This window comes from Mauremys mutica, chromosome 9 (genome assembly GCF_020497125.1).
Source record: "Mauremys mutica isolate MM-2020 ecotype Southern chromosome 9, ASM2049712v1, whole genome shotgun sequence".
Classification (NCBI taxonomy): Eukaryota; Metazoa; Chordata; order Testudines; family Geoemydidae; genus Mauremys; species Mauremys mutica.
Genome location: NC_059080.1, coordinates 42,530,644 through 42,600,839, shown reverse-complemented (window position 1 = coordinate 42,600,839; position 70,196 = coordinate 42,530,644). Strand labels below are relative to the sequence as shown.

Here is a 70,196-nt window from a genome sequence, read left to right as displayed (position 1 = left end):
TTGAAAAGTACCCCTTGCGGTTTATGTACTGGGTGCCCTGGTGCCAAGATAGGGATATGGGTTCCATCTATCGCCCCACCACAGTTAGGGAATTCCATTGCAGCAAAGCCATCCACTATGACCTGCACATTTCCCAGAGTCCCAACCTTTCGTAGCAGCAGCTTAATGATTGCTTTGGCTACTTGCATCACAGCAGCCCCCACAGTAGATTTGCCCACTCCAAATTGATTCCCGACTGACCGGTAGCTGCTGTCTGGCATTGCAAGCTTCCAGAGGGCTATCACCACTCGCTTCTCAACTGTGAGGGCTGCTCTCATCTTGGTATTCTGGCGTTTCAGGGCAGGGGAAAGCAAGTCACAAAGTTCCATGAAAGTGCCCTTACGCATGCGAAAGTTTTGCAGCCACTGGGAATCGTCCCAGACCTGCAACACTATGCGGTCCCACAGATCACAGAATCACAGATCACTAGGGTTGGAAGGGACCTCAGGAGATCATCTAGTCCAACCCCCTGCTCAAAGCAGGACCAATCCCCACTTCCCTAAATGGCCCCCTCAAGGATTGAACTCACAACCCTGGGTTTAGCAGGTCAATGCTCAAACCACGGAGCTATCCCTCCAACCAGTCTGTGCTTATTTCCCAGGCCCAAAATCGGCGTTCAATGGCTAGAACCTGCCCCATTACCAGCATGATCTCCAAAGCGCAGGGGCCTGCGGTTTGAGAGAATTCTGTGTCCATGTCCTCATCACTCTCGTCACCGTGCTGCCGTAGCCGCCTCCTCCTAGCCTGGTTTTGCAAGTCCTGGTTCAGCATAGACTGCACGAGAATGCGGGAGGTGTTTACAACGTCCATGATTGCTGTCTTGAGCTGAGCAGGGTCCATGCTTGCCGTGCTATGGCGTCTGCACAGTTCACCCAGGAAAAAAGGCGCAAAACGGTTGTCTGCTACTTGCACGGAGGGAGGGGTGAGGCTGTACCCAGAACCACCCGCGACAATGTTTTTTGCCCCATCAGGCACTGGGATCTCAACCCAGAATTCCAATGGGTGGGGGAGACTGCGGGAACTATGGGATAGCTATGGGATAGCTACCCACAGTGCAACGCTCAGGAAATCGACACTAGCCTCGGTACATGGACGCACACCGCCGAATTAATGTGCTTAGTGTGGCCGCATGCACTCGACTTTATACAATCTGTTTTAAAAAACCGGTTTCTGTAAAATCGGAATAATCCCGTAGTGTACACACACACACACACACACACACACACACACACACACACACACACACACACACACACACGAGAGCTGACCTGACCCTGAGAGGGCCTGACCCTGACAGCACCATGCTACTCCAATTGTGACTCTGGTGCACCTGGAGCACCATCTAGTGGCATTAAGGAGGTAACACAGGATGAGGTTAACTGAGGCAGAATGATAAGTGAGGCCCTGCCCCGCCGGGGGAAGGCTGAGCTTCAGGCTTCAGATGGTGAAGGACTTGCCTCAGCCCAGGAGAAAGGGCTCAGAGGGACCAGCGCCCTGCAGGCTGCTAACCGTGTCTGCTCTGTGCCTAGGGGCACAGTCACATTCAAGCTGGGAGGTGTGATTCCCAGCTCACACAGACATATCTGTGCTAGCCAGGAGAATCATAGAATCATAGAATATCAGGGTTGGAAGGGACCTCAGGAGGTCACCTAGTCCAACCCCCTGCTCAAAGCAGGACCAATTCCCAACAAAATCATCCGAGCCAGGGCTTTTTCAAGCCTGACCTAAAAACCTCTAAGGAAGGAGATTCCACCACCTCCCTAGGTAACCCATTCCAGTGCTTCACCACCCTCCTAGTGAAAAAGATTTTCCTAATATCCAACCTAAACCTCCCCCACTGCAACTTGCGACCATTACTCCTTGTTCTGTCATCTGCTACCACTGAGAACAGTCCAGATCCATCCTCTTTGGAACCCCCTTTCAGGTAGTTGAAAGCAGCTATCAAATCCCCCCTCATTCTTCTCTTCTGCAGACTAAACAATCCCAGTTCCCTCAGCCTCTCCTCATAGGTCATGTGCTCCAGCCCCCTAATCATTTTTGTTGCCCTCCGCTGGACTCTTTCCAATTTTTCCACATCCTTCTTGTAGTGTGGGGCCCAAAACTGGACACAGTACTCCAGAGGAGGCCTCACCAATGTCGAAAAGAGGGGAATGATCACGTCCCACGGTCCCTCGATCTGCTCGCAATGCTCCTACTTATATAGCCCAAAATGCCGTTAGCCTTCTTGGCAACAAGGGCACACTGTCGACTCATATCCAGCTTCTCATCCAGTGTAACCCCTAGGTCCTTTTCTGCAGAACTGCTACCTAGCTATTCGGTCCCTAGTCTGTAACAGTGAATGGGATTCTTCCATCCTAAGTGCAGGACTCTGCACTTGTCCTTGTTGAACCTCATCAGGTTTCTTTTGGCCCAATCCTCTAATTTGTCTAGATCCCTCTGTATCCTATCCCTACCTTCCAGCGTATCTACCACTCCTCCCAGTTTAGTGTCATCTGCAAACTTGCTGAGAGTGCAGTCCACACCATCCTCCAGATCATTAATGAAGATATTGAACAAAACCGGCCCCAGGACTGACCCTTGGGGCACTCCACTTGAAACTGGCTGCCAACTAGATATGGAGCCGTTGATCACTACCCATTGAGCCCAATGATCTAGCCAGCTTTCTATCCACCTTATAGTCCATTCATCCACCCCATACTTTAACTTGCTGGCAAGAATACTGTGGGAGACCGTGTCAAAAGCTTTGCTAAAGTCAAGGAATAACACATCCACTGCTTTCCCCTCATCCACAGAGCCAGTTATCTCCTCATAGAAGGCAATTAGGTTAGTCAGGCATGACTTGCCCTTGGTGAATCCATGCTGACTGTTCCTGATCACTTTCCTCTCCTCTAAGTGCTTCAGAATTGATTCCTTGAGGACCTGCTCCATGATTTTTCCAGGGACTGAGGTGAGGTTTCCCGGATCCTCCTTCTTCCCTTTTTTAAAGATGGGCACTACATTAGCCTTTTTCCAGTCATCCGGGACCTCCCCCGATCGCCATGAGTTTTCAAAGATAATGGCCAATGGCTCTGCAATCACATCCGCCAACTCCTTTAGCAGCCTCGGATGCAGCGTGTCCGGCCCCATGGACTTGTGCTTGTCCAGTTTTTCGAAATAGTCCCGAACCACCTGTTTCTCCACAGAGGGCTGGTCACCTTCTCCCCATATTGTGCTGCCCAGTGCAGCAGTCTGGGAGCTGACCTTGTTTGTGAAGACAGAGGCAAAAAAATCATTGAGTACATGAGCTTTTTCCACTTCCTCTGTCACTAGGTTGCCTCCCTCATTCAGTAAGGGGCCCACACTTTCCCTGACTTTCTTCTTGTTGCTAACATACCTGAAGAAACCCTTCTTGTTACTCTTAACATCTCTTGCTAGCTGCAACTCCAAGTATGATTTGGCCTTCCTGATTTCACTTCTGCATGCCTGAGCAATATTTTTATACTCCTCCCTGGTCATTTGTCCAGTCTTCCACTTCTTGTAAGCTTCTGCTGCTCTCCTTTTTTCCTTGTGTAGCACCCCTCTCCACCTGATTACCTCCTTTAATGGCAATCCGCTTACATGTTCTGATGGACAGGTCTGGGTTCTTTTGGATCCCGCCACCCACTCAGTAGGGTGAATCTTTTTTCTTTTTTTGGTTATGAAATTAGTTGGCGGTGCCTTCACCCCCCTCGCTCCTTCCTGGCAGGGTCACCAGGGCAGCTTGGGCGGAAAATTTTAACTACAGAGGAATCCCCACTTATTTGCCAGATAGTTGGAGACTTCCAAGAAATAACACAACACATAAAAATATATTTGACACAACAATTATATTAAACAGGCAACAAATACAACATAACAGGGGAAACACTATTTTTAGGGTCACCGGTGCCCACACTTAAAATACCTGTGTCTGGATGTAACAAATGTAAAACTAGTGTCCTGTTGGTACGCGTACTTTGCTGTGGCCCTTGATGACCTATACAATTCTCTGCAGAGGTTTAGCAGTGTGGCTGACTGGGTTCAGTACAGCCCAAAAGACCCACAGATGGGAGGAGGTGGTGAATCCCTCCACAGGTGTGATAAGCGGTAGGTTATAAAATTCTCAAACCCGCACTCCCTGGCTTGAGGACACAGTTCAGGGAGTAGGGGGTCCCCAAAACAAATTCCCTGACTAACTAACTAAAGACAAGGCACTCACGATGATCTTCAGGGTTGAGGATGACGCTGGACTCCTCAGTCACTGCAGGTTGGCTGCTGTCTGCGGTCAGGGATCCTCCTCAGGCAGGAATCAGGCTGCGTTGGTCCCAGGATTTCCCCTCACCACAAAGGGGTGCAGGGCTCAAGGTGTAGGTTATACAACTACCCTCACGTCCAAGCTGTAGCCTCCTCGCCAGCCTCCAGTCACACACTCCGCAGGCAGCAGCCCTGGACTAGCAGCACCGACCATGTGGGGACTGGTCTCACCAGGGGAGCTGGAGGCGAACCCAGCCTGGCTGGGGAAATTTCTCAGCAAACATAACAATTGGGAATCATCCGTGGGGAAGGAAAACCCAGCTGAGGGATCTGGGGTCAGGTGCCTAGAGGCCAGTTCTCAGGGGGAACCTGCCTGCAGGCCTGGGACTCACCAGCTCCCCTCACAGCCAGTCCGGCCCTTGCCCTGGCTGGCTCCAGCCTCTCCTCAAAATGGCTTCTCCCTCTCCTCAACTCCCTGGGAGGGGCATCTCCGCTCCCTATTGGTTGCTGGGCAGACTCTGAGTTTGCCTTGGCTCCTCCTCCCTGAGCTGCCAGCAGACAGAGCTCCAGGAATCTATGTAATCTCTTTGGGGGTTACACTCTCCCTGGGCGAAAGTCCTTGCCGTCCTCGGCAAGAGTGATTAAACCACAAAACAGCATGCAAGGTCCTCTTCATCAGGTAATAATAAACATTGCTTAGTGGACAATAAATGTCATTTACCAACAAGTAGGTATTGCCATGTCCACATACAATATTAATTTTAAATAACATGAAATTGTTATTCAATGTACATTAATAACATTCTTACTATATTGAAATAAATGACTTAACCTTGGAGTCTCCATTGTTAACTATCAGACAGAAACAATAATAGGCCACCCGCACCCATCTGTTTACTAAGTGCAAAGGGACAGAGGTGGAGGTCCCTGGAACGTCATAAGTGAGTTTCTGTACAGGTTTTTGCTCTCGTTCTGAACGTCGAAGTACAGGAGCTTCTTCATTCTCAGGGCTCTCAGCAGTAATGGCTGCAGGACAATCAATGATTTCCCTCTCTGCAGGCTGCATGGCTTCTCCCACATCCTCTAGAGGGGGAACCGTACTAGCTGGTAAACCACTTGCCTCTTCAGGCAGTGCCAGCAGGCAGGGGTTATCATGCTGTATTGTTGACTGATGGGGGACAAATGGTGCAGCTTCAGGGTTAAGAATTTGAGCTAGAGGAGGCCCAGATTCTCCCTCTTTAATAGTTTCTACCTCAGGTAACAGCTCATGAAGCATAGAAGGTGTTGGATAATAGGGGAAGAATTCCTCCTCACTGCTACTCTGTGAATGAGGATCATTTTCTCCAAGGGAGGTTAAAGACTCGCTGTCTGCCTCCTCAGCAGATTCAAATTATGCAGGAAGGCTTCTTTCTGCAGAAACTTGCTTCCTTAGTCTAGAGCGAGTAATGGGTCGCCTGGAGGGACCACATTCATTATTGTTTTCTTCACCTATTAACTGCCCCACTGGCAAGAGGTGGTTTCGGTGAATAGTCTTACAAACATTTTTTCCATTTTCCATCCTAAGGCGGTATACGGGCAAGTCTGGTAGCTTATCAACCACTATGTAGGCGTCTCCATTCCACTGGTCAGCTAATTTGTGCTTTCCAGTGAGACCCAGATTTCGGATTAAGACTCTGTCTCCTACCTGCAGATCCTGTTCACGGACCCGACTATCATATCTCTGCTTGTTGGCAAGGTTGCTTTTCCTGGCTGCTTGGGAGGCCAGTTTGTAAGCTTCCCGCAAGTCACGTCTAAGATTTTGAATGTACTGGAGATAAGTTGTTTCGCTAGCTTCATCAGAGGATATCCCGAAACATAAGTCAATCGGTAGCCTTGCTTCTCTACCAAACATTAAATAATAAGGAGAAAATCCAGTGGACTCATTTTTATTGCAGTTATAAGCATGCACAAGGTAACTGACATGCTCACTCCATCTGGTCTTTTGGGATGGGTGCAGAGTTCCCAACATGTTTAGCAAAGTCCGGTTGAATCTCTCCGGTTGTGGATCTCCCTGAGGATGGTAAGGAGTGGTTCTGGACTTCCTTATTCCTAAGGTTTTTGTCAGTTCGTGAATTAGTCTGCTTTCAAAATCTCTTCCCTGGTCAGAATGGATTCGGGCAGGGAAACCATAATGTATAAAGAATTTGTCCCATAAAATTTTGGCCACTGTACTAGCTTTTTGGACTTTTGTGGGATATGCTTGGGAATACCTTGTAAAATGGTCAGTAATTACCAGTATACTGGAGTGGTTTTTTCTATCAGGCTCCAATGACAAAAAGTCAATGCACACCAATTGCATGGGTGCATCTGTAGTGATGTTCACCATAGACGCTGCCCTTTTTGGCAGGGTCTTCCGCTTAACACACCGAGAGCACCGGTTGCAGTGGTTTTTCACAGATGCCATCATTTTGGGCCAATAAAACCGGTCTCTGACCAATTCCAAAGTCTTGTCTACCCCCAAGTGACCATGGTCATCGTGCAAAGACTTCAACACCATCTCCTGGTATTCTCGGGGTAAGACCAGTTGTTTTCGCACATGGCCCCTTATAGTCTGGATGGTCCGGAATAACAAGCCTTTGTTGACCACTAAATGATCCCACTCTTTTAAGAGAAGAATTGTGCTGGGGGGAAAGTTAGCCTTGGATATGGGTTTCTCATCCTTTTCCACAGCTTCCAGCACAGGCCTAATGTCTGAATCTTTCCACTGAGCTCTTCTCAATTCAGTCGGAGTTAACTGGGGCAATTCAAAAGTCTTTAGCCCAATGAGGTTGGCATAAAGTGTAGGTATAGCCTTGTCAGATACCCCCAGTGTATCAGCATATCTTTCATCATTTACATAAGGGGACTGCAGTTTTCCTATTATGGTCTTGCAGGTGGCACGAATAGCAGGAGAAGGTATTTCCATCCACTCAGACTCTTTTTCAAGTGAGTTATGAGGGCGACGGGTCAATGCATCTGCATCTGCATTGGTTTGACCCGAACGGTACTGCAGCTTAAAGTCATAAGCAGCCAAGGCAGCCATCCATCGCTGACCAGTAGCATCTAGTTTAGCTGTGGTCTGCACATAAGTAAGTGGGTTATTATCGGTTTTTACTACAAAGGTCGCTCCGTACAAATAATCATGAAGTTTGTCCACAACAGCCCATTTGAGAGCTAAAAACTCAAGTTTGTGCACGGGATAGTGTCTTTCCGATGCAGTCAGCCCTCGACTGACAAAGGCCACGGGTTTCCATTGATTCTCATAATTTTGATAGAGAACTGCTCCTAATCCATCAAGACTGGCATCTATGTGAAGTTCATAGGGCTTGGTAGGATCTGCAAAGGTTAATACTGGTGCAGTAGTGAGTTTCTCAATAAGGGTATGGAAAGCGTGGTTGCATTCCTCGGTCCAACGGTCCCCAAAGGGCTCATTCACCTTGAAATACCTCTCAGGAGGACTCGCAAGCTTATGTTGGGGTGATCTCTTCCACGTTGGGGGGTAGCCCCTTGTCAAATTGGTGAGAGGTCTCACAATGGAGGAGTAATTTTTTACAAATCGGCGGTAATATCCACAGAAGCCTAGGAAAGACTGTAAAGCTTTCAGGTCTTTGGGTATAGGCCAGGTGGTTAGTGCCTCAATTTTCTCTGAGTCAGTCGCCACACCTTCTGCTGCCGACACAATATGGCCTACATATTTTACTCGGGTCTGACAAAATTGACATTTATCAAGTGACAGTTTCAACCCACTAGCTTCCAGGCGGTCTAACACTTTCATTAGTCGAACTTCATGCTCTTCCAGAGTCTTCCCAAAAACAATTAAGTCATCCAGATACACCAGCACTTCTAACAAATTCATATCCCCCACCGTCTTTTCCATCAAACGCTGGAATGTAGCAGGAGCTCCCGAGATACCTTGGGGCATCCTCTCAAACTGGTAGAATCCTAAAGGGCAAATGAAAGCTGTTTTCTCTTTGTCTTCAGCGCTCATCGGGATCTGGTAGTAGCCGCTTCGTAAATCTAAGACAGAGAACCATCTGCTTCCTGCTAGGCAAGCTAAGGCATCATCTACCCTGGGTACAGTGTATTGATCTGGGATGGTCCTTTTATTCAGTGTGCGATAGTCCACACACATGCGCACAGTCCCATTTTTCTTTCGCACCACCACAATAGGGGATGCATAGGGGCTACGGGATTCAGAAATTATTCCTGCTTCCAATAGTTCATGGATATGCTTTCTCACATCCTCAATGTCTGCAGGTGCCAGTCTTCGGGACCTTTCCCTAAAAGGCCTGCCATCTGCCAAACGAATGGTGTGTTCCACGTTAATGGCACACCCCACATCCCATTCCTCAGTGGAAAACACATTAGGTCTCCCACTTAACTGTTTTTTCAGTCGGTCTTTCCAACTGGGAGATACAGGAGAATCACCAAAATTAAAAAGATCAGGATCCAATGCCTTACTGGTCTTTCTGGATGCAGTTGCAGGGCTCACGACACTCTCTACCCTATACAATCGTGCCAACACCATTCCTTTCCTGATGGCTATGGGATGGTTGGTTTCATTTCTTACTCTTACCACAATGCCAGCTTCCTCCATTTGTGGTAAGGATAATAAACCTCTCTGAACCATCAGACCACTAGGGAGGTTATCTCCATCAGAAGGCTCCATCATCACTGTAGGAGGAAGGCTGCGACTGTGCTTCTCAAGTTTTCCTCTCAAGTCAATCTCACCATGTGGGGGTATGGTCAAAACCGCTTTGGATACTCTTACAACTTTCCCTAGTGAGTCATCGACACAGCTATCATGGTCATAATACATCTGGGATTTGCCCAGGTTAGGCTCTTGCCCTGGAGGGTGAACCATGCCTGGGGTCTTCTGGCCCAAACGACCACAAAGAGTGGCCAAAGACTGGAACATGTTGCTGTTGGTTCCAATCAATATGGGAATGCCATCAGAATTTTGCGTCTCAGGACAAATCAAAGCCAGAGTATCACATTCCTGGAGACATCCAGCCAGTTCTGCAGGAAAACTTAGAGTCACTAGTACATACCCATCGTACGGATAACTAGCATTGCTAAGGCCCCATATTGCCAGTCCCTCTAGAGGATAGATCTTCACTTGAGGCAGGAATTGCCGATGGAATTCTCTAGTAATAATGGTGACCTGAGATCCACTGTCCAGCAGGGCCCTACAAGGAATTCCTTCTACCATCACATTAACTACCGCTGCTGGGCCTACCAATCCCTCTGGGAATGGGCTCCAGGAAGGCTGTTCATAACGCAACTTAGTGGAGCTCGGCCTGTGATGGCTCCCAGTATGCTCCATTACTGGGACCCTTGCGAGTTTCCCTGTAGCTCCCTTTTTCGTTGTGCTACCTTCTCTTCATTCCTCGAGTTGTCACACTGGGTGGAAATGTGCCCATCCTCACCACATCGGTAGCAGAATCTCTTGTTCCTTGGGAGGGTTGCCAAGGTTTTCTTTGCAGGTTCTCTGTTGGGGTCCCCTCTTCCTGGGCGAAAAGGAGGGTACTTTCTTTCCGTCAAAGTTGGTGGAAGAATTTCGCTAAGTGACCCCCGAGGCATCTTACTCGTCATCAATTCCGTGAGCTGTGCTGTCAGGGTTTTAAGCTGTTGGTGGAGGTCCTCAATGGTGGACAGACAAGGATCTTCCTTCAGTTGGTTAGGAGCAACGGTCCTGCTCACTGAGATCTTATTCCTTTCTCTAACAGTTCTCTTTTCCTCCTCCTTCCGGACTTCTCGCAGCAATTGATGGAATTCTGGAGGACTGTCCAAGCGGTCTACAAGTTTCAATTTCATAAGTAGAAATTCATCATAAATGGCACCTCGTATGACCTGTTCTAGTCGTACTCGGTGTTCCTTGCTCCTCTCAATGCCTTTACGGCGGATGCACAGCTGAAGGGACGGTTCCAATCTGTGAAGATAGGAAGATAGTTTTTCACCTGGCTGTTGGTAACAGGAACGAAACTGAAAGTAGAGGTCTTCCCCTGTCTCTAGGCTCCCAAAGGCATCCTCCATGGCCGAGAGATAGTCATCAACAGTGGCAACCGGCTTGCTGGCCTTTAATGCACAGATTACATTCCCTGCAGGTCCTCGCAGGCTTTCTGCAACACGTTTCCTCTTTTCAGCCTCACTACATTGCCATTCCTGCATCACCTGATTTAGTTGATGCCTCCAAGTGTCATAGTCATCTTCCCCTATAGGCACTGGTTTAATACCTGAAAAGAACTTCAGCTTTCTGTAAGGACCCGATTCATATGCTGTCTTTATGGACTCCCCTATTGCTTGTCCCATAGCAAAAATTATTTGGTCCGTAGAACTGGAGGGAGGCACAGGACTACTTCCCAAAAGAGTCCTTAATTCAGTCATGGTCTTCCCTTCCTGCCTAAGAAAGTCTCTCAATTTGGACTGAAAATTGATAGTTTCAGATGGTGGGGCAGGTGGGGAGGGAAAATGTGATTGTGCTTGTATGGTCACCTTCCATCCATCCTTCTCTCCATCTGGCAGAATTACATGGGGCGTCACCACAGTAGACAGTATAATCTTGCTCTCTACAAGAAGGGATAAAGTAGCTTCCCCTTTTGCTTGCATCTGACTCCGAACCACACAGGTTCCCCATTCTTTAACATTAGCAATCTCCTCTTCAATTTTTCTAATGTCCCATTCAGTGGGTACATTCGTGACCAGGAAGTGGCGTTCAGGGTCAGCCCCCTCCAGCTCACACCAAGTCACAAGCCTCTTCTGGTAATCCATACTGGGAATTTACGTAATTTCCCAAGAAGACAGCAGGGGTATATATAAGGTCTGAGTTTAAAATACGGGATCCCGGCCTCCAATGTAGCGCCCCTCTCCACCTGATTACCTCCTTTAATGGCAATCCGCTTACATGTTCTGATGGACAGGTCTGGGTTCTTTTGGATCCCGCCACCCACTCAGTAGGGTGAATCTTTTTTCTTTTTTGGTTATGAAATTAGTTGGCGGTGCCTCCACCCCCCTCGCTCCTTCCTGGCAGGGTCACCAGGGCAGCTTGGGCGGAAAATTTTAACTACAGAGGAATCCCCACTTATTTGCCAGATAGTTGGAGACTTCCAAGAAATAACACAACACATAAAAATATATTTGACACAACAATTATATTAAACAGGCAACAAATACAACATAAGAGGGGAAACACTATTTTTAGGGTCACCGGTGCCCACACTTAAAATACCCGTGTCTGGATGTAACAAATGTAAAACTAGTGTCCTGTTGGTACGCGTACTTTGCTGTGGCCCTTGATGACCTATACAATTCTCTGCAGAGGTTTAGCAGTGTGGCTGACTGGGTTCAGTACAGCCCAAAAGACCCACAGATGGGAGGAGGTGGTGAATCCCTCCACAGGTGTGATAAGCGGTAGGTTATAAAATTCTCAAACCCGCACTCCCTGGCTTGAGGACACAGTTCAGGGAGTAGGGGGTCCCCAAAACAAATTCCCTGACTAACTAACTAAAGACAAGGCACTCACGATGATCTTCAGGGTTGAGGATGACGCTGGACTCCTCAGTCACTGCAGGTTGGCTGCTGTCTGCGGTCAGGGATCCTCCTCAGGCAGGAATCAGGCTGCGCTGGTCCCAGGATTTCCCCTCACCACAAAGGGGTGCAGGGCTCAAGGTGTAGGTTATACAACTACCCTCACGTCCAAGCTGTAGCCTCCTCGCCAGCCTCCAGTCACACACTCCGCAGGCAGCAGCCCTGGACTAGCAGCACCGACCATGTGGGGACTGGTCTCACCAGGGGAGCTGGAGGCGAACCCAGCCTGGCTGGGGAAATTTCTCAGCAAACATAACAATTGGGAATCATCCGTGGGGAAGGAAAACCCAGCTGAGGGATCTGGGGTCAGGTGCCTAGAGGCCAGTTCTCAGGGGGAACCTGCCTGCAGGCCTGGGACTCACCAGCTCCCCTCACAGCCAGTCCGGCCCTTGCCCTGGCTGGCTCCAGCCTCTCCTCAAAATGGCTTCTCCCTCTCCTCAACTCCCTGGGAGGGGCATCTCCGCTCCCTATTGGTTGCTGGGCAGACTCTGAGTTTGCCTTGGCTCCTCCTCCCTGAGCTGCCAGCAGACAGAGCTCCAGGAATCTATGTAATCTCTTTGGGGGTTACACTTGTGTCAGGATCTTGAATTCAACCATCTCATGGTCACTGCCTCCCAGGTTCCCATCCACTTTTGCTTCCCCTACTAACTCTTCCCAGTTTGTGAGCAGCAGGTCTAGAAGAGCTCTGCCCCTAGTTGGTTCCTCCAGCACTTGCACCAGGAAATGGTCCCCTACACTTTCCAAAACCTTCCTGGATTGTCTGTGCACAGCTGTATTGTTCTCCCAGCAGATATTAGGGTGATTAAAGTCTCCCATGAGAACCAGAGCCTGCGATCTAGTAACTTCTGCTAATTGCCTGAAGAAAGCCTCGTCCACCTCATCCCCCTGATCTGGTGGTCTATAGCAGACTCCCACCATGACATCATCCTTGTTGCTCACACTTCTAAACTTAATCCAGAGACTCTCAGGTTTTTCTGCAGTTTCATACCGGAGCTCTGAGCAGTCATACTGCTCTCTTACATACAATGCAACTCCCCCACCTTTTCTGCCCTGCCTGTCCTTCCTGAACAGTTTATATCCATCCATGACAGTACTCCAGTCATGTGAGTTATCCCACCAAGTCTCATTTATTCCAATCACATCATAGTTCCTTGACTGTGCCAGGACTTCCAGTTCTCCCTGCTTGTTTCCCAGGCTTCTTGCATTTGTGTATAGGCACTTAAGATAACTCGCTGATTGTCCCGCTTTCTCAGTCTGAGACAGGAGTCCTCCCCTCTTGCACTCTCCTGCTCGTGCTTCCTCCCGGTATCCCATTTCCCCACTTACCTCAGGGCTTTGGCCTCCTTCCCCCGGTGAACCTAGTTTAAAGCCCTCCTCACTAGGTTAGCCACCCTGCTTGCGAAGATGCTCTTCCCTCTCTTCGCTAGGTGGAGCCCATCTCTGCCTAGCACTCCTCCTTCTTGGAACACCATCCCATGGTCGAAGAATCCAAAGCCTTCTCTCCAACATCACCTGTGTAGCCATTTGTTGACTTCCACAATTCAACGATCTCTACCCAGGCCTTTTCCCTGCACAGGGAGGATGGACGAGAACACCACTTGCGCCTCAAACTCCTTTATTCTTCTTCCCCGAGCCACGTAGTCTGCAGTGATCTGCTCAAGATCATTCTTGGCAGTATCATTGGTGCCCACATGGAGAAGCAGGAAGGGGTAGCGATCCAAGGGCTTGATGAGTCTTGGCAGTCTCTCCGTCACATCGTAAATCCTAGCTCCTGGCAAGCAGCAGACCTCTCGGTTTTCTCAGTCGGGGCAGCAGATAGATGACTCAGTCCCCCTGAGGAGGGAGTCCCTGACCACCACCACCCGCCTCCTTCTCTTGGGAGCGGTGGTCGTGGAACCCCCATCCCTAGAACAGTGCATCACGTGCCTTCCAATCGATGGAGTCTCCTTCTGCTCCCTTCGCTCAAATGTATCATCTAGTCCACTCTCTGCATTAGTACCTGTGGAGAGAACATGAAAACGGTTGCTCACCTGTATCTCAGTTGCTGGTACATGGACGCTCCTCTTTCTTCTGGAGGCCACATGCTGTCAAATTTCTTCACCATCCCTCTCTCTCCTCTGCACAGCCTGCTCCGATTCTTCAGAACGTTGTGCCTATAGAAGCATATCCTGACGTCTGTCCAGGAAATCTTCATTTTCTCTAATGCAATGCAGAGAACACGTTAGCCACCCAAGTATGTATCCAGAGGGGCCGGGCAGGCATGTACAAGTAGCTAGTCTGAGCTGCCACCCGGCTACCCTGTTATTTTTAGCACACCAGCCCAAATGTTCCAGTGGAGAATAGTCCCAGTTCTCCTTACTTCCAGGACGTCATTGTGCTGCCTCTCCAGCCTCGTCTGCATGCTAACTCCTCACCAGTCTGACTTGCTGCTACTGCGTGGGCTCAGCGTGCTGGCTCCCTGCAGAATTCACTGGGGTCTCTGGCTGCTCTGCAGATCAGGCTGCATGATCACAAGGATCCCTTCTGGCCTGGACATCTCTAAATCTGCAGATTAGTTTGAAGCTTCATTGATACCCTAGTTTTGGAGGGTTCTAGCGACCTACCCTGCCTCTGTGCAGAAGAGTTCCTGATGCACCAGCCAGACACCAGAGCTTGGCCTGGTCAGTGCCAGCATCTTTGTGTTGCCTTCTTCAACCCTGCTCTTTTCAGCTGGCCCTGTGTCATCTTGTGAGCCCGGCTGCTCCTCCCCCATAACCCTTTGGTCCAGCTGCCCCTTCTGCCCTCATCACCCCTCAGCCCAGCTGCCCTCCCCTTCCTCCCTCAGCCCGGCTGACCTGTCTCCCCACAGCCCAGCTGCCCCTTCTCTCCACAGCCCGGCTGCCCTCTCTCCCCCCTTCACCCCTCAACCTGGCTGCCATCCCCTTCCTCCCTCAGCCCGGCTGCCCCTTCTCCCCACTTCTCCCCTCAGCCCAGCTGCATTCTCTCCCCGCTTCACCCCTCAGCCTGGCTGCCTTCCCCTTCCTCCCTCAGCCCAGCTGCCTCTTCTCCCCTCAGCCCGGCTGCCCTCTCTCCCCCCATTTACCCCTCAGCCAAGTTTCGCCTCCTCTATCATCCTCCAGACCAGCTGCCTCTTTGCCCCTCAGCCTGGCTGCACCTTCTCCCTTCATCATCCTTGAGCCTGGCTGCCCTCTTAGCAGCATTGCATGGTTCAGCAGCCACGCTGCACACCCATTCTGCACTGACCCCACCCTGCATTAGTGCTCTCTGCACGTTGGCGTACACAGGAAGAAGTGGACACAAGCAGTTGGCAGGTCCCATGAGGTGGATGCCAGGGCAGGGTGTGCTCTGCAGGGGGTGCAGTGTAAAGTGCCATGTTTTTTTCTCTAGCGCCACTCCCCCCCCACCCCGGGTTTGGGTTTGGGATGGGACTTGCATCCTTTTCAGCCCGGCTGCAGCTACACCAAGCTTTTCCTGAATATCTGCGTCACTAGACCCTGGTGCTTTGAGGTCAGCTGGCACGAGTATCATGCGGTGCTACATGGAAGGGGTAGGCTGTTTGTTCTGGCCAACAATCATTCCCCCAGGACACCATAGGTGCTGGGTTTGCTTCACATGCAAAATGACAGCAGAGCTGAGAGAGAGGCTAGCATGGGGACTGTGCTGCACTGGCTCAGACAAACACGCCTGGCCTCAGGCATTGCATTTTTATCCTCCTCTGCACTGGCTCTTTAATCTGCGCTGTGCAGGCTGCAGGCACCTGTGCTTAAAGGGAATGATTTGCTGCCAAACCAACCCTTTCCAATCTGAATACTGCGTGCCAACCGGGGCAGCTCCATGCTGGAAGTGAGATGAGCTAATAGCACCCCTCCTCCCCTTCGAGTGTCCTTTGAGCTCCTGCCCGTGGACTGCTGGCTGGTGAACTGCATGTGCTGGGAAAGTGCCTAGGCAGCTCTCTCTCCTGCTGCCTATGGCTGTCTATGGCTTATGGCGGGCACAGAGAGCCTGCCTTGGTGCTTCCCCGACTCACGCCCCAGGAGCGATCTGTCTGCTACCCACTCTTGGAGCAGCCCAGCGCCCTGCGCACCCCTCACCCTTGGGCTCTGCACTGACTCCCCATAGAGAACAGCATTCTGGTCAGGGTTGGCCTTACGCGTAAATCACCTCCAGGAGACTGCTCCTCCACTGCATGCTGGTACCTGGGATCCCAGCTCTCCCCACTGCCCTACACCCTCCATCCTTTGGCTCTCAGCATGACCTCCTCTAACAGCCATGTTCCTATGGGACCAGCAAATTGTGCAGGAGACAGAACTTCCCCACGCCTGGGCCTGTGCTCTGAGACTCACCCCCACAGGAGAGAAGAGACCACAGGCCTCACAGTGCTCCACTGCACTCTGCTCTCCACACAGGCCTGCCCTAAATTAGAAAAGTGGCATCCGTTTAACTAAACTAAATTTAAATCAATCCAGTTTAAACTGGTGCAAGCCCATCATGTAGATGCACTTACACTGGTCTCACCCTCATTTCAACTGGTTTAGATTAGTTCAATGATTTGTCAACAAGCTAAATCAATTTAAGTGTAGCTTAAACCAGTTTAAGGGCATCTCCATTAAGGACTTGCACTGGTTTAAACTAGATTGATTTTAAATTTACACCCTGCGTCTACAATAGGGGTTTGTACTGGTGCAGCTACATCAATACAAAAATCCCTGCAGCAGACAAGTGCTGAGAGCAGAATGTAGTCTTCCCGTCTTCCCGCCGAAGGCAATTCTGAGATACACATAGCACCTAGGGAAGGAGGGGGGTGGGACAGGGTGTAGGAGTCTAAATGCAAAGGGTTTTATGTGACTAGAGAAGATTGTGGATGCTGTTTCTCAGGGAAAGCAGCAGTCCCAGGGACACATGAGTGCTTTACCAAAGTCTGCAATGTGTCGTGACACATGTGTGTTAGAGACAATCTGCTCTTGGGTTTTGCCATTTTAGGGCATGTCTACACTGGAGCTGCAGGTATAATTTCCAGCTGATGGTTCAGCATCACATCTAAAATGGCTGTCCCCCTGCCTACCTCCTCCATTTTCTGAATCACACAGTTGTGCCCAGTACATTCCAAGAACTTACTGGAAATTTTGTGTATTGCCTTATTACTTTCCCCACAGACATCTGGCTAGTGAAAGCCCCCCGTTACTACCAGGTCTTGTGGTTTGGATATTTCTGTTGTCTGTGTTTGTAATGCCTCATCCCTCTCCCCTTCCTGATTTGGTGGTCTATAGCAGACCCCTACCATGAGAGCATCCCATCTATAAAAAGGGAAATAAAAACAACCTAGGAAACTACAGACCAGTTAGTTTAACTTCTGTGCCAGGGAAGATAATGGAGCAAGTAATTAAGGAAATCATCTGCAAACACTTGGAAGGTGGTAAGGTGATAGGGAATAGCCAGCATGGATTTGTAAAGAACAAATCATGTCAAACCAATCTGATAGCTTTCTTTGATAGGATAACGAGTCTTGTGGATAAGGGAGAAGCGGTGGATGTGGTATACCTAGACTTTAGTAAGGCATTTGATACGGTCTTGCATGATATTCTTATCGATAAACTAGGCAAATACAATTTAGATGGGGCTACTATAAGGTGGGTGCATAACTGGCTGGATAACCATACTCAGAGAGTAGTTATTAATGGTTCCCAATCCTGCTGGAAAGGTATAACAAGTGGGGTTCTGCAGGGGTCTGTTTTGGGACCGGCTCTGTTCAATATCTTCATCAACGACTTAGATATTGGCATAGAAAGTCCACTTATTAAGATTGCAGATGATACCAAATCGGGAGGGATTGCAACTGCTTTGGAGGACAGGGTCATAATTCAAGGTGATCTGCACAAATTGGAGAAATGGTCTGAGGTAAACAGGATGAAGTTTAACAAAGACAAATGCAAAGTGCTCCACTTAGGAAGGAAAAATCAGTTTCACACATACAGAATGGGAAGAGACTATCTAGGAAGGAGTACGGCAGAAAGGGATCTAGGGGTTATAGTGGACTACAAGCTAAATATGAGTCAACAGTGTGATGCTGTTGCAAAAAAAGCAAACGTGATTCTGGGATGCATTAACAGGTGTGTTGTGAGAAAGACACGAGAAGTCATTCTTCCGCTCTACTCTGCGCTGGTTAGGCCTCAACTGGAGTATTGTGTCCAGTTCTGGGCACCGCACTTCAAGAAAGATGTGGAGAAACTGGAGAGGGTCCAGAGAAGAGCAACAAGAATTATTAACGGTCTTGAGAATATGACCTATGAAAGAAGGTTGAAAGAATTGGGTTTGTTTAGTTTGGAAAAGAGAAGACTGAGAGGGGACATGATAGCAGTTTTCAGGTATCTAAAAGGGTGTCATCAGGAGGAGGGAGAAAACTTGTTCACCTTAGCCTCTAAGGATAGAACAAGAAGCAATGGGTTTAAACTGCAGCAAGGGAGGTTTAGGTTGGACATTAGGAAAAAGTTTCTAACTGTCAGGGTGGTTAAACACTGGAATAAATTGCCTAGGGAGGTTGTGGAATCTCCATCTCTGAATATATTTAAGAGTAGGTTAGATAAATGTCTATCAGGGAAGGTCTAGACAGTATTTGGTCCTGCCATGAGGGCAGGGGACTGGACTCAATGACCTCTCAAGGTCCCTTCCAGTCCTAGAATCTCTGAATCTATTTTCTCCCCTTTTATCTTTACCCAAAGACTTTCAATTTATAAGTGCCAACTCCATGTGTGCCCTGCCGATCAGCTGTTTGGCAGCAGGCGGAAGGAGCTTGGGGGAGGAGGTGGAGCAGGGGCGGGAAGAGGTGGAATGAGGATAGGGCCTTTAGGGGTGGGGCAGAGGGGGGCAGGGCCTCAGGGCGGAGCAGGGGTGGAGCACCTATCCAGAAAGAAGAAAGTCGGCGCCTGTGTTTCAACTAGTCTGCCTCGTAACTCTGTCTCGACCTCAGAACAGTTACATATTCTTGATGTATAAAGCAACACCTCCTATCTTTTTTTCCTGCCTGTCCTTCCTGCTAAACATGCTATACCCTTCTTTCACAATATTCCAGCCACAAGACTCCCACCAAGTCTCTGTGACACTAATTAAGTAATAATTTAGCTTAGGTTCTTGCATTTATGTACAGACATCTAAGATGTTGAGCAGATTCCCCACTGATTTCCTTCTTGTTGTTCTATGACCCTATTGTTATTTTCCCTGCCCCCCGTAACATCTAGTCCTCTGGTAAGGTTCTTTTTTTATGCTTACCTGTGGGCTTTTGTAATATGTGAACCTAGGTTGGCAAGTCAGTGCATGGAGATGCTCTTCCCCATCTTGTCCCAGCAGACCTTCCTGGAACAGCATCCCCTGTGTGAGGAAGCTGAAGCCCTTCCATCAAAATCATCTGTGCAGCCATGCCTTCACCTCCAGGATGTGCGTGTCCCTCCCTGGACCCTTACCTCAACTGGGAGGATGGATAAGAACATAAATTGTGCCCCTGTGTCCTTCACCCTTGTTACCAGAGCCCTGTAGTCACTGCTGATCTGCTCAGGGTCAGACCTGGCAGTACCAGGGCTTAAATTTAGCCGGAGACCTCCGGAGTGGAGCTCCGCTAAATATTTTCAAACTCATGGGAGCCCTGGTGCCCCGCAGAGCTGAAGCCCTGAGCTTCTGCACCTCCCATGGGGCTGAAGCCCTGAGCCCCTGCGCCTCCTGCAGGGCTGAAGCCCTGAGCCCCTGCGCCTCCCATGGGGCTGAAGCCCCAAGCCCTGGGGCTCTGGGAAATATTCAGTGAGAATTTAAGCCCTTGGCAGTATCATTAGTGCTCACATGGGTGAGCAGCATGGGGTAGTGACCAGAGGGACAGATGATCCTCAGCAACCTTTCCATCATGTCTCAGCTGTGGGCTCCAGGCAGGTAGCATTCCTCCTGGGACATCAGGTCAAGCTGGCAGATGGATGCCTCCATCTTCCTCAGAAGGTAGTTCCCGACCACCCTTACACCTCCTCCTCTTGAGTGCTGAGGCCATGAGCCTCTCAACCTTGGGGACAGGTGGCTCCTCCTTCTCAGTCACAGGAGTCTGCTCCTCACCTCCTGTTGCATGTCCAGCATAGCAATTCTTCAGCTCGATGGATAGGGGACCAGGACCTAGGTGGTGGGGGGTGGAGCCCTGTCTACTGTCCAAGGTGCCCAGCAACCAGTCTCCTCCCCACAGATTAGCCAGTGGTGCCACTGTAGTCATCTAGTATCCTCCATCCCAGATGTTTCCATGTGCATCCTATCAATGAAGTCCTAGTGCTCCCAGATGCTTCACAGATGAGCCACCTCCTCCTGCAGCTCTCTTACCGGCTACCTTGGTCTTGTTAGGCCTGAATGAAAATATAGCAGGCAAAACAGTTATGCCAACCTGACTGAAGTCAGGCTTAGAGAGGTTTCTGGGTAATCCCAGAGTGGAAAAGTACTGAGAAGCAGCATTGTTTTACAGAGCCCTGGAAAACGTGAGATAAGCCTGAGATAAGACAGGGATTGCATTCCTGGCATACCATTAGCTCTGCTAAGGACAGTGTTTGAAGAACTGATAAGAAATTCTAGCATCCCACGGTTCAGATTCTAACTCTTTGGGTGAGTTATAGTTTAGTTATAGTCTAAAGTTATAATCTAAACTAAAGTTATAGTTTAGTTATAATCTAAAGTTGTAGACATAAAGTCTAGGCAGGTGTGTATATTAAAAGTGTCTAATTTTAAGTTGTTAAACAAAGGGGGGTGGGTTTTGCTCAAGTGAGTGATGTATGACGTAATAAAACTGTCTATATAGGCTAATACTAAGCTGAAAAGTGCTGCTGGTTCTCACTGGAGACGAGCTGCCCTTTGTTGATGCGTGCACTTGTCAATAAAGGGCTTTTGATTGGACCTTGCTGGTGTTGCCTGTCTCTCTGTGATCAGACAACGAATTTCGCTGTCGGGGTTAAAGTCCCCAACAGTCTTATCCTATTTTACATTTTTATCAATGACCTGGAACAAAGCATAAAATCATCACAGATAAAATTTGAAAAGGGCACAAAAATTGGGGGAGTGGTAAATAATGAAGAGAAAAGTTAATTGATTCATAGCGATCTGGATCACATGGTAAGCAGAGAACAGTGTTTTAATACAGCTAAATGTAAATGCATACATCTAGGAAAAAGGAATGTTGGCCATATTTACAGGATGAGGGACTCTGTCCTAGGAAGCAGCGACTGAAAAAGATTTGGGGGTCATGGTGGATAGTCAGCTGAACATGAGCTCCCAGTGCAACGCTGTTGCCAAAAGGGCTAGTGCAATCCTGGGACGCATAAACAGAGGACTCTGTCTCAGGTAGGTGTAGAGAAGTTATTTTATCTCTGTATTTGGCACTGGTGCAACTGCTGCTAAAATATAGTGACCAGTTCTGGGGCCCACAATTCAAGAAGGATGTTGATAAATTGGAGAGGGGTCAGAGAAGAGTCATGAGAATGAGTAAAGGATTTGAAAACCTGCCTTATAGTGACACAAGGAGCTCAATCTATTTAGCTTAACAAAAAGAAGGTTAAGGGGTTATGTGATCACAGTTTATAAGTATCTACATGGGGAACAAATATTTAATAATGGGATCTTCAGTCTAGCAGAAGAAGGTCTAACATGATCCAATGGCTGGAAGTTGAAGCTAGACAAATTCAGACTGGAAATAAAATGTAAAGTTTTAACTAATAATTAGAGTAATTAACCATTGGAACAATTTATCAAGGGTTGTGGTGAATTTCCATCAATGACCATTTTTAAGATTTAAGGTTTTAAAGCTCTGCTCTAGGGATTATTTTGGGGCAGTTATCTGACAGAAGGTCAGAGCAGAAGACCACAATGGTCCCTGCTGGCCTTAGAATCTATTGATCCATTTCCAGGTGTAACATCCCTGGAAGACATCTCAATCTTTCAGGAACATTTTGGTAGTCTTTTAGCAGCTTGGCTTTGCTGCATGGATGCCATTGTCTGCTCTGGGTATGGCTTTTGTTTTGCTTGTGTGTCTGTTGTATGAATCGTTTGTCCCAAGTTTAATGTTCCTAGGTTCATGAATTGACTTATTTTAACTTGAAAGCAGTGGCTTCTGTGCTGTCTGTGTTACTTGAGGTTTCAGCCTCTGTACTTTTCCTTGGTATTTTGCTTGTAATTTACATTGTCCTAGTGGTTATTATGCTCATGCCATTACATAATTTTAATTACCTTTGCTTGGTTGCAATTTTGCTTTCTTCTTTTGCACATTGCTAAGAAAGTCTTTGAGCACAGCACATTCACTGATGCCTCTTTGTCTATCTGGCATTCTGTTTCCAGTTTGTTCGTGTGCTGCTCCCTTGTGTTTGCAACTGCTGCAAGTCTGAGCTTTACAAACCATTTATATTTGCTGTTTTACATTGCATTAATATCATATACATGCAAAATCTCATGCTCTGAGTCACTGCTTGCTTCCTTGATATGGTGCATTTTTTTCTTTGCTTTATTGTTTGCAAGCTTTGAGATAATGATTTTTTTTTGGCCACAATTATTGCATATAACCTCACAGGGGTATGTGCAAGGAGGGGGCAAGCAGAAGCACAGGGCCCCCCAAGCAGTGGGGGCACAGATCTCCTCCAGGGCAGGGAGAGCCAGCTCATCCAGCCACGGTGGGGCACAGAAAATGCTCCCTCAAAAGTGGCCAAATTTTTATTCCTGTGCATGCCCCTGTGACCTCACATGTAGAACATTTTGCATTATCATGTTTTTCTCCACCATATCACAGGTTTTCTGTTGCAATTCATTTTTCTTCTCTGCTTTGTATTTATGCATTTGCTTTTGCACAATTTTGGATGTATTTTTCTCTGAATTTTCATGCTTCCCCTATGCTATTGGTGAATTATCTCAGTGTTAGTGCCACATGTGAGCTTGTTCACACAAACAAGGGAAACAAAGTGGCTTCACACCAACAAGGGAAACAACAAGAAACTTCTCCGCTGGAGCTTAGCTCTCCAAGACTTTGACTTTGACATTCAACACATTTCAGGAGCTTCCAACAAAGTTGCTGATGCACTCTCTCGTGAAAGTTTCCCAGAATCAAGTGGCTAAAAACTGTTCTTAATATGTTTTCATGCTTAGTAGTCGATGTAATAGTGCATGTGTTTTATTACTCTGGTTGTTTTACAGTTCTAGGAGGAAATCGCCGCCAGTGGATCCCACTGTGACGATTTGGGGGGCGTGTCATGAATAGTTAGTAAAGGGTTAAAGCATAGTACCCGGTGGGCACCTGACCTGAGGACCAATCAGGGAAGAGAATTTGAAATTCCTAGGAGGGAACTTTTTCCCTCTGTGTGTGTGTATTGTTCTTAGCCGTCTGGAGTTACAAGAGTCCAGATGTTTTAATCAAGTCTACAAGTTTCTACCTTTCTGAACTAATTTCTTCTAGTCAAGATAGTGAGTATTAGAAAGATACTTGGTGTCCTCACCTAATAATCCTATGCTTGCAATTCTGTGTGTTTGTTATTGATTATTCTTAATTCTGCTTGTACTGGTTGTACTGAGAAGGAGAGGGGATTCTCTCCAGAACTTAGCAAGGTTATACCCTATGAGTGTCCAGCTTGGACTCATAGAGATTCTGTATTTTCTGGTTTTCTTTTAATAAATTCTTTCTATAAAGATTTGATTAAATTCCTTCCACTGTGGATAGCGGAAGGGGCTAAGACGCTCTCTCTCGGTGATTCACAGAGTGGCTAGCAGAGAGGGAGGGGGGAAGTGGGCTGCTTCCCTGTGTGTGGGAGATTCAAGGAGTTTGAATCAAGGTATCTCTCTCTCCGGAGCAGGCTGGAGAGAGGGAAGAGAGGGGAGGGGGAAGGTTCCTCCTCTGTGAGTTGATCTGTGTTCCCAGGGAGTGTCTTTGAAGGGAGACAGGGGGGAAACAGGGGTGTCCCGGCCCACGTATTGACCGCGGTGGTGGCAGCAAAGGGGACCTACCCTAGGATTTTGGGGTGGGGGAAGACATGCGGGTCCTCACTTTGAAACCCCCCAGTTTCAAGTGAGGATGCAGACTCTGACACAGGTCAATTAAGGTGACCAGATGTCCCTATTTTATAGGAGCAGCAAAGAATCCTGTGGCACCTTATAGACTAACAGACGTTTTGCAGCATGAGCTAACACGGCTACCTCTCTGATACTATTTTACAGTCCCAATATTTGGGGCATTTTCTTGTATAGGCGCTTATTACCCCCCACCCCCGTCCCGATTTTTCACACTTGCTGTCTGGTCACCCTAAAGTCAATATACCAGTCAGATCTTACCCACAAATCACGCTGTTGCCAATCCTTTTGAATCTAAAATCTAAAGGTTTATTCATAAAAAGAAATATAGATGAGAGTTAAAATTGGTTAAATGAATCAATTACATACAGTAATGGCAAAGTTCTTGGTTCAGGCTTGTAGCAGTGATGGAATAAACTGCAGGCGCAAATTAAATCTCTGGAGTACAAACCCAGCTTGGATGGATCATTTATTTGGGGAGGAGGGATAGCTCAGTGGTTTGAGCATTAGCCTGCTAAATCCAGGCTTGTAAGTTCAATCCTTGAAGGGGCCATTTAGGGATCTGGGGCAAAAATCTGTCTGGGGATTGGTCTTGCTTTGAGCAGCAGGTTGGACTAGATGACCTTTTGAGGTCCCTTCCAACCCTGATATTTTTGTGATTCAGTCCTTTGTTCTGAGCTTCAGTTTGTAGTGAGGTTAGAAGCAGGACTGAAGACAAAATGGAGGGGTTTCCAGGGCCTTTTATATCCTCAGCCATGTGGAAGGACCCCTTTGTTCTTACTGTGGAAAATCACAGCAACAAGGTGGAGTTTGGAGTCACATGGGCAAGTCATATGTCCATGCATGACTCAGTTCTTTACAGGTAGAGCAGCCATTGCTCCCATACTACCTTGAATGTTCCCCAGAAGACTTCTCATATGTGTATTGGAGTCTTCCAAAGTCCATTGTCAGTTAAGTGTTTGGAGTCTCCTAAGGTCCATTGTCAGTTAAGTATTTCTTGACTGGGCACTTAATCTGAAGAGTCTCTTCTCAATAAGCTGGCCAAATGCTTCACTGGTGCTGCTTAGAATCAAACACATTGAGATACAGTTACATAGCCAATATTCATAACTTCAAATACAAAAATGATACATGCATACAGATAGCATAATCATAACCAGCAAACCATAACCTTTTCATGGACACCTTACGTGACCTCCTTTGTACAAGATTTGGTGCCACTATAGGACCTTGGTTGCAACAATGATCTATACGGTCACAGATCATATTAATAACGTCACTCCTGTGCACGCCACTGTGACCTCACATGTAGAGCATTTTGCATTATTATGTTTTTCTCCATTGTATCCACAGGTTTTCTGTTGCAGTTCATTTCTCTTCTCCGCTTTGTATTTGTGCATTTGCTTTTGCACACTTTTGGATGTATTTTTCTCTGAATTTTCATGCTTCCCATATGCTATTGGCAGGGCCATCTCTAGGTACCAGCAAACCAATCACATGCTTGAGGCGGCACAATTTCAGGGGCAGCATTCTGGGCACCGTTTTTTTTTTTCTTCAGCATTTGCACTCCCAGAGTGTTTTTTTTTCTTTTTGCTTGGGGCGGCAAAAACCCTAGAGCCGGCCCTGGCTATTGGTGAATTATCTCAGTGTTAGTGCCACATGTGAGCTTGTTCACCAGCTTTGTTTGTGTCTGTAGCTGTTGGTGGAGTTGGTGTGGGCTCTCGGAACATTCTTATTTAAGCTCCTGTGTCTTTGTCCCTATTACTAATCTGTCATTAATTAATTCAGCTCGTAAAATTTGCTAATTGCATGAGTCAGCCCTTTTGTGCAGTTTGGCAATAGACTGACCTATTGTCTCCCCAGGTTCTGGATTACACTGCTTGAAAAGATCTTTCATAGCTGATACATTTTGTAGGTTAAAATGCTTTTGAAGCACTTATAGGATTTTACATGGGTCCCCCCCCCAGTCTGCTGCTGGTGTATCCAGATGCTGCTGGAGCAGTTGGCAGGCTTTACCCAGTACAACTAGTAGATGGCTGCTCTTATTTTTTTTCCCTTTCTATCCAGCCCTGTTTCAATGTTACAGTTTTCCCATTGCTAAACACATCCCCTTTCCTGCCCATCTGTTCAGGGACAGGAACCTGGCTTGCTGCCAGGATTAGTGGTTGCTCTTTGTTTTTGTTTGGTTTTCCTCTTTTCCCCTCAGTATTTCCAACAAGAAGTTCCTGGATTTATGTATCTGCAGGAGCCAACTCACTTCTAACACCACATTCTGTGTGAGAGCATAAAAAGAGAACAGCAGCACAGTGCAATCTTCAGGCTCTGCCTTCCTCCACATGTACGGCCTCCCTTCTCTCAAGCACGTCCCCGAAAGCAGTAGCATGTAGGGTACATGTAGCTACACACCACAATGAAAAGCAGGCTGCATCCAACCTGCAGAGTGTAGCTACATACATCAGTGAAAGGCTCTGCCAGGGGGAGGCAGCGGGCAAAGGTTCTGACAGCGAGGAGCTGCCAGAGCCTTTCCCTGCCCCCCGCTCCCCTCGGTCAAAGCCTTTTGCTGCTACCTGACCCTTTTGCTGCTGCTTCCCCATAAAATAGCAGTGTAGATGGAGGAGGCACTGCTTGGGTGTGTAGAGAGCCATGTAGGGTACATTCCCCCCCCCCCTCCCAGTTCTGGTGTATCTGGTGTATGGTCTTTACCATAGGTGGAGTTTGACTTCTATATTTGGACAGGGGGCAGCTCCAGTCAGGCCATCCTTACTCATCTAAGCTGTGCCTCACTGTCTACACTGGTATTTACATCCACGCTGGGGTGGGATGGGGGTGCAGTTTCTGTACCCTATATGCCACCAAAAGTGCAAACACAGCCTAAGCGCCTAGACCTAATCATACTACAGCGCCCCCTATTGGGAAGCTATTTATTGCAACACCCTGCAGTTGTGGGACAGGCTCTGCCCCGCAGATTGTTCTTTAATGCCTGGAGAACATTTATGAAGGAAACCAAGGCGAGTATTAAAGAACTTGCTGAGTCGCTGTGGAGTTGGGAGCTTGCACTTTTGGCAGCTGTTTCCCCTCCTGTCACTGTTCTGAACATCAAACGACCAGCAAAAGGCCAATTTCTGCTGCTCGTTTCTGATGTGATGAAAAATATTTGAAGGCAAACTCTGGTGCAACAGCACTTAATGGTGATGGCCATTCCTCTGAGAGGATGTCATGCTGCGCTGGCTGCAGCTGGAATCAGCTATCAGCAGTAGCCAAGTACAGCGTTGGAAGGTATGATTTCAGAGCACAGACAGCAGGAGGAATGGTGTTTTATCTAGCCCCTTCGGAGCTGCTTGTCCTACCCAGCAGCACATTCAATAGCGTTTTTCACTGGGGCTGTTTGCCCTTTTAGCAGCCTGCCTGACAGTAATTTTCCACTCCTGAGGTAGCCGGGTGTCCATAGAACATTGCTTCCTTTGGCAGCGCCTACCTCTGGGAGCAGACATCCCCCATCTATGGCAAGGAAGCAATTGATTCCCAAAGCACATTTCAGCATCAGCGGCAGGTGCTAAACCAGGCATTGCAAAGAGTGGGCAAATGGACCTCACTGAACAGGCAAAGGAATCAGAAGTTTATCCTAGAAGATGTGATTCTGGAAAGAGGATGAACATATCCCGACTACCACATCCACCAATGAACATAGAGAGGCTCCCTAGGCAACACTTAGCCATAGGGCATGTCTGCACTGCAATTAAACACCCGTGGCTGGCCTGTGACAGCTGACTCATGCTTGTGGGGCTCAGGGTGCAGGGGCTGTAAAATTGCTGTGTAGACGTTGCGGCTTGACCTGGAGCCCAGGATCTGGGACCCAGTGCAGAAGTGTGATGGGGGTCTGGGCAGAACATGAGGCAGCATGACATGAAGTCTCTGCCCTCTGGTTACTCTGGTCCAGCAGAGCGGCTCATAGGTGCCGTTCAAAGTTGTTATAAGTTAGAGCAGCCCTTGGAACTGTTCTAGCTTACACACAAGGTGCAAAGCTGGCTTAAAGACATCCTCTCTCCACCCTGCTGCTGCTGCTGCCGCCATCATCGCCATCGCCATCACCATCGCCACTGCCACCGCCACCACCACCACCATAGAAGCACAGCTCAGAATCAGAGCCTCTGTAACACAGGAGCATGCTCAGACTAGCCCTGAGCAGGATCCCTCTGCTCCAGTATCCTCTCTCCAGCAGCAACCATTAGCTGATGCTGCAGAAAAGCCAACCAATAACTGAATAACCAACCCATAGCTTCCCCCACCCGCTGGTCTCAGGCAGAGGCTGGGGGGTGCACTGGGGCAGGAGCATTTCTAGTGCCTGCACATTTTTCTCCCCCCAATGTGGCTGTGGACATGGCTGGGGCTGCATTTGCATTCTCCATGGACAGCTCCACCCCTTCCCTGGCTCCTGTGTAAGCTGCTGGTTTATAGTGTTGTGTTAATGTTTGCCTGTTGGGCCTCTGCTCTCGTGGTTTGGCCAGGTTGGACATACCATGGGGAGAGCGAGTCCTGCAAATAAATAGCGCTGTGTTTGTTTGGAGACTCAGGAGCCCTGACATGCAGTGCCTGCAGCATCACCATGTGGCGGGCTTCTCACATAACAGAGGATGGGAGAATCTCATGGAAAGGGCCAGTATTGCAGTATAGCCCTACATGATACAGTTCACCTCCCAGCAGGGACATGCAGTGTTTGTTAGTGACCGTGACATCGGTGGTCATGCCTAGTGGTTAGAGCAGGAGTCAGAAGTCAGGAATCGGAGCCGAAGTGAGGACTGGGTTACCTGGTGTGAGGCAAGACAGGGGTAAGGCTTAGGCAGGAGCAGGGCTGGAACAAGGTGGGAGTAGGGCCTATCAAAGCCATGGGCAAATGCTTTGAGCAGCTGCTGAACTGCTGCTGCTGGTGGGTTTAAGAGACGGTCTGCTGACTCCTCCAGCCAATCAGGCAGCCTACTACAGGCTGGCTGTGTTCGTTAGCTTGCCTGGTGACTGGCTCTGCTACAGACCTGATTCCTGACAGCACTCCCTGCACGGGCACCTCCTGGGGCCTCAGGGTCCGATTTCTCAAGGCACTTCCAATGGAACTCTCACAGTAAGCCTGGAGCGTGGATGTTCTCTACCGGTTCCTAAGATCACTCGTCCGGATTGTTGCCTTCCAAGTCCACCAGGTACTGGAGCCTGCCCTGACTCACTGAGAGTGAGGATTTGGTGGACAAAGTGCTCCACCTGTCCATGGACTATTACGCGTGTCAGTGGTAGGTTGGAGAGGTTTGGGGATCTCAATGTAGGGCTTTAAGAATGAGATGTGAAATGCGAGGTGGCTCTTCAAGGATTCGGGCAGCAGTAAACGCGGGGTTTACACATTCTGTAATCCAGGTATTGGTCGTCTAGTTTAGTGGATGAGCCACTTAATTTAAGATTCTGGGCAGAGAGCTGCACCTTGTCCCTATGACCAGACTGGGAGCTGCCTGACGGTCTTGGTCTGCATGGTGTTTATAGGTGTCTTTTGCAGACAGCAGGTGTTTTTTACGCTTAGTGCACCTAGAGTAGATGGGAGACTAAATCTGCAGTGGCTGGTACTGTGGATCCTACAGGCAAGTCTGGGAGGAAGTGGCTGTGAAAGCCATACTTCGTAAAGAATGGGCTGTGCGGGACCAAGGCATAGATTTCATTGTTACATGCAAACTCATGAGAACATAAGAACTGATGAATGGCCCCACTGGGTCAGACCAATGGTCTGTCTAGCCCAGTGTCCTGTCTTCTGACAGTGGCCGATGCCAGATGCTTCAGAGGGAATGGACAGAACAGGGCAATTATTTAGTGATCCATCTCCGGTTGTCCAGTTCCAGCTTCTAGCAGTCAGAGGTTTATGGGCACTCAGAGCACCCAGGCAATAACCATTTATGGACCTATCCTCCAAGAACTTATCTAATTCTCTTTTGAACCCAGTTATACTTTTGGCCTTCACAACATCCCCTGGCAATGAGTTCCGCAGGATGACTGCGCGTTGTGTGAAGAAATATGTCCTTTGGTTTGTTTTAAACTTGCTGACTGTTAATCTCATTGGGTGATCCCTGGTTCGTGTGTTATGTGAAGGGGTAAATAACACTTCCTTATTCATTTTCTCCACACCGTTCATGATTTTATAGACCTCTGTCATTTCCCCCTTACTCATCTCTCTTCTAAAATGAACAGTCCCAGTCTTTTTAATCTCTCCTCCTATGGCAGCCGTTCCATCCCCCTAATCATTTTTGTTGCCCTTCTCTGTACTTTTTCCAATTCTAACATATCTTTTTTGAGATGGGGCGACCAGATCTGCACGTAGTATTTAAGGTGTGGGCGTAACATGGATTTATATAGTGGCATTGATATTTTCTTATTATCTATCCCTTTCCTAATGGTTCCTAGCATTCTATTAGCTTCTTTAATGCCGCTGCATATTGAGCAGATATTTTCGGAGAACTATCCACAATGATTCCAAGATCTCTTTCCTGAGTGATAACAGCTAATTTACACCCCATCATTTTGTATGTATAAGTGGGGTTATGTTTTCCAATATGCATTACTTTTCATTGATCAACCCTGAATTTCAGCTGTTATTTTGTTGCCTAATCACCCAGTTTTGTGAGATCCCTTTGTAACTCTTCGCAGTCTGATTTAATTTTTAGGGCTGTCGATTAATCGCAGTTAACTCATGCGATTAACTCAAAAAAATTAATTGCGATTAATTGCACTGTTAAACAATAGAATACCAACTGAAATTTACTAAATATTTTGGATGTTTTTCTACATTTTCAAATATATCTATTTCAATTACAACACAGAATACAAAGTGTACAGTGCTTACTTTATATTATTTTTAATACAAATATTTACACTGTAAAAATGACAAAAGAAATAGTATTTTTCAATTCACTTCATACAAGTACTGTAGTGTAGTCTCTTTATCATGAAAGTGCAACTTACAAATTTTATTGTTACATAACTGCACTCAAAAACAAAACAGTGTAAAACTTCAGAGCCTACAAGTCCACTTAGTCTTACTTCTTGTTCAGCCAATCGCTAAGAGAAATAAGTTTGTTTACATTTATGGGAAATAATGCTTCCTGCTTCTTAATTACAATGTCACCTGAAAGTAAGAATAGGCATTCACATGGCACTGTTTGTAGCTGGCGTCGCAAGATATTTATGTGCCAGATGAGCTAAAGATTCATATGCCTCTTCATGCTTTGGTCATCATTCCAGAGGACATGTGTCCATGCTGATGATGCTTGTTCAAAAGATAATGCGTTAATTAAATTTGGGACTGAACTTCTTGGGGGAGAATTGTATGTCTCCTGCTCTGTTTTACCCGCATTCTGCCATATATTTCATGTTATAGCAGTCTCAGATGATGACCCAGCACCTTTTCTTTTTAAGAAAACTTTCACTGCAAATTTGACAAAATGCAAAGAAGGTACCAATGTGAGATTTCTAAGGATAGCTACAGCACTCAACCCAAGGTTTAAGAATCTGAAGTGCTGTCCAAAATCTGAGAGGGATGAGGTGTGGGGCATGCTTTCAGAAGTCTTAAAAGAGCAACACTCTGATGCAGAAACTACAGAACCTAAACCACCAAAAAAGAAAATCAACGTTCTGCTGGTGGCATCTGACTCGTGATGATGAAAATGAATATGCATTAGTTTGCACTGCTTTGGATGGTTATCAAGCAGAACCCGTCATCAGCATGGACACATGTCCTCTGGAATGGTGGTTGAAGCATGAAGGGACATATGAATCTTTAGTGCATCTGGCATCTTGCGACACTAGCTACAACAGTGCCATGCAAACGCCTGTTCTCACTTTCAGGTGGCATTATAAACAAGAAGCAGGCAGCATTATCTTCTGCAAATGTAAACAAACCTGTTTGTCTGAACGATTGGCTGAACAAGTAGGACTGATTGGACTTGTAGGCTCTGAAGTTTTACATCATTTTATTTTTGAATGCAGAGCTTTTTTGTACAGAATTCTACATTTATAAGTTCAACTTTCACAACAAAGAGATTGCACTACAGTGCTTGTATTAGGTGAATTGAAAAATACTATTTATTTTGGTTTTTATAGTGCAAATATTTGTAATAAAAATAAAGTGATCACTGTACACTTTGTATTCTGTGTTGTAATTGAAATCAATATATTTGAAAATGTAGAAAACATCAAAAAATATTTAAATAAATGGTATTCTATTACTGTTTAACAGCACGATTAATCGTGATTAATTTTTTTAATTCCTTGACAGCCCTAATAATTTTGTATCATCAGCAAACTTTGCCACCTCACTGTTTACTCCTTTTTCCAGATCATTTATGAATATGTTGAACAGCCCAGGTCCCAGTACATATCCGTGGGGAACATCACTATTTACCTCTGTCCATTCTGAAAACTGACCATTTATTCCTACCCTTTGTTTCCTATCTTTTAACCAAGTATCAGAGGGGTAGCCGTGTTAATCTGGATCTGTAAAAGCAGCAAAGAATCCTGTGGCACCTTATAGACTAACAGACGTTTTGCAGCATGAGCTTTCGTGGGTGAATACCCACTTCGTTGGATGCAAGTAGTGGAAATTTCCAGGGGCAGGTATATATATGCAAGCAAGAAGCAAGCTAGAGATAACGAGGTTAGTTCAATCAGGGAGGATGAGGCCCTGTTCTAGCAGTTGAGGTGTGAAAACCAAGGGAGGAGAAACTGGTTCTGTAGTTGGCAAGCCATTCACAGTCTTTGTTTAATCCTGAGCTGATGGTGTCAAATTTGCAGATGAACTGAAGCTCAGCAGTTTCTCTTTGAAGTCTGGTCCTGAAGTTTTTTTGCTGCAGGATATCTTTTAACCAGTTACTGATCCATCAGAAGCTCTTGTCCCATGACAGCTTACTTTGCTTTTAAACCTTTGGTGAAGGTCTTTGTCAAAGGCTTTCTAAAAGTCCAAGTACACTATATCCACTGGATCCCCCTTGTCCGCATGTTTACTGATACCCTCAAAGAATTCTAATAGATTGCTGAGGCGTGATTTCCCTTTACAAAAGTTGTGTACACTCTTCCCCAACATAGTGTATTAAAATGTGTGTCTGATAATTCTGTTCTTTATTAGTTTCAACCAATTTGCCTGGTACTGAAGTTAGGCCTGTAATTGCCAGAATACCTCTGGCAATTGGCATTACCTTAGCTATCTTCCAGTCATCTGGTACAGAGGCTGATCAAGTGATAGTTACATGCCATAGTTACTAGTTCTGCAGTTCATATTTGAGTTCCTTCAACTCTTGGGTGAGTATTGGTCCAGGTGACAAATTACTGCCTAATTTATCAATTTGTTTCAAAACCTCCTCTATTGAAAGCTGTCAGTGACCAGGAAGTGGGTGGTCGTGCCTCGTGGCTGGAGCAGAAGATAGACCCAGTGGTTAGAGCAGGAGTTTGTAGTCAAGAATCAGAGCTGAGAGTCAGCACCAAAGGAGTTGGAGCTGAGGGTCAGGGCTGGGTAACCTGGAGTGAGCTAAGGCAGGGGTAGGCTGGGGTCAAGGCAGGAGCAGAGCGGGAGCAGGAGCTATCACAGCTGTGGGTGAATGATTTGAGCAGCCACTGACCTGCTACTGCTGCTGGACTTAAGAGCTGGTCTGCTGACTGCTCCAGCCAGGCCGGCAGTGTAGCCAATCAGGCAGCCTGCTGCTGGGGTTGCCAACTTTCTACTTGCACAAAACCAAACACCTTTGCCCCACCCCTGCCCTACTCCTCCTCTGAGGCCCCGCCCCCTGCTCACTCCATCCCCCTCCCTCTGTTGCTTGCTTTTCCCACACTAACTCACTCATTTTCACTGGGCTGGCTCAGGGGGTTGGGGCATGGGAGGGGGTGAGGGCTCTGGCTGGGGGTGCAGGCTCCAGGGTGGGTCCAGAAATGAGGAGTTCAGGGTGCAGGAGGCGGCTCCAGGCTGGGGCAGGGAGTTGGGGTATTGGAGGAGGTATGGGCTTTGGGCTGGGGGTGTGGGTTCCAGGATGGGGCCAGAAATGAGGGGTTCAGGGTGCAGGAGGGGGCTATGGGCTGGGGCAGGGTGTTGGGGCACAGGGGGGATGAGGGTTCTGGTTGGGGGTGTGGGCTCTGGGATGGGGCTGGGGATGAGGGGTTTGGAGTGCAGGAGGGTGCTCCAGGCTGACACCGTGGGGTTTGGAGGGCAGGAAGGGGATCAGGGCTGGGGCAGGGTGTTGGGATGCAGGGATAGGGTGAGGGCTCTGGCTAGGGGTATGGGCTGTGACATGGGGCTGGGGATGAGGGGTTTGGTGTGCAGGAGGGTGCTCTGGGCTGGGATTGAGGGGTTCAGAAGGTGGGAGGGGGATCAGGGCTGGGGCAGGGGGTTGGGGCATGGGAGGGGGTTCAGGGTACAGGTGGCTACCCTCTCCGGCTCCTACGCGGTGGCGCAGCCAGGCGGCTCTGCGCGCTGCCCTGCACATCTCCCATTGGCTGTGGTTCCCGGCCAATGGGAGCTGCACCACTGACCGGACTTTTAACGGCCCGTCAGTGGTGCTGACCAGAGCCACCAGGGTCCCTTTTCAACTGGGTGTTCTGGTCTAAAAACGGGCACCTGGCCACCCTACCTGCTGCATGCCAGCTGCGTTCGTTAGGTGGCCTAGAGACTGGCTCTGCTGAAGGCCCTGCTTCCTGGCAATAATTGAGCTATCGCAACAGGGATTATTTATAAGGGGAGAGGGTCTGTATCCTTGCGTGTATCTCTGTGTGTGTGTTCAGCTCGTATATGTGCATGTACACGCAGGTGTGTGTGCCTGCAGGTTTGTGTGGACGCTGTGTGTGTACAGTTCTGGGAGGGTGTACATCAGTTTGTGTTTTTTGTGTGTGTAGCTGTGTGTGTGTGTGCATGTGTGTGCATAAGCACTTGTGTGTGTGTATGTTCAACTTTGTGTGCATGCTGAGTGTGTGTTTATGTGCACAGCTGTATGTGTCTCCTGGTAACAAAATCTGAGCCAGAGGGTGCTAACTGACATTGAGCATGGATTTCCCCTAGGGAAGGGCCAAAACGGGGTGCAACTTGCATGTCTTCATTGAGGTGTGGAGGCTCTAATTGCTGTGGGGGGAAGTGGGTTTGACTGACCAAGCTGTGACCATGTTAGCGTTGCGCACTGGGCATGTGACATTGATCTCTCACCAAGCTTCTCAAGTGTGCATCCGAGACAAGGTAGGCCCAGAACAGCTGTGTAGCAAGGGCAGTGAGTGAGGCTTCTGCAGACTTGGTGAAGTGCCTGGGGTGAGGACGGGCTCCAGGCCACTGCCAGGACTCTGGGACAGTCACCCATGACCCAAGAATGGAAGGGAGACGAGAGGATGGGATTAGCCAGTGTGCTCAGGGCTTCGGCACACACAAGGATGTACCCATGCACTGAGCTGCATAAGGAGAGACTGATTTCAGTGGACGCGGTACACCACTATCATGCCCTAGAGGCTCTTCAGTGGTTCAGTGGACCCCTCCCGGCTGGACTCAGGTGACTGGTGCTAGTGCTTGTTCCGGGTACTAACTGACCACAGACCTTTGAAGCTCACAGCATGAGTCTCACAGCTTGAGCTGCAGAGCCAGTTTGGGAAGCTGGGGCTGGAACAGACACAGGCAGAGGGGCCCAGTAACCCACCCTGACCAGCAAGCTAGCCCCCCGCAACTCCCCAGAATTCATGCATGCTGGCTTTGCAGGACCTTTCTGCTGCACCCCGGCCTGCCCCCAGGCATGATCCCCTCAGGGCACGACTGTGGCTTGAAGCAGGGAGCTGATATGATTCACAATGCCCCTGCTCTACAAGGGGAGAGTGCGAGCAGTCGACTCTCCCCCCTGTCCTGGAGCTGGCTTGCTGCACAAGCTGTTCCGATGTCATTTTATGAGCCGTTATTATGTTTCCATAACTGCCGGGGGCCCTCGGAGTGCTCACAGCTGCACCGCGGAGCTCTGCACAGGCAGCTGGCCGGTGGCTGGCTAGGGGAGGAAACTGGGCATGTTTCCCGAGTGCTTTAGTTCTCTGCTGGGCACATGGGATGAGACTCAGGCTCTCGGGCCCGCCATAGACCAGGGCTGGGAGAGGGGAACATGCTGGGTGAGGGCTAGGAGTGCGGTGCTCTGGTAGCAGGGGGAAGGGTGGGGAGGGCTGTCAGGACTGGAGGCGTGTGAGATGTTCCAGCTGCCGGAAGCCAATGGCATGTGGCTGTGCTCAGCTGTGGCTTTGCTGACTTGCTGAGCATGGCTGGCTGGCCCTGCCCACTGAGTGCTCTCTCTGCTCCATGCATTCCCTGTGCCTCCCCTGCCACTCTCCTGCTGCAATCTCTCCTCCTCCAGATGTCTCGCTGCCTCTCCCTCCCCATCCCTCCCCTGCCCCAGGGGAGCTGGAGCTCTGCGTCTCTCCTTCCCAATGCAGCTGAAGGAAGGCCTGGGCCTTGGAGGTTGCTTTCTTCCTCCTGGGCAGTGCAGGAGCGGAGCCCAGAGGAGTGAATGACAGGGAGTGGCCCACAGTTCATGTCTGTCCTCAGCGGTTCTGACAGCTGTGTTAACGCCAGCCACGGTAAGCCCTGACTAATGGACTAGGAGGAAGGTGGCAAAGAGCTTGATAAGAAACTGGATTCAGCAGATCCATGCTTGTCCCTGTTAGGCTGTTGCAGCACACCCCGATTCTTTATCAGGCTCATGGTCAGACGGATTAAAAACCCCAGCGCCAACGTCTAACATGCTCCTTGAGCCAGGCACCGCAGGTGGCGTTGTGCTCCAGGAAGCTGTGCCAGAAGAGAGACAGCGACAGGATGGGCAATCAGACACACCCAGGCAGGTCGGGCAGAAGGATAAATTCCACTCAGCAAGTGGCTGATAACCTGCCCAGGTCACAGCTACGCCCTCCGCACCAATGTCATCACTAGCCCTGAGAGCTGACTCTATGGGAGGCCCTTAAAGCCAGCGAGGACTCCGGTGTGCTGGGGTGTTACTGACTGTGCTCGCGCACCAGGAGCAGCAAACACAGGTGCCAGGAGACAGCTCCACCCCCACAGCCCACCCAGCTCCTGCAGCAGGAACTTTCCAGAGAACAAGAAGTGGCCGTGTAATCTGGGAGCCAGGGGGGCTTGGCTCTGGTCACTCCTCCCACTGAGGACATCCCTCAGCCCTAGCTGTGCATGTTAATGGCTGCAGTAGTGGAGGTAGGGGGTGAGTGCGGGTCAGGTTCATAGTGTGTTTAACTTGCAATTGTCAAAAAGTACCAAAATTGAAGGGGAAGTGTAAGAGTAGGCACTGGGGTGAGTGGCGCCCGAGCCCTGCCCTCCTCTGCCCCAAACAGGCCAGGAGACTGGGGGAAGGAAATGAAGGTCTATCTGTCTCCTACACTTGTGTTCTGGCAGGGCCCCACCTGAGCCCCACAGCCTCCCTCTGGCCTGGACTAAAGTCAGCTGCAAAGGAAAAGAATTGGCTCTGTGCCCTTCTGTGTGGTTTTTATGATGCAGAAAGAGGGCCTGCAAAGGGGTTTGTCTGCTGCTTGTTCTTTAAGGTATACATTTGGGTCTTGTCTCCCTTCTTTCTTTCTTCTAAAAGGCTCTGTGGCCAGCTGGAGAACTCGCAGGATGATAATCTCTCAGGAACTGCAAGCTGAGCACTTGAGGAGGGAGGGGGTTTCACTTAGGTTGTTTAAAGCCCTTAAATTTTGCCGGCTTTCGTAAACCTGGTGACCTTAAATGTCTGAATGTGAAGGATTGTGCCCCACTCCTGCCATCTGAGAGCAAAAGGTGCCCCTACGCCAGATCTTTGGGTCTGCGAGACTTTGAGGGAGACCCCGTATCTCTGACCTTTCTAGCGTGAACACTTGGTCAGACATATCTCCTTTCAGGCCCTCAAAAGAGCCGGCAGGAGCAAAGCAAGGCACATGCCCATATGCTGCATCTTTTCCAGTCCTTTTCAAGCCCCAGCCTTACCCAGGAGTGTTCCAGGGGAGCAGGCCTAGGCTGGATTATTTGATACTGTCTGTCACTGCTGCTGCCTTTGGGCAGATCTTTGGACTTTGGGACCCTGTCCTTTGCTGTGTTATCTGTTTGTTTTTATCTGGTGGCAAGAATCTGAACTGGAGGACAGAGGAAGTGAAAAGAATCTGAAAGCCAGCCCCCTGCCTGTTGCTGACTAAGGAACTGCTATTTAGCGGGCACTGGAGGGGGACTGGGAGTCAGACAGAGACTCAGACCTGGGCTCTTTGATCCCACCTGGCAGCAGAAGGCTCCGGACTGCCAAGGAAACATGCCCTCTTCTCGCTGGACCACATGGGCCTGGATGCTTCTTCTTCCTGGTATGTTGGTGAGAATCTTCATTCAGATGGCACCAGCATGAAGAGACGGGCTGAGCCTGGGACAAACCATTGTTCCCACTGAGCCTGCCTATCTATCTAATCTATCCTCCTCACCCCCTTGAATGTCTAGCCTTTCCCTTCACTGCCCTGGGCTGGGACCCATGTCCCTGTCTTGGGATTGAGTCGGAAGTTTAGGGTTAAATTAAGGCAAGTCTCTTTGCTCGGCATCACAGAGAAAACAAGTGAGGTTTTTCTTCTTAGAAAGGACAATAGTACTGCTGCTCCTTGCCCCCATCCCCCAGAGCCCTGTAACGGAGCACTCCAGCTCCTGCTGGCCCCGGGGGCCTGTCCCTCATGTGGGCACTGATCTGTGGCCCCTGCATGACAGACTGACTAAAGGACAAGCTGTGGGAATATTCAATAGATTTTCCAACCCTAAAGCGCTGGTCAGTGCAGCTTGGACTTGTGCAGGGAAGATCAGTGGCCCAGCTGGGCAGCTCCACAAGCAGATGGCAAGTGATCTGGAGTGTGCTCCGGTGGCCTGCTGTGACTGACATTATGAAAGCAAGAGACATTAAAATCCCAGCAGCGGCAAACTAAGCTCAGCGATTCCAATTCTGGAAGCAGAGGCTCAGTCGATAACTCAGCCGAGAGAGCATCTTGGCATGTGGAATTGGCAGGGTCCGATCCTGTGCTGTGCTAAGCAGCCTCTGTCAGGACCAGCCCCTGAGTAAGCAGCAGAGTGTGGGGAACGGCAGCCTCCAAGAGTCAGATGTGTATCTGAGCAGGAATCTGCAGAATACAGCTGTTGGTCCTGTGTGTGGGCCATTCTAGCTTTGTGTGAAGATCTTGGTCAGTGGCGAATGGCTAAGCCTGGCTCCATTTCTGATCATGTTGGGGTACCACTACAAGGTGGATTGCCCTCTTTTGCTGTGGATTTGCATGCTTTGATATGTTTGCATCGCTGTAAAGTTACTTTGGCTCTGAATAGCCTGTCTGCTTACCGGTTGGTTTTTGATAACCACACCATTCTTGTGAGGATTTGTACCCTAATTTGACCAATCTGTGGGCACACTCTGAACCTTAACCTCATACTAACAATGTTTTTTGTCCAGCAATTTCCTTAGTTTTTTAATGGCTCAAGCATCCACCAGAAGGGAGCCCTGTTCCAGAGTCTCTAGGGGGACCATGGCATGGGGTGTAATGCTCCAGGCAGGGTCTGCTGGTCAGCAAGTCCCCACTAATCGCAGTCCCTGCCCACCCTCCCATGATGCTGCAGATCTACCTAGCTCATAGGCTCATAGATTCCAAGGCCAGACAGGTCCATTATGATCATCTAGTCCAGGGGTGAGCAAACATTTTGGCCCAAGGGCCACATCTAGATATGGAAATTGTATGGCGGGCCATGAATGCTCATGAAATTGGGGGTTGGGGTGAGGGAGCGGGTGAGGGCTCTGTCTGGGGGTGCAGGCTCTTTTGAGATGGGGCCAGAAATGAGTAGTTCAGGGTGCGGGAGAGGGCTCTGGGCTGGGGTGGGGGGTTAAGGTGCGAGCTCCGGCTGGGGGTGCGGGCTCTGGGGTGTAGGTGGGTGCTCCAGACTAGGACCAAAGGGTTTGAAGGGCGGGATAGCGGGTTGGGGCACAGGAGAGGGTCAAGGATGCAGGCTCCAGGTGGCGCTTACCTCAAGCAGCTCCTGGAAGCAGCGGCATGTCCCGCCTCCAGCTCCTCCGCAGAGGCGCAACCAGGCGTCTCTATGTGCAGCCCCATCTGCAGTCGCCACCCCTGAAGCTCCGATTGGCCATGGTTGCTGGATGGGTTGCTAGGAGCTGGAGGCGGGACATGCTGCTGCTTCCGGGAGCTGAGTGGAGTCACGACACGCACGGAGCGGGGCAAGCCCCGACCCCACTCCTTAGCTGGAGCTCGAGGGCTGGATTAAAACATCTGAAGGGCCAGATGCGGCCCCCCGGGCCGTAGTTTGCCTACCCCTGATCTAGTCTGACCCCTCTGCTCCTGTAAAAGAGAGGCCAGAGAACTGCCCAAAAATAATTCTCAGAGCAGATCTTTTAGAAACAAATCCAATCTTGACTTAAAAATTGTCAGTGATGGCAGGGGTGAAAGTAACTTACAGGACTTATCGGTACTGCTGGAGTCCTGAGGGGTGTGTGGCCTCATCCGGAAAAGGCGTGGCCTCAACCGGAAGAGGCAGGGCCTCTCAAGATTTAAAGGCACTGGCTGTGGCTGGGAGCCCCAGGTCCTTTAAATCAACCTGGGGCTCCCAGCTGCAGAGGTGGCTGGGAGCCCCCTGGGCTCACGGGCAAGTTAAAGGGCCCTTTAAGTCCCCACCGCAGCTCCAGCTGGGATTTAAAAGGCTCGGGGCTCCCGTGGCTGCGGGGAGCTCCGAGCCCTTTAAATCCTGGCCCCAGCCCTGCCGCCGAAGCTGTGGGTGGGATTTAAAGGGCTCGGAGCTCCCGCCGCTGTGGGGAGCCCAGAGCCCTTTTAATCCCGGCTGCGGAAGCCGGTGCGGTCCAGCACGGCGTACTGGCTCTTGCTGGTATGCTGTACTGGACCGTACCGGCTTACTTTCACCTCTGAGTGATGGAGAATCCACCACAATCCTTGGTAAACTGTTCCAGTGGTTAATTACTCTCACAGATAAAAATTTATGCCTTATTTCCCATCTGAATTTGTCTAGCTTCAACTTCCAGCCGCTGGATTGTGGTATAACTTTCTCCGCTAGATTGTTTTCTTCCCCATGGAGGTACTTATAGACTGGGATCAAGTTACCTCTTAACCTTCACTTTGTTAAGCTAAATAGATGGAGCCCCTTCACTATAAGGCAGGTTTTCTAATCCTTTAATTGTTCTTGTGGCTCTTGGCTGACTCCTCTCCACTTTATCAACATCACTCTTGAGTTGTGGACACCAGAATTGGACACAGGATTCCAGCAGTGGTCACACCAGTGCCCAACACAGAGGTAAAATAACCTCTCTGGAGATTCCCTGTTTATGCATTCCAGGATCTCATTCGCTCTTTTGGCCACAATGTAGCACTGGGAGCTGATGTTCAACTGATTATCCACCCCCTGAAATATTTTTAACGTTCACTGCTTCCCAGGATAGAGTCCCCCACCCTGTATATGTGGTCTGCATTCTTTGGGCATATTTATATTTAGCCATAGTAAATAGTACATAGCGACTGCCTGGCCTCCTCTCTACCCCCCACCCCACAGATAGACAGCGAGTCTCGGCCTCCTCTCTGCTCCCCCTGCCCATATACAGCCAGTGCCAGGCTCCTCTCTGTTTCCCCCTCCTCGATACAAGGGGAGAGCCTGTCTTTTGGGGAAAAAGAGATGAAGTTGGCTGAGGTGGGCGTGAGCTGCTGTAAAAGGTGATTTTACACGGAATAGCCCTTGTTTGACAGTGTCAAGGTGGTAAAACTGTCATCCCAGGCGCTGGGAATTCAGCTGGAGCTGAGAGAGGTGGCGATGTAAGCTAGGTTCCTCCCTCTGGCTCGGTCTGGTCAGGACATCTCTCAGGAGCAGGATGACCAAGGCCCAGGGTCCCAGGAAACAGGGGCAAGGGATGGCACCTATGATGGTGAAGCTTGCTCCAGTAGCTTCCATCTGTTCTTCCTCTTCTGTCTTCGTTCTGTCTTTCCCCCGCCAAAGCTCTTTCTTTAAGGACCCACAAAGGGAAGGGTGGGCATAATGGTCCAGCCCCTTATTATTTTCTCCACCAATTAGGCCTAATATCCAACATCCCAATTGTGGCTCCACATCATCATCTGTTTTTACTTAGCATCATTTCAGTATTCCTTGGATTACATCAACGTGGCCTGTTTGGTTCTGACTAACCCAGTGTCTCTGCGGTTCTCTTCCACCTGTTCATAACATTCTTCATTGAAACTAACTTGACCTAGTTTCCGTGATAAATTCCGAAGCAGGGAAAAGTTACAGCCCAATTGTCACAACCGTCTGCTCTGCTCCCCCAGTACATAGAGCACGACCTGACTCTACCCTGTTTCCCTTCCCATCTGCACCACCCACAACCGTTCCAGATTTCTGCACCTTGCTCTGACTCCTCCGGTTCTGGTCTCCGGCACAGACACCTCCCTTGGGGCTGAGGTGCTTGTGGTTCCTTTGGATGCAGGAAAACGTATTTATTGAAAACCTTGAACATATCCAGAATCCCTGTTTGCAATCAGTCTCCCTCTCACGGCTGTAAACATCTTCATGCTCTCTGGCTGATTCCAGGAACTCTCTTGCAATCCTGGTGCTCCCTGGCTCATGTTTAGAGGGTGAGACACTGCACGGTTTTTATTTGATGTGCAGTTTTATGTTGTTGAAGCTGAGTCTTGCTCTCTAGGGATCAAATCTACACGTCCCAGAAATGATGGGAAATCCATACGGCTCACAGAGCTCGCGCCTCACAATTGCCAGCTGGACAATGACATGGAAACACAACAACACAGCTGGGGAGAAGTGCTCCTTGGAAGAGCACCTTCAAGCTATTCCTCGAGATCAGCAAGGGGAGTGGAAGGATCCCCTGTGTGGGGGGCATTTCCAATCTCCCAGCCCCCAAAAGCAATATCATTATATAAACCTTGTCCCTTCTGTATCCCATGGGATACGTTTCTCTCTGCCCTGTCTTCCTACCTGTAGATAGGTGCTGTCCCAAGGTACTCCTCAGACCCTGCAGGCATAGGCGGCGAGTTATATTCTTTTGTGGTGCTTGGGCTCCAGGAATATTCAGGGCTGGGGTCTCTACTCCACCAGTATTTGGATCTGGGTCTCTCCCCAGGCCCCTGCCCCGGAGCATCCCTGCCTGAAAGAAAGCGGTGTGCACCTCTCCCATGCCTGCTTGTGCTGCTGGTGTAGCACATTCCTACATGGAGCGGTATCCTACACTACACCAACTCCCGGGATCAATTGCTGTCTGCTGCCCCAGGGTCCTAGTGCCCTTTTCTCATCCACTAACAGCAGGGCAGGCTGCCCTTACCCTTCCGCCCTAGCCCTGAGCCTCTCCAACACCCCAAACCCCTCATCCCCCCATACCCCAACCCTCTGCCATAGCCTTGAGCCCCCTCCCACACCCCAAACCCTTCATTCTCAGCCCCACAACCCTCACCCATGCACCCCTCCTATCCCCTAGCCCTGAGCCCCCTCCCAAACCCCAAACGCCTCATCCTCAGCCCCTACCTCTGCACCCCCTCCTATCCCCAAACTCCCTCCCAGAGCCTGCACCCCCTCCAACCCCCAAACTCCATCCAGAGCCTGCACCCCTTACCCCTTCCTGCACACCCACCCCCTGCCCCAGCCTGGAGCCTGCACCCAGCACCCAAACTCCATCCCAGAGCCTGGACCCCTCCTGCATCCTAATCCCCAGCCCAGGACCTGCACCCCAGACCTCCTCCCCCCACCCAAACTCCCTCCCAGAGCCTTAGGCAGGTGGGGGCAGAGTTGGGGGGGCGGGTTCTGGGCACAACCAAAATTTCTACAAACCTGCCACCCATGCCTGCAGGCTCCCTGCCTTACTTTACATCTCAGTTCCAAGAATAATCCCTTAAATCCAGAATCTGTAAGAACTATTCTCCTTTCTTAGGGTGTCTACACTACCCACGTTACAGCGTGGCCACAGCCGCACTCTGACATGGGCAGAGCTCTCCCAGTGATAAAAATAACCACCCTGAATGAGCGGTGGTAGCTTCCCGGCGATAAAACACTGTCTATATTGTTGCTTTTCAGCACTAAAACTTTTGTCACTCATGAGTGTGTTTTTTCACACCCCTGAAGGACAAAAGTTTTAGTGCTGAAAGTGGCAGTGTAGACACAGCTTTAGACCAATAGGTTTCAAGGTCAGAAGGGACCAGTGTGAGCTACTCTGATCTCCGATGAAGTGAGCTGTAGCCCACGAAAGCTTATGCTACAATAAATTTGTTAGTCTCTAAGGTGCCACAAGTACTTCTGATCTCCTGTATAGCACAGGCCAGAGACCTGTCCCACAATAATCCTTAGGGCAGAGCTTTAGAAACACAGCCAGTCTGGATTTAAAAATGTTCAGTGATGAAGACTCCACCGTGACCCTTGGTGAATTGTTCCAATGGTTAATTACTCTCAGTGTTAAAATTTACACATTATTTCCAGCTGGGGGAGAGGCGCCTTCCTCTCCCCATCCCCCTAGCCCAGGTGCTGCTGCGGGGAGGGAGAGCTGCGGGGAGTCCTCTCTCCCTGCCATAGCCCCCGGGTAGCCTGCACTCCAACCCTCATCCCTGGCCCGCACCCCCAGCTGGAGCCCTCAACTCCCCCCCCCAACCCTCTGCCCCAGCCCTAAACCCGTCATCCTCAGCCCCACCCTGGAGCCCTCACACACCCCTGCACCTCAATCCTCTGCCCCAGCCCTGAGCCCCACTCCCACACTCCGAACCCCTTGGCCCCACCCACACCACATAAATTTTGTTATGTGCACCAATATGGAGGTGATGTGTTACACATCTCACCTCCATATTGGTGCACATAACAAAATTCATTCCGCACATGGTGGGAAAAATTAGAGAGAACACTGATGATGACCCAGCACATGCTGTTCGTTTTAAGAACACTTTCGCTGCAGATTTCACAAAACACAAAGAAGGTACCAGTGTGAGATTTCTAAAGATAGCTACAGCACCTGACCCAAGATTTAAGAATCTGAAGTGCCTTCCAAAATCTGATCGGGACAGGGTGTTTAGCATGCTTTCAGAAGTCTTAAAAGATCAACACTCTGATGCAGAAACTACAGAATCCAAACCACCAAAAAAGAAAATCAACCTTCTGCTGGTGGCATCTGACTTAGATAATGAAACATACATCAATCCACATTGCTTTGGATCCTTATCGAGCAGAATGCGTCTTCATCAGCATGGATATATGTTCCCGGGAATGTTTGTTGAAGCATCAAGGGATATATGAATCTTTAGTGCAACTGGCACATAAATACCTTGCGACGCCAGCTGCAATAGTGTCATGAGAACACCTGTTCTCACTTTCAGGTGACATTGTAGAACAAGCGACAAAGAGTCCTGTGGCACCTTATAGACTAACAGATGTATTGGAGCATGAGCTTTTGTGGGTGAATACTCACTTGCATGTGGGTGAATACTCAGATGCATGTGGTGGAAATTTCCAGAGGCAGGTAAAAATTATTTATACTCCAATACGTCTGTTAGTCTATAAGGTGCCACAGGACTTTTTATCACTTTTTACAGATCCAGACTAACATGGCTACCCCTCTGATATTTGACATTGTAGAACAAGAAACAGGCAGTATTATCTCCTGCAAATGTAAACAAACTTGTAGACAAACCTGTTTGTCTGAGCGATTGGCTGAACAGAAGTAGGACTGAGTAGACTTGTAGACGCTAAAGTTTTACATTGTTTTATTTTTGAATGCAGGAGTGTTTTTTTTACATAATTCTACATTTGTAATTTGCACTTTCATGACAAAGAGATTGCACTACAGTACTTGTATGAGGTGAATTGAAAAATACTGTTTCTTTTGTTTATAATTTTTAGAGTGCAAATATTTGTAATAAAAAATATAGTGAGCACGGTACACTTTATATTCTGTGTTGTAATTGAAATCAATATATTTGAAAATGTAGAAAACATCCAAAAATATTTAAATAAATGGCATTCTATTAATTTTTTTAATCGTGCAATTAATCACGATTAATGTTTTTAATCGCTTGACAGCCTGAGTATACACACGTACCACACAGACACACACACCCTGTGTGAACCTACCCCACATACCTAGTTCAGTTACAGTCAGCAACGTCTGAACATTTCACCCTGATGCTAAAATATTTAAGCAACTTGGAGTTGGAGTCTAACTAGGTCATGTCCAACAGAAAGCAATCTACTGCCTAGGTGAGTCTGGGCGCCACCCTAGCACCGAAGGCCAGCCCAAGGATGTGCTCTGTCCCAGGTACTGCCCCCCGCTCAGGCCACAGCTCTGTTCCGCTTGGGCTGAGCAAATCATTGATTTGGGGGTTTCGTGGCTGAACAGGAAAAAAACCTTGGGACAGTGAGAACTGGTTTCTTGACTAAATGAAAACCAGGTCGAATGAAGCATTTCAAACATCACTTTGAATTGATATTGTTGAAACTGACTGAGTCAACATTTCCAAAATATTTCTTTTTGGGGCTGAAATGACTGGCTGAATTCAATGCAAATTCTTGAACAGGTTCAGGGCCCTGAAACATGTATTTTTCAGTGAATTTGCTATTTGCTGAACAGAGGATACCCAGCTCGCATTCTGCTTTAGGGCAGGGGAGTGAACAAAGCCTCCGCTTCTGCTCTTCTGCAGGGGGCAGTGGTAGAGACTGATCAGATGCCAGGCCAGGTCCTGGGTTTGAGTGTCACCAACCCAAGCAGTCAAAAACTCAGAGTCAGGAAATCGTGAGATTGGCTGGAAAGCCATGATATTTAAAACAATAATAACTATAAACTTCCTGGTTTCTGAGCCTTCCAGCTGCCCTTGGCCGATGATGTCTGGCTTCTCTCCACAACTACATGGGCTGGGAACATACGCTATTTTACAAAGCACAAGCTAAGATTCTCCAAACTCACAGGACTCCAGGAGCTGGAGCTTTAGGAAAAGAATCAGCTATCACCAGCGTTTGCAGCACGGGCTTTGTACTGTCTCCAGACTGAGGGAAGTCTTTCTCACAATCAGGCTCTTTGCTGCATACTAGTGTGACATGGAGATAAGCCCTGATTCTTGGCTCTGGGCCCCACAAGCCCACTGCTAGAGCACTGGCATCTTCCTTGTCTCTGCATGGCATGCTGAGCTGCCATGCTCTGCAGAGGAAGGGAGGTCTGGGCTCATGGCGCTGGGGCTTGTGGAGCATCAGGAACACATGGCAGGGAACAAGGAGGAGGGATTTCAGTGGCTTGGGGAGGGGGGCGCATCCTAGCAGCTGCTGACGTGCTTCTGTCCCTTGCTCCTAGGCTGTGCCATAGGATGGCCGAAGCAAAGCAGCTCTGCCACAAGTGACATCAGAAACTGCACTACATCCCCTCCGGTAAGATCTTCCCTCGCACAGGGCAGGCCTGACGGCACCCCCCACTAGCCAGATTCTCTCGGGCCCAGACCTTCTCCCTCCTCTCTGCCCTTCTCAGCCTCCAGCCTTCTCCCTGCTTCTCAGTGCAAGTCGAGGGATCCACATGCCCTGGCAGCATAGCCAAAGGGCAGCCACCTGGCACCTGAGAAGAAGGGGCTGGTGGGAGGAGCCTCAGCCAAGCCCCCCACAACACAGGGGCGCCTCTCTGCCTTTCTGAAAACTGTCTCTGTCCTGTTCTGTGCTCAGCTCTGCGCCCCAGAGCCCCGAGAGCAGGCAATCCACATCAGAGGGTTCACATGCTGCCAGGGCACTCTGTTATGGGCCCCAGGGAGCAGCCAGCCAGCCCTTGAGTGGTTTCACTGACATGCTGCCCTCTGCCCCGCCTGGCAGCACACGGGAGCAGAGTGCTCAGCACAGCTGCACGTCTGCGCTACTCCTGCTCTCCATGCCGGCAGCGCAGGGCCCCCACGGAAGGCCAGGAGGGTGGAGGGCTGCCCTGGGGATTGGCCCCTCATTAGTGTGTTTCTCTGTGACCTCAGTTCCTGCCCCCCACGGTGACGGACACAAGCGCACAGCTGAATGCCCTGCGCCAGCGCATGCAGTTCTACAACATCAGTGCCTACATTGTCCCAGCCACCGATGCACACATGGTAAGGCTCAGGCTGCCAGTCTCCGGGTCTCTGTCCCACCCTAGGGTCTACTCCACCCTCCATGCCCCGGGGCAGGGGGCCCCAGCATTTGCTGTACCCTGATTTGCTGTGCCCTCATTGCCTGTCCCTGGGAGCACAGCTGTTTGGCCCTGCGCTTCTGCCCTAAACTGCTGCCCCTTTCCCCTGCCTGGATCCTGTTCCCCTTGGTGCACAGCCTCTGCCCCCCAGGCACCGTGAGCCTTGGTGGGGAGAGCGGCTGTAGGACAGAGTCCCACTGGGCAGCTGGTGTCTACCAGTGTACGGGCTGTTCAGCGCACTGGTCCCTGGGCCGCAGCGTTGTGCTGGGGCGTTGGGGGAGTGGGGGGTCGGGGCAGGCGTGCGCTGTGCTGAGGTGTCTCTGTGTGGGGGGCAGGGCCGGTTTTAGCCAGTGCGGGGCCCGATTCGTGGAGCATGTACTCTCCGGGCTGCTCTTCGGATTTCCGCGCTCCGGCGGTGGTAGCGGGGCCGCGGAGCTCCGGCCGGGGGAGCAGGACCGCGGGGTTGCAGGGATCTGGCCGGAATTGCGGGGTTGCAGGGATCCGACCGGGAGAGCAGGGCTGCAGGGTTGCGGGGCTCTGGCCGGGGCAGCGGGGCCGCGGGACCTGCCGTGCTGCGACCAGGGTAGCGGGACCGCGGGGTTGCGAGGCTCCAGCCGGGAGAGCGGGGCTCGGGGGTTGCGGGGCTCCGGCCGCGGGAGCGGGACCGCAGGGTTGCGGGGCTCCGTCCGGAGGAGCCGAGCCAAAAGGCAAAAGCTTTCAGTCTGTGTGTTACTTGACATCGTGTATTCAGTGTCACCATAGAAGGGAAGGGCTCTGCATAGACGGAAATTTGCCTGGGCATCAGTAGAAAATGTTAAGTAAAATTTGCTTTAAAAATTAAACATGGCGCTTTGTCATCTTGTCTCATCATTTTTATTTCTTAGCTTTCAGCTATTTAAGTGAACTCTAAAACTTTCATACTGACTGTTTACTATCTGACATTGTATCTCTCTAATCTCCTTCATAACCATCATTGACTTTTTCCTATTTTGATACTATCCCATAGTATCAGAGACAGTGAGAAAAATAGCAAATAACGGTACATGACTCTCTTTCTATCTCTATAGAGAATGATAGATATACATGCCTCTGTCTCACATAGAGAGATGTGATGTATTCCCTAGGGGGGTGGGGGCAGCGTGGGGTGTCTCTGCGTGGGGGGTGGGGGCAAGCATGCGCTGTGCTGGGGTGTCTCTGCGTGGGGGGTGGGGGCAGGCATGCGCTGTGCTGGGGTGTCTCTGCGTGGGGGGTGGGGGCAAGCATGCACTGTGCTGGGGTGTCTCTGCGTGGGGGGTGGGGGCAGGCATGCGCTGTGCTGAGGTGTCTCTGCGTGGGGGGTGGGGGCAGCGTGCGCTGTGCTGGGGTGTCTCTGCATTGGAGGTCGGGGCAGGCGTGCGCTGTGCTGAGGTGTCTCTGCATGGGGGTGTCATGGAGTCACTGGGGCGATGCTCTGGAATTACTCCATACGAAGCCAGACAGGACTCTGAGGGAGCCTTCTTGTCACCAGGGCAAGAAGCTTACACAGCTTTGACCTTCCTGGGTCTGACCTCGGAGCATTCAGCATGCCCTTTCACACCGAGTGCTTCCTGCAGCGAGTCCACCAGGGTGAAGCTCCTGGGGAAGCCAGAGGCCCCTGCACCCCAACTCTGCAGTCAGCAGTATCTCTCAGCCAGCCAGTAAAACAGAAGGTTTATTAGTCGACAGGAACACAATAGGACAGAACTTGTTAGCACAGAAATCAGTGACCTTCAGTCAAGTCCATCTTGGGGGCAGGGGAGCCCAGAGCCAAGGCTCTAGCCCTCCCTCTGTGCCCCAAGCCAGCCGAGACTGACTCTCTTCCAGCTGCCTGGCCCCTGCCATGCCCGTTGCTCTGCCTATGGCCTTTGTTTCGCTTTCCGGGCTCACCTGGTCGCATTTCCCCTCCCCCCCCGCCCCGCAGGTTACCAAGGGCAGCCATTGCATCTGTGGAGACAACTGGAGCAGCCCCCGCAAAAGTCACACACCCTTATTCCCATCACATAGATCGGGGTGAGCAAACTTTTTGGCCCAAGGGCCACATCGGGGTTGCAAAATTGTATGGAGGGCCGGCTAGGGAAGGCTGTGCCTCCCCAAACAGCCTGGCCCCTGCCCCCTCCCACTTCCCGCCCCCTGACTGCCCCCCCTCAGAACTCCCAACCCATTCAACCCCCCCGATCCTTGTCCCCTGACCGCCCCCCCTGGGTCCCCACCCCCATCCAACCCCCCTGTTCCCAGTTCCCTGACTGCCTCCCTGACCCCTATCCACATCCCTGTCCCCGACAGGCCCCCCGGGACTCCCACCCCCTATCTAACCCTCCCTCCCTGTCCCCTGACTGCCAGCTGCTGGGACCCCCCGCCCCAACCGCCCCCCGGGACCACACCCCCTATTCAACTCCCCCTCCCTGTCACCTAACCGACCCCTCCTGGGTTCCCCTGCCCCTAACCGCCCCCCCTGGGACTCCACCCTATATCCAACCCCCCCAGCCCCTTTCGGAATGTGGCCCTGCAAGCATGGGCAGAGGACTCAGGAGGGGCAGAGGCAGCTGCGCAATCAGAGAGAAGCGGCGGTTTCCCCTTCAAAGCACCGCTTCTCTCCGGCCGGCTGCGCAACCGCCCGGTGCTCCTCCTGAGTCCTCCACCTGCGTTCGCCGCGCTCCTGCCGCCCGCACCTCCCGCCTGCTCCCCTGAGGCTGTGGGTGAGCCTCCCTCCCTGCTCTCCCCTGCTCCCACCCCCGCGGGGGGGAGGGGTGTGTGCCGGTGCTGAGCTGCCCGGTGGCGCAGTGAGCTGAGGCTGCAGGGGAGGGGGAACAGGGGCTGGGCAGGACGGTTCTGTGGGCCGGATGTGGCCCACGGGCCATACTTTGCCCACCTCTGACTAGACATTGGTGCAATACACAGGGAAACTAAGGCACACACAGCATTCATGCAAAACAGTAAGACTCACTTAGGTTCACATACAACATTAACAAGGGAAAATCCCCACTGTGTAACGGGGCGGCAGGCATGCGCCCTGATGGCATGTCTCTGCATGGGGGGCAGGTGTGCACTGGGATGGCATGTCTCTGTGGGGGGGAAAGACATGCGCTGTGATGGTGTGTCTCTGCATGAGGGGGCAGGCGTGTGCTGTGATGGCGTGTCTCTGCATGGGGGGTGCAGGCAGGCATTGTGATGGTGTGTCTCTGCGTGGAGGGGTACGTGTGCACTGTGATGGCGTGTCTCTGCGTGGAGGGGTGGGTGTGCACTGTGATGGCGTGTCTCTACGTGAGGGGGCAGGCGTGTTCTGTGATGGCGTGTCTCTGCGTGGAGGGGTAGGTGTGCACTGTGATGACGTGTCTCTAGGTGAGGGGGAAGGAGTGTGCTGTGATGGCATGTCTCTGCATGGGAGGTTAGGCGTGCGCTGTGATGGCGTGTCTCTGTGTCGGGGGGCATGCATGCGCTGTGATGGCGTGTCTCTGTGTCGGGGGGTACGCGTGCGCTGTGATGGCATGTCTCTGTGTCAGGGGGCATGCATGCGCTGTGATGGCGTGTCTCTGTGTCGGGGGGCACGCGTGCGCTGTGATGGCGTGTCTCTGTGTCAGGGGGCATGCATGCGCTGTGATGGCGTGTCTCTGTGTCGGGGGGCATGCGTGCGCTGTGATGGCGTGTCTCTGTGTCGGGGGGCATGCATGCGCTGTGATGGCATGTCTCTGCAGGGGGGGGTAGGCGTGTGCTGTGATGGCGTGTCTCTGCGTGGGGGGCGGCATGCACTGGGATGGTGTGTCTCTGCATGGCGGGGCAGGCGTGCGCTGTAATGGCATGTCTCTCTGTGTCCCAGAGCGAGTACATTGCTGAGCGGGACGCACGGCTGGCATGGATTAGTGGCTTCACGGGATCTGCAGGTGAGTGCGTCCCCACAGCCTGTCTGAATTCCTGTTCACCTTCCCCGCCCCCCACTCCTGGATCCCCCTATCCCAAGGGCCCTCTGGCCAGGCTTCACCCTCATTATGCCCCTGTTGGGCCCATCCCGTCACAGCACCCCCTCCGAACAAGGCGCCTCTCCTTGTGTGCTCTCTCCCTGACCCGCAGGAGGGCCGTTTCCATGCCCAGGACACAAAGTAACCAGGCCCCAAGCTTCCAGCTGACTGTGTCCCAGCCAGGGTGGGGGTGGGTGAAACCTAGCTCTGGACAGACCTGCCCCCTCCGTAGCACACAGACCCTGGGTCGGACAGCCCTTGTACTCCTTGTTAGCCAGAGAGGGGCTCTGAGCTGCCGAGGGGAAGCCAGCCCATGCACTGCTGAGGCTATGGGGGCCTCCTGGAACCAGCTGTCTTGCTGCAACCTGGCTGGGCAGTGTCTGGAGGAGGAAGGGGGCTGAGGACGGGCACTGATGGACAGTGGGCAGAACCACGGGAACAGGCTCCCCTGCCAGGCTCACTGCACTGAGGTTACAGCATCACTCATTGTGAAGGGGGCATGCACTGGCACGGGGGGGGCGGGAGGCGGTGAGCACATGGATGCTTCCCATGTCCCTGTTGCCCTGGAGGTAGGTGGGAGGGGATAGATGACCCCTTGAGGTCCCTTCCATGGCTATGGGTCTGCAATCTGCACCCGCAAGCTTTTGGCATATGGCACCATCCTGCTGCCCACTGCCATCGTTGCAGAGGCAGGCTGGGAAGATGGGTCATTTGTTCTGTGCGAAGCCGCAGATCAGGCCAGCATGCAGTGCCACACAAGCCCCTCCCTGCATTAGCAAGAGGGTAAGTGCTGCACTAGGCACTGGGGTTAACAGGGCCCTGATTGAGTCGCCCGCCCCCAGCAACTGTCCTGACAAGAGCCCCCCTGGGAGGGAAGGGGCAGTGAGACATGCCTGCCAGTGGCACCAATTCACAGACTCCTTGGGGGAGCAAATTCTGGGCCCCACCCCCACAAAAGGGCACCCTCTGGGTCTTCCCTCAACCCCCTTGGGAGGGATATTCCCTCCCCACAGCACCCATGACTGGCACCACTGGTGTCTGCAAAGGCCTGAACACCGGGCTAACGAGCCTTCTCCTCTCCCGTCTCAGGGACAGGGGTGGTGACGACAAAGAAGGCGGCTCTGTGGACAGACAGTCGGTACTGGACCCAGGCTGAGCGCCAGATGGACTGCAACTGGGAGCTACAGAAGATAGGTCAGTAGCTATGATGGGCAGGGAGATTGTGCCAAGCCCGACCTCTGCTGCCCACTCCAGTCCCAGAGCCGCCCTCAGTCTCAGGGCCTCAGCAGCCTTTCTGTGCCCAGCCGCTGCCATGAGTGCCTAGTGCTGGGGAGTCCCAGCCTCTCACTGGGGAGCCCTGGTCTCCAGAGCTGCAGGCAAACCCGGCCTGGCACACAGCAGCCTCTGGTACCATGAGGCAGCCAGTCTGGCAGTGACTCAGAGCCCTGGGCTCCAGGCAGAGCCAGGTTGGCAGCCCAGCAGCCTTTCTCCAGGTGTGCCACACATGAGCCACCTGAGCTCTCCACGCCGAGCCCTGCTCTCCCTTCCCTGCCTGCCCGTCTCCCCCTGCCCCCAGAACCCACATGCCACTATGCTGTGCCCTGTCTTGCAGTCTGGACTGATTCCATCGGCGAGTGGCTGCTCCAGGAGATTCCCGCTGGCGAGAACATTGGACTGGATCCCTTCCTCTTCTCCATTGGTATCGCCCCTGCTCCTTGCATCTCCTACCTTCCCTGAGGAGCCAAGCCTCCATGCCCCCATTCCACTCCACAGTACCTGCCACCTAAGGCCTAGGACAGGGGGTGGAGGGCTTGACACTGCAGCTCAGCTCCCATTGCCCTGGCTCTCACCCCTGAAGCCTTGGCCGGAGCAGTGCCTGGGGAGGGCGCAGCAGACTGACCATACCTCTGAGCCTAACCAACAGCTGCATCCCTTCTCAGATCTCTGGAACAGTTATGCCCGCGTTCTGCAGGGTTCCAGCAGGACCCTGGTTCCCATCGAGGACAACCTTGTGGACCTGGTGTGGGGCTCGCAGCGGCCTCCTTTGCCCACCAGCGAGATCTACCTCCTGCCAGAGACCTTCACGGGTAGGTACTTGCCCCCTGTGGGTGGGCGTGGCACGTGAGCCCATTCCCTGGTGCCCCCTGCTGGTGACACTGGAGAGCAATCACCTGTGTGCCACTGGGCATGCCGGGATGTTGGCAGGGTGTACCTGTTTGCGCTGATGGAGGGTAGATGTCTGAGTGCCACGCACACAGCTGACCCCAGGGTGGTGCCTTTGCTCCCCGAAGCTCTCCAGATGTTTCGGGCTCCCCTGGAGGAGTCTGGCTGGGCTGGGTCAGGCTAGGAGGTCCTTGGCTTGTTTGCCGAGGGCACAGCATTTATGGGAGACTACAGAGGGAGTCCTGGCCAGCCCTGAGCCCCTCTGCCAGGGCAGGTTTTGGAGAAACGAATGTCCTAGACCCAGGCAGGGGTGGGCCAGGGGCCTGCATGGAGCTTTGCGTGTACCTGACCCTCATGCCCGACCCCCACTGTCCTTTCAGGCAGCACCTGGCAGGAGAAAGTGTCCGGGATCCGGAGCCAGATGGAGCAGCACTCCAGGAGCCCCACGGCCGTGCTTCTGTCAGCTCTGGAGGAGACGGCCTGTGAGCGTTGTGGCCCAGGATCATCCTGCCACTGCACACCCCCCCCGCCCACCATGGCCTCAGCCCACACCCCTGGCTTCTCGCTGGCAGCCCTGGTGTCCCAGGCCCCCAGCAGCTCCCCAGTGTTCTCAGTGCCCCTCAGACCCTCCCAGCCCCCCAGCAGCCTCCCTAGTGTCCTCAGTGCCCCTCAGACCCTCCCAGCCCCCCAGCAGCCCCCCCAGTGCCCTCAGTGCCCCTCATACCCTCCCAGCCCGCCAACAGACCCCCAGTGCCCTCAGCACCCCTCAGCCCATCCCAGCACCCAAAAGACCCCCACTGCCCTCAGCACCGCTCAGCAACTCCCAGCCCCCCAACAGTCCCCCCAGTGCCCTCAGCACCACTCAGACCATCCCAGCCCCCCAGTGCACTCAGCACCCCTCAGACCCTCCCAGCCCCCCAACAGCCCCCACTGCCCTGAGCACCCCTCAGACCTTCCCAGCCCCGCACTGCCCTCAGCACCCCTCAGACCCTCCCAGTCCCCCAACAGCCCCCCAGTGCCCTCAGCACCCTTCAACCACTCCCAGCCCCCCAGTGCCCTCAGCACCCCTCAGACCCTCCCAGCCCTCCCCAACAGCCCCTCAGTGCCCTCAACACCCCTCAGACCCTCCCAGATCCCCCAGAGCCCTCATCACCCCTCAGACCCTCCCAGATCCCCCAGAGCCCTCATCACCCCTCAGACCCTCCCAGCACCAGAACAGCCCCTCAGTGCCCTCAGCACTCCTCAGACCCTCCCAGTACCCGAACAGCCCCCCAGGGCCCTCATCACCTCTCAGACCCTCCCAGCCCCCCAGTGCCTTCAGCACCCCTCAGACCCTCTCAGCACCCAACAGCCCTCGTGTGCCCTCATCACCCCTAAGACCCTCCGAGCCCCCCAGTGCCCTCAACACCCCTCAGACCCTCCCAGACCTCCAACAGTCCCCCAGTGCCCTCAACAACCCTCAGACCCTCCCAGTCCCCCAAACCCCCCCCCAGAGCCCTCATCACCCTTCAGACCCTCCCAGCACCAGAACAGCCCCTCAGTGCCCTCAGCACCCCTCAGATCCTCCTATTACCCGAACTGCCCCCCAGTGCCCTCAAAATCCCTCAGACCCTCCCAGCACCAGAACATATCCCAGTGCCCTCAGCACCCCTCAGACCCTCTCAGCACCCAACATCCCCTCAGTGCCCTCAACACCCCTCAGACTCTCCCAGCTCCCCAACAGCCTCCCAGTGCCCTCATCACCCCTTAGACCCTCCCAACACTGCTCCAATGCCCTCAGCACCACTGAGAGCAGCTTCTCTGCTGGGCATCCCGCAGCAAGCCAACACTACCTGCCCGGGCTGGCTGTTCACTGTTACAGGGGTGAGATCCGGTCCCCTTGTGCTGGTCACTGTTCACACATCCTGACGGATGGCACCACTCTAGTGTCACTTCATGCCCATACCCTCTGCCAGCACGGCCCCAGGAACCCAGCGGGGAGCGACGCTAGGCCAGGGCAGGGCAGGGCAGGCAACCTGGTGCGCAAGGGAGGGTCTATAACACCTTTGTTCCTACAGGGCTCTTCAATCTCCGAGGAGATGACATCTCGTACAACCCTGTCTTCTACTCCTACGCACTGCTGACCACATCAGACATCAGGTACAGAGCAGCTCCCCATCCCCAGCACATCCCCTGGGGCCCAGGCTGGCTCCCCCAGCCCCTCTGAGCTCCAGCATGTCCCCTGGGGACTGGCCCCTGGCCTCCCTATCCTCTCTGAGCCCCAGCACATCCCTGAGCACTGGCCCTCGGCTCCCCCATCCCTTCTGAGCCCCAGCACATCCCCTGGGGCCCGAGCTGGTTCCCCCAGCCCCTCTGAGCCCCAGCACATCCCCTGGGGACTGGCCCCTGGCCTCCCTATCCTCTCTGAGCCCCAGCACATCCCCGAGCACTGGCCCTCGGCTCCCCCATCCCTTCTGAGCCCCAGCACATCCCCTGGGGTCTGGGCTGGCTCCCCCATCCCCTCTGAGCCCCAGCACATCCCTAGTTACTGGCCTCCGGCTCCCTCAGCCCCTCTGAGACCCAGAGTTCCCCTAGGGATCAGACTGGCCCCACAAGCTCCTCTGAGCCCCAGCACATCCCCCAGGGACTGTACCAGCTGGCCCATCCCCTCTGAGCCCATGAATCCTCCAAGGACTGGCCCCACATCTCCAATTCCTCTGATCCCCAGTACATTCCTGGGGACCAGATCACCTCCCCAGCCCCTTTGATCCCAAGCATGTCTCCTGGGCACCAGCTCCCTCACATCCTCTGAGCTCCCTCATGTCCCCAAAGGACCGGCTCCCCACCCCCTCTGAGCCCTAGTGCATCTCCTGGGGACTGGGCCAGCTCCCCAATCCCCTTTGGGCTCTCTTGCCAGCGTTCAGGCTCCTGTCCCACTCCCATCCCAGCCCTGGGCTAGGGTCCTGGCCCTGCTTCTGCTGGTCAGTGGTGGGGGCCACAGCTGAGCCCAGCCTGGTGCTCCTTCCCCCCAGTCTGTTTGTGGACAGAAACCGCCTGAGCGCGGAGGCACTGCAGTCCCTGAGCGCACAGTGCCCGGGGCCCCTGTGCGTGCAGGTGGAGGAGTATGACCAGGTGCGAGCCAGCGTGCAGGCCTATGCCCAGGGAGATGTCCAGGTCTGGATCGGGACGGAATACACGACCTATGGGCTCTATGGAGTGATCCCCCAGGTGAGCGCTGGCCCTAGCTCTCCCAGTACCAAGGGGCTAGACCTTTGCCACCTCCTCTCTTCTGCGTCTGCAGGACAGGCCGAGCCAGCCCAGGGCTGGGAGTGGCTTTGGCTAATCTGCCTGTGTGAGAGGCACCAGGGGTATCATTACCCATGTAAGGAGCTGGCATGCAAGGAGGGGACAGCAGTGATGTTCCTGCGTGTGCAAGGGGAGGGAGGTTAGGCCCCGGGTATGTGAGGGAAGTGGGGGTGAGAGGCCTCGTGTGTGAGGGGAGGGGGTTGAGAGGGTGAGAGGCCCCAGGCATGCAAAGGGAAGGGGGTGAGAGGCCCCATGTGTGCAAGGGGAAGGGGGTTGAGAGGCCCTGGGTGTGTGTGTGGGGGTGAGAGGCCCCGGGTGTGTGAGGGGAGGGGGTTGAGAAGCCGTGGGTAAGTAAGGGGAAAGGGATTGAGAGGCCCTGTGTGTGTGTGTGTGTGTGGGTCAGAGGCCCCAGGTGTGTGAGGGGAGGGGGTGAGAGGCTCCATGTGTGCGAGGGAACGGGGGTTGAGATGCCCTAGGTGTGTGTGGGGAGGGGGTTGAGACTTGGCCCCAGGTGTGCAAGGGAAGGGGGGTTGAGAGACCCCAGGTGTGTAAGGGGAGGGGTTGAGAGGACCCCGGTGTGTGACTCGCCACCCACTGCCCCACCAGAAACCAGCCAGTTCTTCTGCCAGGTGGTACGTGCAGGTCCTGGAGCCGCCATGGGCCCCAGCTTGGCTGCTGTGTGCCAGCAGCTCAGGGGAATAGCCGTCCCCCTGCTCCCTGCATGCACAGGGAACTCAGGGGCAGCGTGGCTGGCAAACCTCACTCCTCTGGCCAGCTGACACCTGGCCCATCCTGCCCATTGCAGGACAAGCTGGTGGAAAGCAGCTACTCCCCCGTGATGACGACCAAGGCAGTGAAGAACGCCAAGGAGCAGGCACTGCTGAAAGCGGCCCACGTAAGTGCTGGCAGGAGCTGGCTCTCCCTCTGCAGAGGGACTGGCCCAGGGGTGGGGATTGGCTGGCATGGGGAAGGGCCTGGTGCTTCTCTCACTTGGGAGAATCAGGCTCCCGGTGGGTCGCCCCCAGGTGCGGGATGCCGTGGCCATGATCCAGTACCTGCTCTGGCTGGAGAAGAACGTTCCCAAGGGGTCGGTGGATGAATTCTCCGGTGCTCGCTATGTGGACAAGCTACGAAGGTCAGTACGAGCGTGACCTTTGTCCGGGCTCCAGCCTGGCAATTCCCACTCCAGCCCCTATGGGACATTGACTGGGCCACAGACCTTGTGGGAGATGAGCCCATGGGGCAGGATCTGGCTCTGGGGTCCACGCACCGCACGAGTCCTTAGTGACCAGAGAGTGAGTTGCTCTGTGTTGGTGCCCCACCACGGTGAGCAGGGCATGGCCACAGCCACACAGGGACTCCTGCAAACCCCTGTGCCCTGTGGGGCAATGCTGCATGGAGGGCAGGCAGGGCAGGCATTAGGGTGCCCATGGCTGGCATTCCACTAGCCAGGTTTCTATAGGCCAACAGCGCCCCTTCGTGGTGAGGGGATGTTGAAGTAGAGCGCTGGAAGAAATAGGCTGATCACCCTTCCATTCCCTGGCAGCTGCACACCACCTGAGGGGAGAGCAGGTCCCAGGAGAGATGTATTGGGGGGATATGGCCAGGGTGAGCCCTAGCCTGCCATGCCCTCCCTTCCCCAGACCACCCCCAGGCCAGAAACCAAGAGGAAGAAGCAATGTATGGCTGGGGGGGGAGGGGGAGAGCCCAGAGAACCAAGTGCCACGGCCCAGCTAGATTACCTTTCCTCACACTCCAGCTGCACCCTCCCCAGGGCTTGCTCTGCCCCCCACCCTGGGTCTGTAGGGCCCAGCCATGCCCCCTGCCCTCCCAGTCCCTGGAGGGAGCCACACTGCCCCCTCCTCTCCCCCAGAGGCCTGGCTGCACTGTCTCATCCCTCCCGCATTCCCGGGCTCCTTTCTCCTTTCCAGAGAGAAGGAGCACTGCAGGGGTGCCAGCTTCGAGACCATCTCTGCCAGCGGGCTCAACGCAGCGCTGGCCCACTACAGGTACCAACAGAGCAGCCTCTCCATGGACGGGATCAGTGCCACTGGGATGGGCCCTGGCGCCCTCCACAACCGGGACCTCCCTCCAACTCACTGCCCACGGGACCAGGAATCTTTCAGCCAGCAGGGCAGGAGACAGAACTGTCCCAGGAGCTGGGCCCAGGTAGTGGGGCTCCCTGCCCTAGAGAGGGAAGCCAGCTGCAGCCCTCTCAGAGCTGAATGTCATGCTCCCCTCAGCTCCCCACTGCACACATGGCATGTGGGGGCCCTGCTGCTGCACGGTGGGGTGCTCCGATGCTGTGGTGAGGAGGGCTGGGCGCACACCGGGACAGATGGGCATTCTTAGGGGAAGGGGACCTGCAGCCTGCAGAGCTTTCCCATTTCGATCAGTCTCTCCAGGCCCTTGGACTGGCCCACTCTAGCGTGTGAGCACGTATGTGAGTGTACATGAACATGCACATGAGGCAGCTGTCGGGGTGTCCCTTGGGGTTGCTAGCAGAATCTCTTGGTTACTGTGGGGGTTTTCCCTTTCAGTCCATCCAACGTCAGCAGCCGGAAGTTGTCTGTGGATGAAATGTACCTGTCGGACTCCGGAGGGCAATATCTGTGCGTATGGCCTGGCCTCATATTCGTGCTGCCCCAGTTCTGTCCCAACAAGAACAGCACTAACCATGTCCAGAAACAGGCAAACCATGGTGGTTACACTGAGCCGCCTTCCCCCAGGGCGTGCCCAGCCCTGTACCCCTCTGGTCCCACAGCGGGCAGGAGGAAGGGCAGGAGCTGCTCTGCACTCCGGCAGAGGGACCAGCTCAGCGCTCTGCAGGCAGGGAGTCCCAGGCTCACAAGGTCAGGGCCCAGCTTCTGGGGATGCTGCTGACTTTTCCTTCTGCTGCAGGGACGGAACCACGGACATAACCCGGACTGTCCACTGGGGAGAGCCCAGCCCTTTCCAGAAGGTACTGAGCATGCCCATATGTGGACCCCTTGACCTTGGCCTGTGGCTGGGTCCCAGGCACTGTGTGCCACAGTCCTGGACTGATGAGCATCTCTGGTGGGGGAGATGGCAAGGGCTCCCCACTCCCTGCCTGTGTCAGTAATGAGGACCCTCTCCTCTTTCCATCTCTTGGCTCCCAGACACCAGCCCCTGGAAGGCCCAGAGGCAGCTGGACAGGACAGCACTCTGTTCAAATCCACAGCCAGCTTGAGCTTCACAGCTGCGGTAACACCACACTCCATGGGCCTTGAGACTTCATGGCGCCAGCTGGGACATGCCCACCTTCCCCAGCTGCAGAAACGCAGGCCCCACCACCTAGCTAGAGGAGAGTCTCCATTAGCTGCTATCAGTCATAGGGCCCAGGACCCCTAGCAGAGCAATTCTGATGCCGTGCAGAAGCGGGGTTGTGGGTCTGCATGGACACCTTGCCTCCCTGCACTGCCATCACTGCAGCCACGACAAGTGCTGCAGGTGGCCCCTGACTCGTTCTGTCCCATGCAGGAAGCATACACGCGAGTGCTGATGGGAAACATCGACCTGGCCAGGCTTGTCTTCCCCTCCGAAACATCAGGTAGGTGCCAAGCTGGGCACAGCCCTGCCCTGGGATTGCTGGCTGCGCCCCATGCTGAGAACAAGGCCGGGAAGAACCTGAGATTCAATGCTTTGGGGCAGAGTTGGCTTTTCAGATGGATCAACCTACCCAAAAGCCCTGGCATCTCAGTGGTGCTTGATCCAGGTCTTTTCCATGGATGAGGGTTCCTAGGGGGTTTTGGTCTGTTACCTGTGTAAATGAATCCAGTCCACACAGAGATCGGAGAAAGTTCTCACATGCCCATGTTCTTGCCAGGCCCTTCTTTTTAATCTGGGCCTGCCATTTTTCTGCTTCTGTGAGTGTAGGGTAACCAGATGTCCTGATTTTATAGGGACAGTCCCAATTTTTGGGTCTTTTTCTTACATAGGCTCCTATTACCCCCCAGCCCCGTCACGATTTTTCACACTTGCTGTCTGGTCACCCTATGTGAGTGTGAGAGAGCAAAATGCAACTGGCTTCTGCTCAGAGCCATGTTGTGGCAATAGTACACCACCTAGGCTGTAGCTTGTTTGCATTCGCACCAACCATTGTGGGCTTGTTCACATCGTAGAACTGGAGCTGTTGAGATCATTTCTTTTACCTTTTTAAAGGCAATTTCTTGGTTTGGCCCCCACAGCCAAGATGTGTTGGACTTTAACAGTTCAATCGGGGGTTTTGTTTCTGCAGAAGGGTCTTGTAGGTATTGACCAGGGCAATGTACCATCCCCAGTACTCGTCTCAGTGCTGGTACATTCGTTGGTGCATTCTATTCTCAAATTGGTTCTACTTTCTGAGGGCTAGGACTGATTCCATCTTTGTTTATTGTCTGTCCCAAAATCTTGATTTGGGGTAGGTGAAAATGCACTTTTCCTTGTTTAGCTTCAGTCCAGACTGACTGATTAGGCTTAGACCTTGGTTGTGGGATTTGTTGTGTTCTCCTATCAAAGACCCATAATTTCATCCATGAAACCTACAACTCCATTTGTGTTTGTTAGCAATTCTGCCATCTTTCTTCGGAAACTTTCAGGTGCACTGGGAATCCCACAAGGTAACATTCAAAAGCAAAGTCCCCCAAAGGATGTGATCAATGGAGTCAGTTTAGCACTTCCTTTGGCTAAAGGAACCGGCCAGAATCTGCTCGAGGCATTCAGATTGAAATAATACTGTAGCTCCTTTCACTTTGAGGGCGAAGTTACCCAGTGCTAGAAGTTGGGTTACCAGACGTCCGGGTTTCCCTGGATACAGCCTCTTTATTGATTCTCCTTTCTCTGTCCGTGGGGGATTTTAAAAATAACAGGCAATGTCTGAGGGGTTTGCATAGCAGACAAGCTGCAGCTCAGAAAGAGCCTTGATTGGTCTGCTTTCCGATTGGTCCCTCCTATGCATCTGCAGTTGATTGGTCCATTCCCCTGCAAGCCACAGCTGCTGGATCCTGCCCACTCAGGTAGGCTCCTAGCCCTGGGGAGGGGGTCCCGCAGGAAGGTGCTGACTGATGTCCATTGCTGCGTCCTGGGCTTGTGCCAGCTGCCCTGCCACTGTGACAGGGAGTAACACTGCCCCTCACCTCCAGTGAGTACCCCTGCCGCAGGTACCCCCTTCAGCACCCCCAACTGTACCACACCTCCAGCTCCCCCTTCCCCTCCAAAACCTCCCCTCTGGCAGTGTCCTCTTTTTGGAAACCTGAAATATGGTAACCCTAGTTGGGAGGATGTATGTTTCTCTTACAGCTAACTGCTTCATTGAGTCTCTTAAGATTCACACCGGTTTTTGTTTGTTTGTTTCTTTGTTTTTAATTTTTCTTTGTAACCAGCACCACTGCAGCATACCATGCCGTTGGTTCAGAGATTTTCTTGCTTATGCCAATCCACTCTATTCTCTTTAACTCGATTTCCACTCTATGAAGTAATGGGATGGGAATCCTGCGATCCGTACGTACACTGTATGGTTCAGCATGGTCTCTTAAGGTTTCAGAAGTCCAATATCACCCAATAGTCCATCGAGTTCTTTCACCTTCCTCACTAGGCCCATCCTGGCAGCCATGCTGCGGCTGAGAAGACTGCTGGTCTGTGGTCCTTTGCTCATATGTGCACTCTGAATGCAAAGCTTTTGTCTTTGAAAGTTGTTTCTGTGGGGGACTGGCCCATGCAGTTCCGAATCCCTCCAGGGCTAGTCAGGTTTTGTAAGTCCCTTCTGAGATGACTGACTTCAGCTCCTGAGTCAATTTTAAAGTCAATAGTCTTGCCATGAATATTCAATTTCACTGCTTTGGTGCTGTTCATATTTTGTGCGTGTATTGAATCTTTTGCCTCTGGCTGGACATGCATCATCTCTTGGGATAGGACTTTTTCCACACCTCATGCATGCAGGCTGGAATTTATCCCTCTGGAGTTTTATGGTAATGGCTTTTAGTGCTCGCAGGTGTCTGTTTACAGTGTCTAAACTAGTTTCAGGTTTCTGAAGATGCTCCAGCCTTTTGTTCTGCTGTTTGACTAGTCCAGAGTAATAAAGGTAATAATTGGAGATATACCAATCTCCTAGAACTGGAAGGGACCTTGAAAGGTCATTGAGTCCAGCCCCCTGCCTTCACTAGCAGGACCAATTTTTGCCCCAGATCCCTAAGTGGCCCCCTTAAGGATTGAACTCACAACCCTGGATTTAGCAGGCCAATGCTCAAACCACTGAGCTATCTCTCCCCCTCTTTGTTATCCATAGCTACAGCTAGTCGTCTTCACTTGTAGCTGCTGTGAAAGATTTTGATCTATTACCCCCGTAACCAGCTTTTCTCTATTTTCATGTTTTGCAGTTCCAAAATCACAGTTTTCAGCCTATGCAGGGAGAGCTCTTATAAAACATCCACCATTTCCCCCAGTCCTTGAATTCTCTGGTGAAAATGTGCTTTTTCATGAGCCACATTTTGCTGAGGTAGAAAGTATACATCAAATATAGCCAGAGCCCTTTCCTCGTCATCTTTGTGACTGGCTTCAGTAAAGTTAAAGGATTTAAAGATATGCTCTGCCTGCTTCCCCACAGTGTAAATTAAAGATTAATTAATAAATAAATTTGTAGCAATTGGAAATCTTCCAAAATACTGCTTCCAGTCTGTCCATTTGTCGAAGCTGAAGTTCTCGGGGGCATTGAAGAGTGGCATGTGGATGAGATCCTGCAACCTTTTCTCCGTTTCCCCCTCTGTTTGCAATCTTTGCTGCTTTGTTCCTTCTGTTTGTTCTCCTCTGGCATTAGTTTACTTCTGACATCATGTCATGTACTTCCTGTACAGAGCAGCAGGGCTGCTACTAGCAGGTCAGGCTTCTTTACCAGCTATTGGCTGGCCACAGAGCTTCCTTCCCAGAGAGAGACACACCAGCCCTGGTCACTGTAAGATACTTTAATGCTCTGCCAGGTATGGCTAAGGTTAGCTCAAACAAGGTAGTACACACCCAGTGACATCCAGTGGCTGAATAGTATAATACAGTTTAGCTTTCTGCTATGCAGGCAGGCACGCTGGGGATGGGCATGGCTTCTCCTCTCAGGACTTCTTGGCTTTTTGTGTTTCAGGGAGAGTGGTTGAGGCTTTCGCACGCCGAGCCTTGTGGGAGGTTGGACTCAACTACGGCCATGGAACTGGCCATGGCATCGGCAATTTTCTGTCTGTCCATGAGTGTAGGTGCTCTGCTGGTTGTCTGTCCCCAAGGGAAACAGCACAAGGGCCTGTGCCCCCTTGGCTCTCACCCCTACCCCTGGGTGTTTGGACTGGACAGGCACAAGGGAGCTGCGCCAACAGCTCTGCCTCTCCCTGTCTCCCTGCAGCCATTGCTCGGCCAGTGTCTGGGATACAGGCGCCCTACATCAGTGGTGGCTGCCCACAAAGAATTCTCAATCCCCTTCTGGCAACTGGATGCCCCACACCTGCCCAGTGATTTTGTCATGGCCCCAGGGAGCACAGCACCTGTCATCACAGGGCCTGGAGGATACCGATGGCTGGGCAGTGTGGCAGGTCAGCCTGCTGGATGCCTGGCTGGCTTGAGAGGCCCAGTGGAGGGAATCGTCTGTGGGTCCCAGGGAGTGAGGGTTGCTAAGCATGCTGGGCTCTGGATATATGCACGATAAGCTCAGGTCCCAGGCCCTATGCATGTGGAAGGTGCAGCCACCTCTCCAATAGAGCCTGCTTGTGGAGGAGGGAGTGGATGTCTCCATTCTCAGGGCTCATCCTGCTCCAGCATCCAGAAGGAGAAATAAACTTGGCATCTTCTCCCTGCAGGGCCAGTGGGATTCCAGTCCAACAACGTGCCCTTGGTCAAAGGGATGTTCACGTCCATAGGTACGCGTGTCCCTCACAATCCACGCCCCAGGCACTTCCAATACCCCTGTGCCCCGAGACGTGGGCTCTTGTGCCTTCTACTCTAAGGCAGCATCACCCTTCATGAAATCTCCCAGACCCCATGCATTCCCATGGCAGTCCTAGGCTCTTTCCAGGGCTAGGGGGTGTGGTGTAGTGCTGTGGGACAGGGCCCTGGTGTCTAGCTTGTGGCCAGGAGGTATTTGGGAAAGTGGGGATCATGCAGCTGGAGCTCTGTGATCCCAAGGCTGTGTGGGAGACCCCAGGTACAGCATGACAGGGTTGTCAGGGCTCTGGATTCACTGGCCATCCTGTGTCTGCTCCCCAGAGCCCGGTTATTACCAGGAGGGTGAGTTTGGAATCCGCATTGAAGACGTGGCACTGGTGGTGGAAGCTCAGACCAAGGTGACTCATCTTCCTCGCCCCTGATGGGACAGGCCTTGCTGACACATCACCGGTTGGCAGCCACCTTCCCTTCCCCTCCTTCCCCGCACTTTCTCCCTCAGTTCTAGAGGGCTGGACCAGACCTGGAACCCGGGTGAGGGCAAAGAGATTTGAGGGCTTAGCTGGGAGACAGCTGATGACAGTTCCCTACCAGCTGCTTAACAATGGCTTGGGGAAGGGTGTGTGAGGCCAGGGATGTTTAAGAGATCTGCTCTAGGAATTATTCTGGGGCAGTTCTCTGGCCTGTGCTATACAGGGGATCAGACTGGATGGTCACAATGGTCCCTTCTGGCCTTGGAGTCTATGAATCTCTGAACACACAGGAGATTGAGTGTGTACTTATTCATGTTCTTGGGCAAATCATCAAAGAGCTCAGCTAGCTGGCTGCAGGATCAGCATGGCATGGTTGTGTGTGCCGGGGTCTGTGTGGGGCAGAGGGGCCCAGCTGTGTGTGCCAGGGTCTGTGTGGGGCAGAGGGGCCCAGCTGTGTGTGCTGGGGTCTGGGTGAGGCAGAGGGGCCCAGCTGTGTGTGCTGGGGTCTGTGAAGAGGGATGGGGCCCTGTGGCATGTGTGCAAGATGAAAGACCTTGTGCCCCGCTGCACCCACCAGCTGGGGGAGGGAAGGGGGTGCTAGGCAGGGCACCAGGGAGACCAGATAGGTGTCCAGCTGGATTTGCTAGTGCTAGCCAACAGGGTGATTTTAAAGCCATGTGTTAAACCAATGCCACTGAGTCAGCATGGGTCTTGTGAGCCCCACAAGGGATCCACACATGAGGCTGCACCAGTATCAGTGAACTCGGTGCCACTTTGGCAGCATCCCCGGGAGAGGCTGCAGCATGGACGTGGAGGGTGCGGCACAGGCTGGGGTGGAGCTGATCACAGCTCAGAGTACATTGTATGCAGAGCAGGAGACAAGAAGAGTAGCCCTCACCCCTGGATGATGTTATGGAGGCTTGGCAGCCCCAGGTGTGAGAGCAGAACAGGCCAAACAGGGCTGTAGGGAGTGTGGCAAATGGAACCACGTTGGAAGGGAGAGGCAGTGAGCTGTGACAGGGCAGGCACCTCTTGCTCAACGCAAACACGTCTGTCTTAGCCATCCAGCCACAGGAAGTGGAGAAACAGCCACATAAGCTTGACCCAGACAGGCAGTGAGGTGTGGAAAGGCAAGGGTGAGTCGGCTTGGAAGTGAGCAGAGGGGAAACACCAGGGAGCAAGGAGCAGGAGCTGGAGAAAGGAACATGGTGGGATCCCAAAAGGGAGCCACCGTGTAGGTGGGACTGGAACCATGGCAGTGATGCTGCACTGCTGGGAAGGCAGTTCCTCAGCACAGCTCACTGGGCTGGGGGCTGGGCTGGGGCCAAGGGGAGCGAGGCACTGGAAGGAGTCAGAGCTAGGAAAGGAAGAGGCCAGGGAGCAGAGCTGTTTCCAGGCCAGGTCGCAGCAGAGCCCAGACTGGGATCAGCAAAGGAGCCTGCAGTGGGAAAGGTGTGATGGCTCCTTTCACAAGCACACCCCGGGAAGGGAAGGGGACCATAGCTCAGGCAAGGGCCAAAAGTCATGACTGACAAAATAGCCACAGCACCCCAGAGCTGCTCCCAGCTGTCATTGCACTGACTCACAGGCTGCAGAGAGGGAGCTGATGTCTAGTCCCGTTCACGCAGCGCTGATAGCAGAGTCCAGTTGTATGATGGTTCCCTGGAGCTGTATGTAGGGGGATGCCCCTGCTGGGTCAGATACTGGTGATGATGCATGCGCTGGAGAGAGCCCAGCAGGACTCGTGAGTCCCAGGGAGTCTGCAGAACCAGCCGCCAGGGAAACCCCCTTTTCCTTGTCCCCTGAGCCCATTTGCTCTGGAGTCTCTGAGTGCTGAGCAACTCCAGTACAGAGTTTCTTGGAGCAGAACTGCATGTGCTCCAGGGAGTCTGGGTGTCCATGAGTGGTCAGCAAGGCTTGGCCAGTTGGCCCCTTTCCTGAGGCCAGGCCGGAGGAGGGGAAGAAGCAGTTTCCCCTGCTTTGCCTGCAGGAAAGGGCTGTCCTGCTGGGCGCTGCATGCCCTGCGTCCAGCCGTGCTGCCTGCTGGCTCCAGATAAGCATCACTGAGCATCCCCATTAGGGACTGGCCTCTGCACTAAGCCATGCCCTGGGCTGGGTGTGTATGTTGGGGGGCGCAGTTACCAACAGTAGGGAAATGCTCTGTCTTCTTGCCACTGCTAGAGGGAAGGGAGGGAAGTCCACACTGGCTCAGATGTGGGAGAGGCCTGGGTGCTAGTTGCAGGGGGAGAGGCTGTGATCCACCCAAATCAGAGCCTGTAACAGTGGCAACTAAGGGACATGGCCAAGGTCACACAGGGAATCTGTGGCAAAGCAGGGGATTGACCCCCAGGTCTCCCATGTTGGCTAATGCCAAACCCTTGGGCCAGCCTCCCTCTCCAGTGACCAGAGACAGCAAAGCCAGGTGCACCCTCTTCAGGGCAGCTGTAAACCTGTGCCTCTAGTGCCTGAGTGATACCACAGGGCCCACCAGCAGCATCACAAACCTCAGTGAGCTCTAAACACGGGTGGGACAATGTGTCACACAGGGAGCTGCTCTGGCTCAGCCCATTTACAAGGCAGCTGGCCCAGGGGCTGGGACTGGGGGTCTACAGTGACCTTGTCCCATCTGCAAAATGGGGAGATGCTTTGGTGGGGGGAGAGAGGAGGATGCAGGTAGTGAAGGGCTTGGAGACCAGTCAGTGGAGGAGGTGCTGCAATTAGAAAACCCACGTGTAGGTTTTTAGCTTCCTGCACCTTTACCTTGGCCACAGATTACAAGGGAGGTGGGAGTGTCTCTCATGCCAGTGTACTGACCATGTGGCACAGAGGTAGGCACTGCATGACACGCGGCAGCAAGTGAGGGATGTGGTGGCAGATAGGGGAGGCTGTGGCTCTGGGGCCATGACACGCCATGAGGAGGAGGAGGTCAGAGCTCAGGAGGGCTGCCAGGGTGTAAACAGCAGCCTAGCGGGGGTGGTGGGCTCAGTACCCTCACTGTCTCTCTCCTGCTGCAGCATGGGGCAGGGGAGAAGGCCCACCTGACCTTCGAGGTGGTGTCTCTGGTGCCCTATGACCGGAACCTCATTGACATCAGCTTCCTGTCTGAGGACCAGGTGAGTGGGGGCTCTCGGGGCAGGCTGGGGCTACCCATCACACCTGCCGCTCATGATCTTCTCCTGTCTGGTTGCAGATCCAGTATCTCAACACGTACTATGAGACCATCCGCCAGCGTGTGGGGCCAGAGTTGCAGAGACGCCAGCTGGAGGAGGAGTACGAGTGGCTGAGGAGGAACACGCAGCCCTTCTCACGGGGCACACTGGTGGCTACCTCCCTGGGCACCCTGGCAATCACCTCTCTGGTGTCTACACTCCTGCCTGACAGACAGGCCTGAGGGATACTGGGCCCCCAACCGCCAAGCCGTAAGCCAGTCTCCCAGCCCCTTTTCTAGGCAGTCTGTGGTTTGTATGTTTTTCTCACTTTCAGCCTTGTTACCTCACTTCCTTTTTAGCTTGCGATTAAAAACAAGTAACCTCCGGGCAGGGGGTTGAGAGCTTCTCCTTGTGCAGTGGCTGCTGCGCCTTTGGGGTGTGGGGGCTTGTGCACAGGAGGGGGGTGCGTGTGCGTGGCTGTGGCATGCAAAAACGAGCAGGGTTGGTATGTGTGTGTCAAGCCAGTGGTTGCGTTAGTGGGTCTGATGCATGCAGGGAGGGGCGCTGGTGTGTGGACTGCGCTGAGGTACCTGTGCAGGGCTTCTGCATGCAAACGCTTGTGGCACTGGTGGGCGCGAGTATATGTGTAGTGCTGGTGTGTGCAGGGCTCGGGGGGAGCATTTGTGCAGGACTGCTGCATGCACCTGGGCATCCATGTCCCGGCCTGGGGCACAACAGCATGCCCAAGGGCAAGTGTCAATGAAGCACTGAATTCTGTGGAAGGGGAAGCTGGTGTGGCCGGCCCGGAGGCATGTGGAACCCAGGCTGGCTGACAGGACTGACTCCAAATTCACCCTACATAGCAGCATTGTGTCATCACTTCCTAGGCCTGCCTTTAGTTTAGGGCCCACTAGTGTCCCCCTGCTGGACTGCCAGCCCCACCCCAGTTCCCACTTTTCCAGGCACGGCATGCCCTCTCCTGCCTCCCTGCTAATTCCCCAAGGTTCATCCTTTCCCTAGCCTTCTCCCATGCCTGCCACGGTTGGGGTAGCCCAGTCTCTGGTACAGGCCCAGATTTGAACCCCTCAGGCGACGTAGAGACCTGGGGCCTGATTC

At 52.2% G+C, this 70,196-nt stretch overlaps 1 protein-coding gene across 4 annotated transcripts; it reads left to right on the top strand.

Moving 5' to 3' along the window:
• The first annotated feature begins 36,359 nt into the window (after positions 1-36,359).
• Positions 36,360-69,481, top strand: XPNPEP2 (X-prolyl aminopeptidase 2). 4 transcript variants are annotated; one of them, XM_045030813.1, is made up of 22 exons: positions 36,386-36,543; positions 47,289-47,362; positions 47,941-48,051; positions 49,135-49,167; positions 51,961-52,024; positions 53,189-53,293; positions 53,712-53,798; positions 54,040-54,186; positions 54,643-54,744; positions 56,320-56,401; positions 57,274-57,469; positions 58,353-58,442; positions 58,573-58,682; positions 59,479-59,556; positions 60,088-60,159; positions 60,449-60,509; positions 61,049-61,118; positions 64,674-64,778; positions 65,377-65,436; positions 65,783-65,859; positions 68,946-69,044; positions 69,122-69,481. In XM_045030813.1, exons 6-22 carry the CDS (start codon positions 53,263-53,265, stop codon positions 69,320-69,322), a joined length of 1,668 nt encoding a protein of 555 aa, XP_044886748.1. In that variant the 5' UTR covers positions 36,386-36,543; positions 47,289-47,362; positions 47,941-48,051; positions 49,135-49,167; positions 51,961-52,024; positions 53,189-53,262; the 3' UTR covers positions 69,323-69,481. The 4 variants fall into 4 exon arrangements, with proteins under 4 accessions (XP_044886747.1, XP_044886745.1, XP_044886748.1 ...); XM_045030810.1 differs by lacking the exon at positions 49,135-49,167 and having other exon boundaries at positions 36,379-36,543; XM_045030811.1 differs by lacking the exons at positions 36,386-36,543; positions 49,135-49,167 and adding an exon at positions 38,103-38,298.
• The last annotated feature ends 715 nt before the right edge of the window (positions 69,482-70,196 follow it).

What these genes read in the sequence shown, in the direction of transcription:
- XPNPEP2 (XM_045030810.1), top strand. Translation starts at nt 36,474, where the DNA reads ATGACAGGGAGTGGCCCACAGTTCATGTCTGTCCTCAGCGGTTCTGAC. An exon ending in AGCTCTGGAGGAGACGGCCT is followed by an intron (nt 54,745 to 56,319) that starts GTGAGCGTTGTG and finishes TTGTTCCTACAG; the next exon opens with GGCTCTTCAATCTCCGAGGA. An exon ending in CACTGCTGAAAGCGGCCCAC is followed by an intron (nt 58,443 to 58,572) that starts GTAAGTGCTGGC and finishes GGTCGCCCCCAG; the next exon opens with GTGCGGGATGCCGTGGCCAT.